This window comes from Oreochromis aureus, linkage group 3, assembly GCF_013358895.1.
Source record: "Oreochromis aureus strain Israel breed Guangdong linkage group 3, ZZ_aureus, whole genome shotgun sequence".
Taxonomy (NCBI): domain Eukaryota; kingdom Metazoa; phylum Chordata; class Actinopteri; order Cichliformes; family Cichlidae; genus Oreochromis; species Oreochromis aureus.
The window spans coordinates 78,481,898-78,553,986 of NC_052944.1; the positions used below are offsets into that span (position 1 = coordinate 78,481,898).

Genomic DNA, 72,089 nt, shown 5'->3' on the forward strand with positions numbered 1-72,089 from the left:
AGCGCACAGTGTGCTTTGAGGTAGGAGCCAAAAAGGGTGTAGTTTGTGTGTGTGATCACCCGTGTGTACACCTGTGAGCATGAATGCGCTTGTTTTTAAAAGGTTCCTTCATGTAATGATCTGCTAGAGGGTGTGGGGGGGCCACTGCCCCGACCTCCAGGGCATGAAGCAGGTATGGAGGAGATCAAGACTCCAGACATCCAGAGGCCCCCAGAACACAAGAGACCAAGGAAGACCAACAGAGGGGCAGCCGCGCCACTATCCCAGAAAGAGCTGAGGAGAGTCCCAGATGAGGGGTCACTCAGCAGCCGCGGAGCAGAAGTCAGGGGGGGTTGCAGTGACGTGCCCGTGAGCTCCGTCGGCAGTCAGCTGTGCCTGAGTGACCGAGCCCCAGGCCGAGAGGCCGAGGGCACCCCATCCCCGAAGTGGCCCGAGCGAGCCCCAGGCTCCAGGCCCCGATAAGCAGCTGCCAAGGAAACATCACACCTGGTGGGTCTTCAAATCAAGCTCTGAAGCAATGCAATTTAACTGCTCACTTTGAAGGTTTTAAAGAGTAAAATACAGAAGCTGAAAGCAACTGTAGACCAGAACAAAAACAAAAAATTCAGTACACGCCACATGGGCATAAACGCACATTTAACAGTAACCTGGGCGATGAGCATGGACTGCTCCGCTGCTGCCAGGTTCCTGTATGTGTTCCTCATAACACATACATATAGGTCCTTGGGGCTGGGCAGGGCACGCTACACGGCATCCAGTCCTCAGGGAGGAGGAGGAGTTGGCCGTCCGACTTGGCTCTGGAAATATGGGGCCTCCCTGCTACTGCAGAGTCAGGGGTGGTCTGCTTGTCTCCACCCCAGGGGTAAGGGTGACACCTCCTGGGTCTGGGTGCAGTTTCCCCCATAGGGGCAAGGGTACCTGGACCTGGGGTATAGAGTACGCTTGGGGAGTGTGATTGTGTGTACAGTGTCTATTTATGTCTGTCTCCATGTTGGGTGAGTGTTGAGTATTTGCATATGTGTGCATGGGGGTGGGAATGGATGTTGGTAGGAAGATACCTTTGTGTGTGTGTAAGGAGATAAAACAATTTAAAAACATGAATGTAACCAGGCAAAGGGTCCTTTTCTAAACATTTTGAAAGTCCACACTTACTCTTAAAGCTGCAACATAAATGCAAAAGGCAAGACCAGTAAATAAAGACCATTGTGAGTGTTTACATGCCTGTAACTACTGACTGATGTTTCATGTGTCATTTACTAATATCAAAGTTTCATTAAAGAAAAGAAGAAATCTTTGTTTAATAAACTTGTAATAAAAAGGAAGACGTGTTCATCCTCCAGCTGTTGCCTTCTATTAAAGCTGAAGGTAAAACTCTCCTGCTCAGGACACACCTGTGCTTCCTCCACTTTATCTCCTCTTCAGACGAGGAGACACAAACACATCAGAGAAGAAGAAAAGCCCTCCGACTCCTCGTGTTTCAGTGTGAACCAGGAATCAAAGATGGATGACCTCACTCCACTTCCTCTTATTCAGTAAAGTTGGAGCCAACACTTCCTGTTTACACGCAGCAGCCATGTTGAATTTTAGGAAGGTGTCTTTGGGTGGAGCGGCTGTGTTAAACTTGTGCTCCAGTTTGAATGATCTCTGCTGACGGTTGTACTACAGCTGAAGGCTCTCTACATTCAATCAGAATCAGAATACTTTATTGATCCTTAGGGGAAATGATTTTTCTTTACAGTGCTCCATTATAAACAAACATTAACAAAGACAGACAATACACTAACTAAGAATAGCACAATATATACAGGCATATATATACATAAAAGTCATTTATTAATAAATAGCTGAAAAAGAACATGTGCAAGAAGGGTGTAGCTGTTGCAGTAAACAGTGTGTTAAGTGGATGAGTTGTACAGGCAGATGACCACAGGCAGGAATGATTTCCTGTGTCGTTCAGTGGTGCTTTTCTGTAATCTCAGTCTCTCACTTAACGTGCTCCTGTGACTGACCAGCATGTCATGGATCCTAGAAGCAGCTGCAGATGTTCATATGTTACAGTGGTGTACATCAGTCTGCAGTCAGCTGTTCTACACTGTGCTCTTTGAATTTGTCTCTTTAGTTTTCAGTGTTTTACACACAGAAATGAGGCCCAGAGTTCCTGTAAATATATAAATGATTTGAAATCATTGTTACATCTGAGATCTGAGACTGAGGACGATGGAAACACGTTCACTTGTGCACATTAAAAACAGTGAAATGAAAGAACATTCAGGAGGTTTACATAAAAACCTTTATTGACACAGAAAACCTGAAGAGAAGCAGAGCATGAAGAAGTTGACATCATTCAGCTTCATATATCTGTATGTATCTACAAAGCCAGGATTAGACTCTGCTGCAGACACAACTTCCTGTTGAAGTCCAACAGGAAGTTGGACTTCAAACAGTGCATCAGTCTATGGCCACTTGTAGACATTTTTAGCCAAGACATCATAAAATAGTGGGTTTTGTGAGTATGTTATATCCAAGTGTCTATCTCATTATCATCTTCATCATTCTGTGATAGGGTGATGTAAGCATGAATTGAAGCAGTTACCATTTTTGATACCATGTTCTTCAAACGAGGTATGACACATGAAGTGAAAAGACACAATAACAGTATTATAACACCAACAAAAACAAGTCCTTTAATCAGCAGGGACTTCCAAGAGCCGCTTAAAAGCCACGTAAGCCAGTCTTCTGTATTTGTGGCATAGTCTCATTGTTGTGCATCCCGAAGTTGTCTGAGTGTTTTCAGAGCATCAGTCATGTTCGGTGAGTGCACATTATCTGGAATGTATGTGCAACATGTGTTGCTAAAGAGAATTCTCCATTCTCGGCGAGAATTATGTCCAGTGCTACCGTGTGTTGCATTACTGCAATGCACAGAGCATCAATCTCCTGATCCCATTCGTCGTTGAATTTGCATGAAGCATTCAGAACCTTTTGTCTTTCAGTCCAAAGTTTAAATTCCTCTGGGACATCGGAACCCCATATGGAATCATGCTGCTTGAGGTCTGGGGTGCTTCGTCTTTTCCTTGTTGTTGACGTTGAAGTTGACGTGGCGTCCATGGTTATCTTGAAAGTGTGGTCAGATATGAAAATGGGAGCGCACTGACCTGTCCAATTCCCAGGAAGGATATCCCAGGCCATCCCTTGCACCCAGAAGGTGCCATTTGAGATGTTGCTGCTCTTCACGGGCCCTCCAGGAGCGTGTGTCTGTACTGCTTTGCAGTTGGTGGTGTTTCCCATTGGCGTGGATCCGTTCTCTTGGCGGTAGCATAGGCTGTGGCTCAAATTCCCATTGTTTTCGAGAAATACTGGGAATGATTTAGCCGCACTTCTGTGCTTCACTTTCAGGTCAACCCAGAACCATTCGTCACATGTGCCGTTTCGTAGTCCTATCTGGAGAGGTTCCTCATGGTTGACCACGATTCCCTGGAATCGATGCCCAAGGCTGGCGTAGCTTGCGGCACACTTTGCCTGAATTATGTCCATTCCCTTCGCAGACAAGGTGGCGTATTGTGTCGTTGGGGGCATATAGGAGCAAACATAGCAGTCCTTTCTGGGTGTGCTGTCATGTATATATCGATACTGTTAAGGTTCAGATATCGAGGAGGAATCCAAAATAACCACCAGTGATCCGGCCGTGTGCAATTAGACGGCATTTTAATGAATTACACATGTGTGAGTTCAACAACCCAATCAGTATTGAACTGTCTTACAAAAGTCAAAACAAAGACTTTATAGAGGTGAGAATTGTACCGCCCCCTCTTCTGTTGCTAGGCAGATTTAATACAGCATACGTCAATGCAAAACCACAAACGTTCAGTTAACTTTAAACACAGTTCTAAAAAGAACATTGTCTTCGCGTCGAAGCCAGATGCTTCCTGTCTCCATCCTCGGACGCTCGCCTCCGCTGTCGCTTATCTCTGGGACATCTGGTGTACTTCCTGGAACAGACTAACACGTACGCCCCATTTTGCAGCCATAGCAAAACATGATTAAACTCTTCCCTATATAAATGCGTCTATCTAATATGTGTGTGTGTGGGTGTGTGTGCTGTCCTTTATTTCACCCTTCACTTCATCAGCTACACCTTGTAACCTTTCCACCAGACAGAAGGCCAGCACAACTGAAACTATGTGTGTGTATGTGTGTATGTCTGTACATACACGCTGCACCTTAATTGACCTCAGCTTAAGCAATCAGGCTAAGGCCATCCTGTGTGTACTGATCTTGACTTATATGTGAAATGTATAAAATGTATAAAACAAATGTTTCAATCTAACACAACTACTTAAAGCTTAATCAGCGATAAATGCATAAAAGACACCCTACTCTTAACTTGCACTTAGACTCTGGTTTCAGTTTCGCTTCTGCAGAAGCATGCCTTGCAGAAGTGTTTCCTGTCTCATTTTGGCACAGAGTATTTCCTGTCCCTGCAGCTCAGTTTCTCACCCACTGAAGACTTCAGTATAAGAATATAAAAACATTCAAAAGCCTTTAAAATTATAGATTCAACTCAACAATTTAAAGTGGTTCTTCTGGACTTGTAATAAAGACTAATATAATACCAATACATTTGAACATCTGAATGCATCTGGATGCAACATCACTATTAATAATGAAATGGTAATGATGATTATACTAATAGCAGCAAATAATAGCAGTAAAATATTTCTCCTCTTGACACTACCATGCGTTGTTCATCCATGGATGAATGTGGTCTTGTGTCATGTCATGAAGATGTAAGTTGTCATGTGTCCATCTTGTCTGCAGGTGGTGTTGTTCATCTTCTTTCTTTCGGGTGAGTGTTAAGAAACTCACCAGGAGTGCAACATTAGCCACTAGGAGGACGAGTGTCTTCATGATGACCAGACACACCTGTGACCTCTGATGAGTAGACTACTGGCGAGAAGAAGAAGGCGGGGTATACCCGATCAGCCCTCCCTCCACCAATAGATCACCATACAGGAGTTAGGGGTGTCGGCGTCTAAACGTTTAGGTTGTCACTCACGTTTTTGCAGTGTCTTTGATGGATCCAGGACGGTCTTTCTGCTATTCTGCAGGCAGTAGGTGTGGTGAGTAGCACTTGATAAGGACCTTCCTACCTTGGTGAACTCCAATTTTTCCTTTGGAGTACTTTGATCAGGATCCAATCACCTGGTTTCAACCTGCAAGATACTGGAGAGTTGTTTAGAACAATCTGCTAAATCCCAATGCTTCAGAGACCTTACTGATTACTTATCACGTCTATGATCACTAGAGCGAATTCTGAGCCTTGGCATTCATTTAGCTCAATAAAACCCATGTGGATCGTATGGAAAGGATGAGGTGGTGTGCATTATGCGCATTATGTGCATTATGTTTTTGGCAAATCATGCATGTTCCGACAAATTTCTGAAATCTTATCTACCACTCCTACCCCCCCCTCCTGTTGACAATAATGCTGCTGATATGTGTAGGGACTTTGGTAGTATTGGTTTGCCATTACAAGTCATCAAACCACTTTCTAGCTGTGCTCCACATTTTAACCACTTCTTTTGTTCTCTAGTTGGTGCGACTTTCTGTTCATTCATAAGCACATCAAGTGGTATTTGCATTGAGGAGTCAGACATTAATGTGTCTATAGTTTGTTGTGCTGCTGCTTTTGCGGCTTTGGTCTGCGAAGTTATTGCCTTCAGTGACCTCTGAACTGTTTTGGCAATATAAACACTTCCAACAGTGCCTTCAAAAGATTTCCATGTTGCAGTTGGGTTAGGCACGTATGACAGCTGTGAGTTCTGCACTCTGTGCAGAGTGTGAGGAAGTTAGTGCTTTTGCTTCTAAAATTGTGTCTACTGTGGTTACCGCATAACCTACACAGTTCCGCCCAAGGCTACTTTGTTGATATCTACAAAGATATCAACGACACCAGCCTGTGGGGTGCTGTGAAGGTCAGCGCGTGATACAGCATACAGCAATTCTGATGTGTGACAGTGTGAGCTCATAGCTCACAGCTCTAAAACTAGGCAACAGCAAATCATATGCCCAAATCATTATGTGTCACTGTGATCCACAAGTATGATCACAAATTTGTTTTCCAAACTTACTAAGCAAACAAACAAAAACAAAACAAATTGCCTATGGCATCAAGGCTTTGCGTTCATATTAATTGAGTGTAAGCTGCTTTCTTCATTGCAAGTGTTTATTGCAATAAGGTTTAATTCATGCATCTTATCACTGAGATCTAAATTCAACCTATCTCCTCACACACACACGGTTTCCTATCACCGACAGGCACACTTTTCCTGGCTGCACAGTTGGGTCACTGTAAAGTAAATTCTCTGCAGACTGCATATATTTACAGATTAGTGTTGTAGCTGGAAGATCTGGTAAACTGGATTTACTCAAAGATTATGTACTGATCATGAGATCATAGTTCATAAATTCATGTAAAAATTTAGGAACAGCCTGAAGATGAATAAACTGTAGTTCAGGGTCACTGACAGACAGCACAGACACACTGTTGGTCTGCGTCTGAACATGTTGATCATCAGAAAAATGAGAAATAACATCAAACTCTGGATGCTTGACATGTACAGACGTCTGCTGGATGTTCATGATAGATGCTCGTAAACCTGACTGTGTGAATCAGGATGTGCACTCTGTTGATCAGCAGGACGCTTGTTTCAACCTCGAGACTGTTTTCTGTAGATCAAAAAACCAAAAACAGAATCAACAAGAAGAACAGCAGTAACTGACAAGCCAACGATTGTTATGAGTTGAGTTTGAGTATTTATTACAATCTAACAATATGCTCTCCTGTTTCACTTTGCCTGCAATGATCACAATGGCCTTTTGCATTTATGTTAATTAATTTGCCCTTTATTCCATTCTGACCAAATCCGATCCTTCATATCACATCCTCTTCTTTCTTTATTCTATGACATTTTGACTTTTTTCCAACCTGTCCTGTCGGGCACTGTAATAATCAGAATTGTCATGTGAAGGCTTGTTTAAAAAGAACAAAAAAACAAAAACAAGAGATTTATTTTCCCAAGTGGATCATTACAGCTTTTGCAATCCTAGAGATCCAAGGCCCCCCACACCTGCCTCCTGGCACCGCCCTCTTGAGCTCACTGCATCACCCCTCCCCTGCAGCTGAGCCAGGGACCACAGTTACACCAAAGTTACTTACACCAAGTTTATTTCCCCACTACTTTCCCCAGTTAGTGGGGACAGGTTAATTAGAGACACTAAATTGCTCATTGGTGTGAATGCGGTAATAAATGTCAGCACAAATGGTTGTCTCTGTGTGTTAGCCCTGTGACAGACTGGCGACCTGTCCAGGGTGTACCCTGCCTCTTGCCCTAAGACAGCTGGGATAGGCTCCAGCGCCCCCGGCGACCCTGAAATGGATGTAAATTACGGTGGCCCCTAGAGACAAAGCATGTACAAACTCCAAAACACTTACGAATTCCAAATAGCACGCACAAACTCCAAAACACATGCAAAATCCAAAACACGTACAAAATACAAAACACATGCAAAATACAAAACACGTACAAAATACAAAACACGTACAAAATAGAAAACACGTGCAAAATACAAAACACGTGCAAAATACAAAACACGTACAAACTCCAAAACACGTACAAAATCCAAAACACATGCAAAATACAAAACACGTACAAAATACAAAACACGTACAAAATAGAAAACACGTGCAAAATACAAAACACATGCAAAATACAAAACACGTGCAAAATCCAAAACACATGCAAACTCCAAAACACATGCAAAATACAAAGCACAACGGAAGTGCTCCAGGACGCCAGGGGCAGTGTTGAGCTCGATTTGCAAAATAAACGGCAAGTTTGCCCCAAGGGCTGTATGGGACGGTCTAGTCTCCGTCGCCCTGCCCAGGTTGCCTAGCAACCATTATACTAACCGCTGGAAACGTGTCATACAACTTAGACAGAAATGAAGGATAACGTATTTTGTTCATTTGTTTGTTTGTTTCTACAAGAGCTTTGTGTGATTTAATAAGTATCTGAGGCTGAGACCACAGGACTGTAAAACCTGACTTTTGGGCTTCATTTCTGCACTGAACAGTCATTTTAAGATTAGCTAGTAAATAACAATTAATTAATGTTTTTCATGAGACTAAAGTCATATCACTTTGGTAATGTAAATATAATATGGCCAATATTATAGTTATTATATTAATCATTATTAGCTATTACAGCAGTGAACATGAACTCTGTGTCAAATACTGAGCCTCAGTACAGATTCTAGTTGCAGTTATTTATGTCTTTTCACCTTTTCTTTCCAAGCTCCTTAGTCTATCACCTTAAATCTTCACTCAAAGACAAGTATCTTTGACAGTGCATATATAGGTGTATCATACATAAGAGACAAATGTTGTTCCTTCAGTATGTTGGCATTACTAAATTTGGCTCATTGCTTACATATATTTATAAAAAGAAAATGTACAAGCTGTGATAACTGTTTCTGATAAAATGAAGAGTAGACTGATATATTAAATATTCCTTTATTGGGTGATAAAATCAGACCATGTCATAACTGCTTTAAGTCATACAGAATAGATATCAGAGCCTTAAACAGGCTGACTTCTGCTAAATGGGTCAAACTGGGCAGAAAGTATACAAACACATAACATCCTTATAGAATATGATGTAACACTATAGATCAACTTACCTCAGAATATATAAAGCATATAAACAATTACAGCAATATGATGCAACAAACACAGCAGTGCTACTAATCCAAAATACTCAAAGCTTCATAGAACTGAAACAAACATTTATTTTTAGCTCCATTCTGCTGCTGATGTCATCCAGGGAAGGACGGATGTTTTTGCTTTGTTGTGTCTTAATGTGAAGTGTGTTTATTTTATATTGCATGTTTTGGTTATATTGTGTGCAGTGTTTTATTTATATTGCATGTTTTTGGTTACACCGTCAACTTCTCCGGAAAGACTCCACCCCTCCCTGATTATGAACCATATACACCTGCGGGATTCCCGGAGGCCAATAAGAGGGCCTACCAGACGACAAACAAAAGGCCTGAGAGAGAAGCAGCAGTGATGGCGATCTAGAAGTGGCAGCTGACGGCCGCAAGCGGCGGCGGCGCCGGAGTCGGAGTTGGCGTCAGTGCGAGGCTGGTAGAGCTTGGCGTGAAAGGAGGGAAAGCCAGCGACGCGGGGCGAGCGGTCCGACTGCTGCAGCAACGGAAGCCCAGATTACGCGTCTGCGAAGAATTAGAGGCGGCGAGGCAGGCAGTGCCATTTACCGGTCACAAGGGAGCGGCGGGCAGAGTTGAGAGCTCTGCCCACCCGGGGTAAGTCTTTTTGACTTGTCCCCTTTTAATGAACGCTAGCTCCCTAAAAGGGTAGTGACTGCTGCTGCCTTTCCCTTTTTTTTTTTTTTTTTTTTTTTTTTTTTTTTTTTTTTTTTTTAGCGCATCGGGGCGCAGAACGCAGAGAGGAAGGCGAGGACGCCGCCGGGTTCCCTCCCTGTATTGCTTCACCGGATTTGTTATTAGTGACTCTTATACCGTGGCGGACGCCACTGGACTTTTAACGTTGTGTTTTATTGATTTTTATTGTTGTCCCCTGGTCAGGGCTGTTTTAATCCATTTTACATTTTTTTAACTGTTTAAATGTAATAAATTATATTTTATTCTTACAGTTTTTAAATTTGTTGTGCATTCCCTTGGCTGCCCCACTGCTCTGTCCGTTTTTAGGAGGGTTTCTCTCTTTTTTTTTTTTTTTTTTTTTTTTTTTTTTTTTTTTTTAGCATCTGTGCAAAGAAACACCTTCCCTCTCCGTTACACTGATACATACTTTAGGTTTCTGAATATTAAACTTGTTGCTGCCTTTCATAGTGTGTAACTTGAAGGCCCTGAGTACTTTCTCCCACACTGAAAACACTGGGATGATAACATTATTTGAACATTACCTAATAAGACTGATTCAGGACAGACAGTTATGTTAAACTTTCCTAGCAGTCCTTCACAAACAGGGAACAGTCTGTCTATTCTCTCCATCTGTCAGCTGCTGCTGGCTCTTCCTCCTCCTCTTCCTCACACACTGCTGAGTTTGTCCTGGTGGATCATCAGGGTGCAAAGCCTCACAGATGATGTGCAGCAGTGGGTCCCTCAGTCTGTCCTCACTCTGGACACTTGCAGTTGTCACACATGGAAATCAAATGTGTGATAAGCTGCAGGATTCAAACACAAGTGTAACTTATAAATACATGTTCATACTTTTATTCCACAATCAGAGAGAAAGAAACAGAGAGAGAGTGCAGGACAGACAGACAGGTGACAGTCTCAGGTGTACACACTGCTACAAAACAGCACAAGAGAAGGAGGATTTAGTGTTTGTGTTATTACGAGTGCTAAACAAGAAGAGTTCCAGATGGTCCAGTGGACACATGTGTGACCCCTGTGATTAAAGCATCTTTCTTTCAGCTTAACGAGTGAACCGTCAGCTCGTTCAAACACACGTTAAAGTCCGTTTGGCTCGACACCACCGAACAGAGGCAGCAATATAACATAGCTAACATTAACAGTGCAGTGAATCCTGCTTGTGCCGTCATATTCAGGACTGCAAACCGAGCAGCATCACTGACTTTCAGCTTGTTGTGTTTGTGGATATATGACTGACTTTAATTATCCATAAAATCATCACATTCTCTGTAAGATTAAGGTCGACTATTGAAAGGCTTTAAAACTAAGTTAACGCTGAAAGTACAAACATCACTAATGTCGCATAACTTTGCCGACATGTGGCCAACAGTAATGTTTTAATGTTCTTCGTTATTAAATAGCACATTTTTAATAGGTAAACACAGTACAGGGGAGTGTGACTGCAGTAGTGAACAGGAAACAATAGAACATGTTTTATTGCATTGTCAGAAGTATGATGTGGAGAGGAGACAGCTGGTCAAAAAGCTGGACGATATGAAAGTGAAGTTGGACTTGTTTGATTTATTTCGCGTGAGCTCTATGAGTAAAAGTTATCAAGCTGTATTTTGGTTTTTAAGACAAACCCATTTGTTCGGGAGAATTTGAATATTTTCTTTTCTTTTAATTAACTAATTTGTTTAATTATTTATTTATTTATTTATTTTGTCATTTTGGTCCACACTCCACACCAGTTGGTGGCGGTAATGCACCATTTTGCTGTTTGCCAACCGCCAATAAACCCTATACAGAAGAAGAAGAAGAGAGAGCTGCTTTTTCATGAAACGGGAGTAAAGTAGTGAACTTACAGGAACATATACCACTACCAACGTTTGGATCGATATCTGCATCGATCTGCACACCCTTGTCTCCTGGATCGTAGCCGAGATCAGCGTGAACCACGTGGGTCTCTGCTCCCTGATCTGTTTCTTAAGACTTTCAGCTTCATCACGGAGTTTCTCTCGGTTTGTGGGCTCATCTAAAGGTAAGCACCGAGCTAACTTTAATGTGGGTTCAGTTTATGTTGATTTTAGCTCTGTTGAGAACAATAGATTGCTTGGTATGCACTGGAGTTAGACAGACTGTAGAGTTTGTGATGGCTTTCAACATTATAATACGGCGGTTTTTAGGGGGTATGAATAAATACAGAAAAATAGTCTTTGAATATGAACAAAAGGATGGGGTGCAGGGCAGGAGAAGAGCCAACCCCCACCCCCAGGACACAAAGCCACAGGTACAAGCCTGGGGGAGGGCACTCAGCCTTTACAATAGGACTTAATAGGACCGTCTCCAGATGCATCCAGGGCTGGACTGGGACAAAAAAATCGGCCCGTGTTCCAGATTAACTGGCGTTGGTCGAACAGATGTGTGGCAGTTTTGCGTTTCAGGAGCTGCTACCGACAAACCAGCAAAAAAACCCCGCCAAATATGTCATCTGTGACACTTGTAAGGTTAATTCAAACATACTTCGTCAGTCGTGATGCTGTTGAACAACAAAATGTTTAAAAATGTCGCGAGTTTACCTCGTGATATTCTCATGCGCAACGCGATCGCGAAAACAGCAAACAATTAACACCACGCCGGTGTTGTTCACAGGACAGCAAGAGTAAACGATCGGGAGACTCTCGTCGTTATCGTTCCTCTCCTACGTTTTATTTATACGATTTCAGCGTTTTTGTTGCACAACTAAAGCGTGCAATTTACTTTGTTTACACTAACATGGACTCGAGTCAACCAGCGCCACCTGTGGCCTAGTGCCACAGCCTACAGCCAGATCAACTTGTGACACACATCTGCACCACGTTTGAATTCGTTTCATGCACAACACATTTGTACCTTTCAATTGTGTGTTTGTGCGTCTGTGTTCTCTGCAAACGAACATTTTAGAGCCCGAAAGTCGACTGCTTGGTCGAGTTAACCTCCTGAACTATCTACAACACATGGTGAAAACCTGAAATTAAGACAGAGAAGACCAGAGGTGAGACATGATCATTACTGATTACTGATGACAGATTTAGATATATTTTCATAAACCATTCATTTGCCACATGAATAAACAGCATGGCAGGGCAAAATATTTTTTCTAACATGGTAACCTTTAAAAAGTGAAAGGAGATAGAAAGACAGGTGAGAAAGAATAAAACTTAATTGACTTTTTGATGGCATTTTACACACAGTACTGGTACAGAATCTAGAAAATATGGGAAAAATACTGGCATCATAAACAGTACTTAGCTACTTCTGAAGAAATTATGATGGGACCCTAAAAAAATTACTATGTACAATTAGAGCTGGGCGATAAAACGATAACGATATGTATTGCGAAATAACTTCTCGATAGAAAAATGAAACTATTGCGATAGACCTCATCCCTCTCTCTTCCTCTCTTAAAAAAACAAAAACAAAAAACCAACCAATCCAAATTAAGTAGCGCAGAGCCGAACCACGTCACGTGACTTGTTACGTACAGCACAAGTGCCAAGCCGCACGTGCGTATTTGTTTGGGAAGCAGCCGACCGGGTAATGGAGAAAATGAGTGTGCCAACTACAGAAAAATAAACCGAGAGCTTGGGTGACCAGGTTACCGAAGGGAAAACAGATGACAGTTCGAATGCTGAAGAGATTGTTGAAAAGAAGGGCCAGAAAAGTTCCGTAGTGTGGAGGTATTTCGGCTGTTTGAAGTCTGATAAAAAACAGAGTAGCGCGCACTGTAAATTGTGCCGAAAGCATGTCCCCACAAAGTCTGGAAATACAACAAACCTTTTTTTTATCACCTGAAGCAGTGCCACCCACTAGAGCACACTCAATCTCTGACTGAAAGCGCTAATTCATCATCGAAAACAACCAGGGGAATCCCTGCGAAGCATCAACAGTCAATTGAGTCGGCTTTCTCCAGCGGCTTACCATATGACCAAAAAGCTAAGAGACATGGCGACATAACGAATGCCATAGCTTACTGTCTTGCTAAAGAAATGCTACCAATAAACACGGTCGAAAATGAAGGATTCAAGCAGTTAATTAAGGTAATGGATCCTCGTTACCAACTCCCTGGACGTAAACATTTCTCTCAGACAGCGCTTCCAAAGCCATATATACTGTCGTCACTGAGGAGTGTAGTAATGTTTATTTGCTCTGCTTCTTTTTGTCAGGGACAAAATACGTCTATATACTTTTTGTGTTCCAGCTGAGTAACAGTAGGAGAGTCTGGTGGAACAACAGAGGAACAATTTCAGCCATTTGGACTCAGCTCAGCCACTACAGAGGAAACAATGTCTTTAACACAAAAGGTGAGAAAAATATCACAGTTACAATGTTATTGAAACTGTGTGCACAGCTGGATGGTTTTTAAAAACACGTTAACAGCAGCTTTATCTTTTTCATCCTGGGCTCCTCCATATACACAGCTTCTACATTCACAACCAAAAACCATAGAAGTTAGAAGAAAATACAATTTTATCAGCACATATTGAAACAACAATATCACCAGTTGAACTCAAAATATTTTATGAAGTAAAACATTTTCTCCACTTATATATTATATATAAATATTATATATTTGTTCAATAATGTCATTTTCATTACAACTCTTATTGTAGCACATCATTGTAATGTGATACCACCACCAGAAGGTGGTGGTATCACATTACAATGTGTTTGTTGACATGTTTGATTCCACTGATGGAGGGAGTTTCAGTTTGTTCCACGACTGCATTTCACTCACTGCCTCTGTTTGTATCTCTGTCACTGCAGGACCAACATGGAGCGAGAAGTCAGCGCTCTCAGGAGGCCGACAAACCTCACAGAAGAAAGGGAGAGAAAACCTACAGCTGTGATGAGTGTGGGAAGGATTTTACCCGGACTGGACACTTAAAAACTCACCAACTCATCCACAGTGGAGTTAAACCTTACAGCTGTGATGAGTGTGGAAAGTCTTTTACCGAGGCTGGAAACTTAAAAACACACCAACTCATCCACGGTGAAGTTAAACCTTACAGCTGTGACTTGTGTGGAAAGTCTTTTACCCAGGCTGGAGACGTAAAAAAACACCAACTCATCCACAGTGAAGTTAAACCTTACAGCTGTGACTTGTGTGGAAAGTCTTTTACCCAGGCTGGAGACTTAAAAAGACACCAACTCATCCACAGTGGAGTTAAACCTTACAGCTGTGAGTTGTGTGGAAAGTCTTTTATCGAGGCTGGAAGCTTAAAAAAACACCAACTCATCCACAGTGGAGTTAAACCTTACAGCTGTGACTTGTGTGGAAAGTCTTTTACCTGGGCTGGAGACTTAAAAAGACACCAACTCATCCACAGTGGAGTTAAACCTTACAGCTGTGAGTTGTGTGGAAAGTCTTTTATCGAGGCTGGAAGCTTAAAAAAACACCAACTCATCCACAGTGGAGTTAAAGCGTACAGCTGTGACTTGTGTGGAAAGGCTTTTACCCAGGCTGGAGACTTAAAAAAACACCAACTCATCCACAGTGGAGTTAAAGCGTACAGCTGTGACTTGTGTGGAAAGGCTTTTACCCTTCGTCATAACTTAAAAAAACACCAACTCATCCACAGTGGAGTTAAACCTTACATCTGTGGCTTGTGTGGTAAGGCTTTTGCTCAAAGTAACGACGTACAGAAGCATCTAGTTACCCACTCTGGAATTAAGGCATACAGCTGCGACTTTTGTGGAAAAAGTTTCAGTGACAAACACTACCGAAATATTCACCTACGGATTCACACTGGAAATGAAGTTTCCTGCTGTGATCAGTGTGGGAAAATGTTTACCACAGATACACATTTAAAACGACACATGTTTAGCCACACTAAGGAGAGACCTTACAAATGTGACCTGTGTGAGAAGACCTTTAAATCTCCACATCACCTGAGAAACCACCGACAGATCCACACCAGAAAGTAACTCTACAAGTGCAGTTACTGTGAGGTATGTATTTATGTTTTATCTTGTAATTTTAACCTGAGTGTTTGGAACAAGTCTGATCAGTAAACTTATGGAGTTATACTGAATGAACTGTTTGGAAAAATGAAGACTCATTTTCGCTCAGTAAGCTCAGTGTTATAATGTAAACAGTAAAACGTAATTGCACGTTGGCAGAGATGCTCTTTATTTCAGGCAACATTCAGGATAAAAACATTAAAGGAATTCCCTGACTTACACTGTCTTTGTTTAGAAGTGGAGCAAAGCACATGGATCCAGTTCTCAACCCTGTCGTCACTGTGGTGGTGGGAAAGAGTTTCTCTGTGACCTTTGTGGAAAAACCTCCAATCATGAACAGGACCTAAAACCACATCAATGTAGACACACTGGAGACAAAATGAACTACTGCAAAGAATGTGGGAGAGCCTTACACACACCAAGTACATTAAAAATACATGAACTCTTCCACAGTGTGGTCAAAAAGCACATATGTGACCAGTGTGGGTCGTCCTTCACCACTGCATGTGAGCTTAAAGAAAAAGCATAAGCGAATCCACACAGGAGAGACACCATACAAGTGCAGACACTGTGACAAAAGCTTCTCACAATCAGGTCATCGTAACAAACATGAACGTACACACATGGAAGTGAACTTCAGCTGTAACCAGTGTGACAAGAGCTTCAGGAATCTCAGTTCATACTCCGAACACAAACAATTCCACACTGTAAATAAACTGTTTCACTGTTACCAATGTGCAAAAACATTGACTTCATTATCTGCTCTGTGCAAACATCAGCCTGATCATGCAGGACTGAAATCACTGGATCACAATGAATCTGAAGAGAGAGCAGAAGCCAGAGGGGGCTGCAGTGGCGTGCCCGCCAGCTCTGCCGGTAGCCAGCTGTGCCAGAGTGAACCGAGCCGCAGGCCCAGAGGCCGGAGGCCCGAGGGCCCCCTTTGCCCTGGAAGAGGCCTGACCGAGCAACAGGCACCAGGCCCCGCCAAGTAGTCACCGGGAGTGAGCTGGTACATACCTGAGCGCCCAGCCCCGAACACCAAGAACCACCAACGCACCGACCTCTGAAGGCACCAGTTACCAGCAGGGAGTGTGGTGAGGGGAGATAGGCCTTTGGAAGGCCTGGTAGTTCAGGTGCCTCCCCTGCACCCTGGTGACACACCCGCACCCCAAGCCCTACTTGTGTGGGTGGTTGTGTTGGTGTAGGAAGAGGGAGGCAGCCGGGGATGGGGAGGAAAAGAAGGGAGGAGCAAGATACCCCTCCCTGGGGCCAGCTCCCCCGCTGACCCCAGTCGGCACCCCTGTCCTTCGGCAACACCAAGGCAAGGGAGCCCAGGCCCATCCAGATCGGGGCCTACGGCAGCAGGACCGCCCAGCCCCACAGGACCTGGGGCAGCCCACCCGACGCCACCGCAGAGGAAACTGTACCCACCCTAACATTTAGTCATCTCCCAGACTGCACAAGACAGCAGACACCCAGCTTAAGTTTATTCTCCACCTCTCCTGTGACTCTCCCCCACCTGCAGAGTGTACTCCTGCAAGGATGGAACAAACTCCCTGTCAGTTGAAGAGCCCCCTAGTTAGGCCGATGCGCCAGAGGCCCCCTGCGCCAGGGCTGAGCCCCCGTGCACCCACCCGCCCACAACTTCAGCGATGCACCAACAAGGACCTAAGCCCTCAAGGCCCAGCCAGAGCCCTAGCACGGAGGCGAAGCACCCCCGAACCCCAAGCCCCCACGCCTGCCCCGGATCCACTCAGGGGCAGCCAGACTACAAGGCCAGTAACCTACGTCCGCCAGCACAGACCCTCCCCCAGCCCTGCTGCACACAGCCGCAAGGAGAACACCCTCTAAGAGCAAACAGAGCCACTAACCAGGTTATGACCACAACCCCTGGGTTAAGCCCTCCAGGGATTACGTCCCTAGGGATTCTCCAGACGCCCTAAGCCTGTCCCTACCGCCACATCAACCACAATGGCGAAGGCGGGACCAAACATCGACCCCCACCCCTGCTAGGTGATGGAGCCGATCAAAGGAGCCCAGAGGGATTGATCAAATGTGGTGGCAGAGGCTGTCTCGAGACTAATGTGATCTATTAGATGGTTTCTGTATTGGCTAGAGTTAAGATTATTTTTATTTTTCCAGTTCATGAGGACCGTTTTCTTGGCAATGCAAAGGCCAGTAAAAACCATGTGGACTGTATTAGTTTCTGTAGTGACATCATCCAATTTGCCCAACAAGCACACTAAAGGGGAGGCTGGAATGTTACATTTCAGACACTTTGATAAGTCTTCACATATCCCGCGCCAAAACTTCTGCACTGCTGGACAGAACCAAAGGGCGTGGATGTAATTGTCTGGTGTATTGCCTTGACAGTGTGAGCAGTTGTTGGAAGATGTAAAGCCCATCTGGAACATCCGATGACCTGTACAGTGGACTCTATGTAGTATTTTGTATTGTATTATTTGCAGACTGGGATTTCTAATCAATCTAAAGGTTTTTAAGCATATCTGAGACCAGAAGTTTTGGTCTAAGCCGACTGACAAATCTGCTTCCCACTTTGCAATAGGAAGGGATATTGATTCATCTATTTTAGAAAGTGGTCTGTATAATTTAGACAATAATTTAGGGGATTTAAGAGTAAGAAAATGTACCGCGCTTGGTGGTGTTTGCAATTCAACTTGACTGAGGTTAAACTTCTTTTTTACAATGGATTTAATTTGATATTCTAAAAATCTTTTCTTGTTGATCCCATATTGTATAACTAGTCTGTCAAATGGAATAAAGTCTGTTCCTTCTAAAATACGTTCTAAGTATTTAATTCCTTTACAACTCCATTCTGGAAAATTAATCATATTATTGGTTTGTAATATGTCAGGGTTATTCCAGATAGGTGTACGTCTGCATGTGATTAATGAAAACTCCGTTATTTTTAGAAACTCCCATGATGCTGTCAGAGAAGAGCGAGATGTTGATGCTTTTAAAGCATTTATGTTTTTTGATGTTTGAGCTGATAAATGGTAGGTCTGAAATCTCTAGATTATTGCATAGTGCCTGTTCAACATCTAGCCAGGGCTCATCTAAGAAGGTACGTTTTAACCATCCTGAGATGTACTGAAGCCTGTTGGCTAAGAAATATTGTTGAAAATTAGGCAGATCTAATCCTCCTTTATCCTTGGTTCTTTGAAGCACTTTTAAGCTGATACGTGGGGGTTTATCTTTCCAAAGGAATTTAGAAATATACGAATCCAGAGATCTGAACCAATCTTGTGATGGTTTGTTTGGGATCATTAAAAATAAGTAATTTATTTTTGGCAAGATCATCATTTTTATAGTGGCAACCCTTCCCATGAGTGATATGGGTAGAGATTTCCATCTAGTCAGATCGCCTTCTACTTTCTTTAGAAGTGGTATGTGGTTTAATTTAATTAAGTCTGAAAGCTTAGGAGAGACATTAATACCTAAATATTTAATATTTCCAGATTGTAGTGGGGCAGAAGAAGAATTATGAAAGGAGCAGTTAATTGGAAGAACTGTAGATTTTGACCAGTTAATTGAATAATCTGAAACTCTTGAAAAAACAGTTTATGGAAGTATTTACCTCAGAAAGGTTGGTTTGTGAGTTTTGGAGAAAAAGCAACACATCATTTGCATAGAGACTGATTTTATGTTCTACGTTCTTACATTTTATGCCCTTAATTGTTGTAGCCTGTCTAAATGCTGCTGCTAGTAGTTCGATAAAAATTGCAAACAGTGAAGGGGAGAGTGGGCATCCCTGCCTGGTGCCCCTCAGGAGACAGAAGCTGGAGGATGTCTGGTCATTTGTTTTGACACAAGCTGTTGGGGAATTATATAATATTCTTAGCCAGTTTATGAAAGAGTTTCCAAAACCAAATTAGTCTATTAAATTAAGTAATCTACGTGTGTTTGTTGATGAGTGCCTACCTTTTATGAAACCAGTTTGGTCAGGATGAATTAAGAGGGGGGTTATTTTCTCTAATCTTTTTGAGAGGGCTTTGCAGATTATTTTGAGGTCTACATTTATAAGGGATATTGGATGATAGCTTGAGGGAAATAAAGGGTCTTTGCCTGGTTTTAGCAGGAGACTAATGTTGGCAGAATTCATATTTGGTGCCATTGCTTGACTCTCTAGTAATTTTGGAAGAGTTACATTGTCAAGAAACTGATCAATTTCATTTTTAGACGGGTTTATTTGTGGCGAATATAGAGTTTCATAGAAATCCCTAAAAATGTTGTTTATTCTTCCAGGGTCATATATTGTGTTTCCAGATAAATCTTTAACAGCACATATAGTTGTTTTTTCTTTATTTATTTTTAACTGGTTTGCTAGAAATTGACCTGATTTGTTACTGTGTTCAAAATTCTGCAAGCGAAGTCTTTGTACTAGGAATTGAGTTTTCTTTTTTACTAATAATTTCATTTAATTCTAGTTTTGTTTTGCGTATTTTGTTCATTATTTCTTGATCTTGGTGGGACGCGTAGGCTTCTTCTAGTGATTTGATGTTTTTTTTCTAATTCCTGAATATTTTTGTTTTCTTTTTTCTTTTTATGTGATGAGAAAGAAAATATTTTACCTCTCATCACAGCTTTCCCTGCTTCCCATAGAACAGAAGCTGATGTTCTGGGAGTGTCATTAAAGTCTAAATATGACGTCCACTCTTTTTTAAAATATTTAATAAAGTCTTCATCTTTGAGCAGCGATGTATTAAATCTCCAGTTTTTACTTGGTGTAGTATTATTCTTGTGCATTAGTGTTAAAGATACAGAAGCATGATCGCTGACAGCTATAGGGTGAATCTCAGTGTCTGAAATATCACTCATCAACATTTGGACCATATATACTTACAATACATAGCTTTTTGTTAAACATTGATAATTTGATAATAAGGAATCTAACCTCTGGATCTATAACTGTATCGAGTACTGTAAAATTAACATTTTTATGTATTAAAATCCCCTTTGTCTAGAATTATAACAGGCTGCAAACACATTAGGATACTCAGGTGTTTTAAGTTCGTTTAAACCTGTGACAGGCCCGTGAGTTTCTTGTAATAAAACAACATCTGCCTGTAGTTTTTTAAGCTGGTTAAATATCTTTAACATTTTTTCTCTGGTGCCAGCTCCATTTACATTCCATGTGACAAACCTTAGTGTGCCCATAATTGTGTGTGTATGTCTAATGATGTACGCTGGGTGTTTCATTTAGACGAGTGAAGAGAATGTGGAAACATCACTTGTTTGTAAATATAAAGAGAGAAAAAAATGTGTGGTGAGAGGCTCCATAAGTCTGACTATGTGTGTGTATATTCACTAATATGAACAAGCGTGGCTTGCGTGTGTGTCCTGTAAGTCTGTGTGCGCTGTGAGGCTGTTGTAAATGTGCTGCTGTTGAGCACATGTGTTTGCGTGATCGTGGTGTGTGAATATGCAGAAATAGAGGGTGTTGTTTGTAGGTGATTGGGGAAGTAGGTGATCACAGCAGTGAAAGAAAAGAGAAAGAAAAAAACCACGAGAACGGTGAGCAACAACAAAAAACAAGAAAAGAAACGGAAACATTCCAATTAAAGCAATGATGGAGGGTGACGGTGTTATATCTGCTATGACATCATACTGATATTACAAGGTTAAAAATGTGTTAAAGGAGAGAGTGTGAATGAATAAGAAAAGAGTGTAGCGGGTTCTTATCTGGAGTGCAGTCAATATGTCTGCAATGTCTTTGCCGGCAGGTGATGTTGTGCCGGGGGAGTCTGCCTTGCGACATCTCTTCGATGACGGTGTCTCAATTTTGGCCAGGGAAGATGCACTCTGAGCCTTCTTCATTACTAAATCTTTGAAGCACCGGTCGATGTAATCTTGGAGAGTGTCTAAACTCTCCCCATTGTCCTCCAGGGTGTTAGAGATGATAGGACAGATGTTGTTAGTTTATATGACAATTGGTTAGTTTATTTGGCAATACTGAAGCTTAAAGAAACTTTGTTAAATTCTACGCTACCATTCGCTTTTTTTCCGCCAAATCTCCGGCGTCTGACGTCACCTACAACATGGGTCGCTTACCTATCCCCGTCACTTCCGTCACTTACCTCTTCGCCTGTTCACTGCACTGTTAATGTTAGCTATGTTATATTGCTGCCTCTGTTCGGTGGTGTCGAGCCAAACGTGTCATGGTCTGCGGTGGGTGGCTGGAATTTCCATAAGGCTCCTGAACCTACCTGGGATCTGCCCCTGGGCAGGGCCACCTCCTCCAGCTCCTGCACACCTGGAGCCTATTGCAGGCAATCAAGCCAGAGGGATCTAAGGCTACGTTCACACTGCAGGCGAAAGCGCATCAAATCCGATTTTTTTGACCCTATGCGACCCATATCCGATCACGGTATGACAGTGTGAACGGCTCAAATCCGATATTTTCAAAACCGATCTGGGTCACTTTCGTATGTGGTACTGGATCCGATACATATCCGATGTTTTAGAAAGCGACTGCTGTTTGAATGGTCAGGTCGCATTAAATCCGTCTTTTACATCACTGACACAAGACAGAGGCGAATTATCAGCGCTGGAAAAGCGTGCAAGAAGACATCGTGAACGCTTCCTGGCCATCCCGTGTGTCTAAACAGAGCGTGTTCTGTGTGACGTCTTCTTTTGCGCATGTGGGCCGCTTTGAGCGTTCACACTAGAGCGCGTTTGCTGTTGCATTTTCTCATCACACCCTCTCAGCACTCTCTGTCCTCTACTGCAAGTAAGAATTGCCATACTTACAACTTACCACTTCAGAGCTACGTCCATAACTCCGCTGTCTTCTCTCTTCAGTGTGACTGTTCCCTGCTCAGCTCAACTCTGCATTTCAGACCCTGTTCCCCTAGCCATGAGAAGCTTCTTCAGTTCTAAAGAACTGAAGAAGCTTCCCGGATGAGAGGTGAAACGTCTTCAAGCAACTTAAAGAAGTCCAGACGCTTTTCTTTGCAAACTCCTTTGACTACGATGACCTGGATGACTGAGAACCTTCACAGACAACAGCGGTTATCTGTTTTCTCTTATTTTGTTCTAAAACAGGAGACATTAAAGTGACTTTAGCAAAATGTATTTAAATAGTTAAAGGTTATTGGCAATAACCTACAAATACACCTGACCTCTGTTCTAATTTGAGCCCTGCTAGCTGAAAATCACCATATTTTCATCAATCAACAAAATGCAGTGAATGAACAAAAGATGCATCTAAATCAAATCAATACTTGGTTTGAACAACAAGGGAGGAGGAAAAGAGTTCCAATGGATCACAACAGTGAATTCTAAGAAAACAAGACGCATTTAATTTCATCCAATCCAAACCATCTTTATTTATAAAGACTTTAAAATACCCGTTCAATTTAAATACAACCATGTCAATGTTATGAAAAAGGCACGCAACTTATCATCTCATAGTTCTAAAACATCTAAAATCACCGTGTTATTAATTTGTTTGCTAGATTAGCCGCTAGCATACGCAATGGGTTGGAGGCTTGTTGCTAGCTAGTTAGCGTTGCTACACACCTGTTACTCTAGTAGTCTGTATTATTGAACTATTCAGCACTCCTTATGTTTTGTTATCCATTTTTAGACAGCGATGAGATCATCTGCACACTCTACAGAGGCCCAGAGTTACTGTTAATATCAAAAATATAATGCTGTCCTTTGAGATTTTAACATAAGACTGTGAGTGTAATGGATCTAAAACTGTTTAAATCTTCAGAGCCCTCTACATCCTGGTAACATGGAAACTTTAAAAACAGCAGCAGAACATTTCAGTAGTGTAGTCTAATTTGTTCTTTTCATTTAATAATAGAGTCCATATTATATCAGCAGCTACATTCACCCTGGAGAGAAACTAGTGAGGGAGACCATCAGGACCAAGCTGGGTTTCCTGGGTCCAGAGGTTTGGAGAAACTTCTTCCCTTTCTTTCATCACAGCTGTCCTGTGCCAGAAGTTCTGTTGACCCACTGAGAGGCATCATTTAAGAAACACCAGGAAGACTGAAGCTCATGACATTGATCAAGCAGGACTCATGATCTTCACCAGCAGCTCCGTCACAGTAAAATCTTCAGCACTCCTCTGTAGGCCCGATCCAGGAGATGGATAAACCCAGCATTTCATGAACACTGTGATGGAGACCTTTGGTTTGTGTAATGTTATAAATACTCGGATACTCCACAGAGGCTCCAGACTTTTACATAAACATAATATATTCAGTCCTGTAAGTTATATATTTAAAAATATGTGATCCTCTCTGGTTACTCTGGGATGAATAACTCTGAATCACTTTATGGTAAATAACACATTATCTGCAAAAAAACTGTGAAAGAATTCCAGATGACAAGTTTGTAGTTCGACATATAAGTGACGACCTTTGACCTTCATGCAGCTGAGTACATCAAGTGTTTAAAATAGAAGCTGTGCAGGTCTGAGAACAGCAGCTTTGTGAAACACCAAACTGAGATCTGTTAATGCTGATATATAGTGACAAAGTTACATGGGTGATGAATTCTTCTAACTTTTTGTCTTAACTTTATCAGTAAAACAGCTGCAGCTTTTACTGACAGCACATGTGGTACTTTAACCTTTGCACTGTTTTCATCAGTTAATTTTGCAGTTAACATGTGAACATGTTGGATGATCTGTCTGCTGTCACTGGGTGGTGCTGAGGTCTGAATCTGAGGGCAAGCCCTGTAATCACAAAGAGAACAGAATCATCACAAACTGAAATATAAAGTTTATCTCTCAAATCCTTCTCTGTCCTCACCAGAGATGGGCAGTAACGCGTTACTAAAATCCGATTACTTTTTTGAAGTAACGAGTAAAATAAGGGATTATTATTGCAACAAAGGTAATCAGATTACTGTTACTTTCCCATAAGCATCTGCGTTACTAAAACCTTTTTTTGTTTGTTTTTTTTGCGAGAACATCTCATGACAATGACGGAAGCGAGTGCGACATTTGTGACAACAGCTGTGTGCAGATCAACAATGGATAATATATCGAGTGCGGGAGAGAGTATGAGCGTGCAGCGTTTAAAGCGTGGAAGTACTGACTTTACTTTGAGTTTGATTCCGTAAAAAGTGACAAAAACATTAGCGTCCGTTGTGCGTGGGAAGAAAACCCCTAAACTTCCAAGCAAGCACTGAGTGCACTACCACGTAATGGCAAATTTACAAAGAAACTCGCGGATTCTTCCACTGATTGGTGCAGCACAACTGCACCAGGGCAAACCTCCGCCTACCCCACTCCTGCTTGACAGCAGAGGCGGAGGCACAAATTTGATACACCCGGGGCTTAGCCCTAAAGGGTAGTATGCATGTGAGGGGTGTTAGACATGACATGAAAGATTAATAGGCTCTGTTTTGAGTTTGGTTCAAAAAAGAACGACTTCATATAGGGAAAAATATATATCACATATGCAGGACACCTTAAACTAGTTTTTTAATTAAGCAGGAAGGGAGAGCAAAGTCGGGGATGCATCAAGACACGAGGACTAAACCCCAATTCAACCAGACCCAGAACTGATCCAGAATTAAAACAGGACTACAACAGTTCAAAATCAGGACTTCTTAGGACTTAACCAAAACAGAAAATCAAAACTAGATGATAGTAGCACTAAAAATCATCATAGACCTGCACTACACTTATTTTTTAATTCTACCAAAGTAACTATTTAGATTCAGAAAAGTTTATATGATTATTTAGCCTTGGGGTCCGTTCTTCGTACCTCGCTAAGTAAGTTAGCCGGATTTGATTGTTGACGATTTCGCGTGATCTTGGATCATTCGGTTCTCCGAAGCTCATCCAGGACTTGCTGTCATAGCAACAGATCCGTAAGCGTAAACCTGCTCGGGAGCAGGCTTACTTTATGTAAACAAGATTAGATCGCGGCCACTCAGGTATGTCCGCTGCATTTATACGAAAGCAACAGCGATATTTCACCACTGTTTCTCCATAAATAAATATTATCAATGTAACTAAAGATAATGCAATATTTGATTCTTTTATTGATTTCATACAGATACATACAGGTCATTTCCTAAAAAAAGGGAAATGTACTATTAATCATTCTATTTCATGTAGTAGATTATTTCAGATGTAATTCATATTTTAGAGTAGTAATAGTAAAACACTTCGTGTAATCAAGATGAGAGACCACGGCTATAAAAGCGATAAATAATTTTAAAAAAGATATATATATATATATATATATATCTCCCAACTTACTGTGCATGCTTCAGTCACCCCTTGCATGGGAACAGGTAAAAGTGATGGAGTGTTATGTGAAACTACACACAAAAAACCCACAATGTCAATAAATGTCTCAGTACAAAAAGCATTTTAATTAAAAGGCAACAACCAAATATTTTACATTGTACAAATAGAATTATGAGCTCATTTACCAGTTATGAAGGCACTGCTGCTACTGCACCCCGGCTGCTGGTCTAAGGAAGAGCTGCCCCCAGGGATGCCCTCAACAATGGGTCTGGTGGCATTCAACTCTAGGGCCAGCTCTTCTGCCGGGGTGTGACGAGGGGGTGCAGGACCACCACCTGTCTTTATTTGCTCTGCCCTTTTCTTGGTTGCTGTTATAAACAAACAAACAGATTATTTCAGGGTCTCTTTTCAAGAGACTAAAAGCAATATAAGTGATAAATATTACCATTCTGTAGAATATTATTATATTTCACTTTTACTTGTTCCCATGTTCTAGTGGGTCCTGTTGTGGCTCTAATGTGAAAGAGGATATAATGTAATATAATATAATAAATTACTTACGAGTTTAATTTGTCAGCAACTTTCTGCCAGCCCTCTCTCCTTGCTTTTGCAGCCTTTGCAGTGTTCCCCTGCGTTTTAATTAAACTCTGAAACTCCTGATATCCCTCAATCAAGAGTTCTTGCTCTGCTGCCGTGAAATACTGAGCGCGCTCCTTCGACATCTTCGCCGACCAATCAAAGGGTTGCCGATCAATGTTTCTACTATCGATGCGTAGCCCCTTTTAAGCCACCCAGTGATCTCAGATTACTTCATCCAGCTATACTAATCGTCAACAACAGGTGTGTTCGGAGAACCGGATTAGCGAGCTCAAAGTTGGCACGATGATTTGATCTTGGATGTGTCATTTGATCTTGGATGTAGTAAGCGAGGTACGAAGAACGGACCCTTGTTGTGCAAACAAGCCTGCAAAACTTAATAAATATAGAATTTGAAAAATAACAAACCTAAAAAGAAACACTAGGTACGAGATACATGAGTACCTATGATACTGTGATACTTTTGGTAAACAACCATTTGACTAACATGTGTGTTTCACCTGCTCTTGTTCCCTCTCTGTTCCTCTCTCCCCCTCTTTGTGCTGACAGTCAAGCCAAACACCAACATCATCAAATATACAGTGGAAACCAGATATTTACACACTCTTCAGATAAAAACACAAACACTTATTTAATTGTAACATCAAATCAGACTAAATGTTTATTTTTTTAGATTGATAAATATAAAAACATATTTGTTAACTTTAAGAGTAAAGAGAGAAACTATCTGTATTTCTTAATTGTAAATGGCACCAAATTGTATTAAAATTGAGCCACACTTATGGAGCTCCACAATTCTTTTCCTGGTGTTTTGGTTGACATCTCTTGATTTTCCCATTTCACAGAAACAGGCTGTGTGTTTTGCCTTATATGCATCCACAGGTGTGCCACCAATTTACTCACATGGACTCTACTAACCAATCAGAAGCTTCTTCAGCTCAGAATGGAATCGTCTGGAGTTTTCTTATTAATTAACAATAAACTTAGTGTATATGTACTCCTAAATTTGATGAAAGTGATAACAAATAGACAGCTCTGTCTCTCTTTATTCTGACATTTAACTAATTCAAAAGATATTTCAACATTTATTTCTCCAAAACAAAACAACTTTACTCTAAACTCATTATGTACAGTAAAAAATGTTCTTGTGTTTTCCATAAAGTGTATGTAAACATCTGGTTTAAACTGAATATACTGCTGTGTATTGAAATTCCTCTTGTTTTGCATAGAAATATACTGAACAAAATACAAAGCATAATATATAAAATAACATCTACATTAGTTTTTTTTTTTTTTGAAAGAAGCTCCTTATGTCCATTCTTGTGTATCTGTACATTACTGAAACCGATTTATTTAGCCGTGGAGGGAAACAACTGAGAATATGAAATAAACACACATGTAAGCTAAGACTCTCTAAAGAAACAGCGTTGTTGTTGTTGTTCGGCTTTTTATTTTGCCATTTGTTGATTCACTTGAAGAGCAAGTAACGTAATATGGGTCAAGTGATCAGTTTGATATCAATCTTTCGTGATACACCGTCATATTTACATCATTTGTACAGTACGAATGATTTACTTTGGTACCTGGTCAAACTTAAGCTCTCCTCTGTCTGCCTGGCTCCGCCCCCTCGCTCAGTCACTTAGTGTCTGAGCTCGGATCATACCAATATTAGGGGGGATTTACCCACAGTCGTAAATTCCCACAGTGTGCACTATGTGCTTCGAATATTGTGTGTAGTTTTTGTTTTATACACTTGTCAGTCAGGCATCTAACTATGAAAAAACTACACTCCAAATGACTTAAGCCCAGTAACCCCCCGCTCCACCACTGTGTGACATACTGAGCTCTGAGGGTTCAACAACAGGATGATTGTTCAACATGTCAAGATGTCACAGAAACTATCAAATTATAAAAGTCAGAGTTTAAGTAAAGATACTGAGACAGAAATAAAAATGTTAGAGTCACATAAATCTAATAAGGTCATGATGTAATTAATATTGATTTTGAATGAACTGATGGTCTCTGTGCAGAGTTTCCAAATGATGTTCCGTCCTGTTTTTAAAATGAACAGCCCTGTGTTGAAACACCTGCAGCTGAAGTCAGAAAAAGGATGCTGGACGACTGCAGAGCTGTTAGCTTCTGGGTCTTTCCATCTCAAATCCTCATGTGTCTCCTGCTCGATTTCCCTCATTTGCTTTAAGATGTTATGCTACAAAAGTTTAACATGTATAAAGATTAATGTGATTTTTTTTTTTTAAGTCAAACACTTTTCAAGATCTGTCTTTTTAAAAAATGGTCAGCATGTCTTTTTTATTTTTATTAAAGAATGTTATTTGAGCATGAATATCTCCCAAAATACATGAAATTAGGTTAAAGGATGAAAAAAATATCTTGCAGTCTTGTAAAGTCTCTATATCAGTTTATCAGTAGTACATTTCACAATACACAAAATAAAAAACAGATTATTTTTTAACTTACAATGTTTTGCTACAAAAATAAAAATGCTTTTGTTTGTTTTTCTTATTTGAATTTCATGCTGGATTGAGCAAATATGACAGGTTCTACCGCAAAAACAAAAATATTTTCAGACAATCCAAACAGAACAAATCCTGGAGTTTTCAGATGTACTCTAATTACACATGAAAAAAATCATATTTTTTGTATTTTTCATTTCTCACGACCTGATCAGTCCTGTGGGAACCTGATAATACAGGTGAAGTTTACAATAAATTAGGAGAAATTTAAAACTCTAGTACAGAAAAACAATTAAGAATAATAAAAGTTGCATTAGTAGCTCATTTCATGTGAGAAGTCTTACAGGTCCAAGTCTGTCGTCTGATACAGGAACCTAACAGTAGCCACATGAAGCAGCAGTAAGAAAAGCATGTAATGCAGAGCTTGGAAGGAGACTCGCCCAGTTTTAAATGCTTCTGAATGTCGATGCTGCTTCCTGTGCAGGCAGACCTGCCCCCTCTCTCCTCTATTAACCATGCTGGGTTATAATGTTGTGGCCTGGAAGATGGGCCACAAGGGTCTGTTGATTTTTTAAGGCTTGAATAACCTGTAGGAACCCATAAGTAGATTAAGGGTTCATAAAGGTTATTATTTATACATAAGTTTTTACTATTACAGTTTCACTGACTTAACAAGGGAATGTCCACAATTTAGACTTTTTGAATGCAGGATGTTTTATTAAAGCAATTCTACAATTTATAGCTATGATATTAGCAAATCTAATATTCAGAGGGCCAAAAACTTTAAGATCACAATACAACCAGGCAAAAATGATCAGCCAAAAATTATACATGGAATTTGTAAGTTAGCTGTGGTTAATCCTCTGTTTTTTCTTGGTGTAATTTTCTTCTGTCAAGTACCAGGGCCGGATCTTCTGATCCTCAGATGCCATATAATTATTACATCACAACCCTTACATTTTCTTATCCATATGCTGTACTTCATTGTACATTTATCTCCCTCATGCATGAGTAACACAAAGAACTTTGCCTACTTGTGTCTTGCTTTTGCTGTGTAGTAAATCGTCCTGAACATTCCAGCAACATTAAAATGTTGTTTTATGAAACATACACACACATATATGAAGAGAGGGAGAGTATGCATTGTATGCAAACGGCTACCAAACAGCCATCATAATTCATCATACAATGAGAACAGGACAAATCACCAATTGACAATGACTAATTAATATTAAAATCTAAATCTAATTAAAATCTCTAACATCTTTTTGGAGCAACTGTAACCCACATAATTTCCTTACGGATTAATAAAGTATTCTGATTCTGATTGTTTCAGGATGACCTGCCATTATCCAATGACACATCTGCTTATCTGTATCTTTTGCTCGTTTCTCCTCTTCTTTTCTCTTTCTTCTGAACTGAGCACCTGATGGCTTTGAACTTTTCTTGTCCATCTTCCATTGGATTTAATTTTGCACTCCAGTATGAACACCCATCCCCCAACCTGAGGATCACCACAACATAAACTAATAGACCTACACCTTAGTTCACAGATTCACTTTGACTAGTATTTATTTCTGGGATTTCACACAGAAATAAACCCGGCACCGAAATAAATTCGGCTTTGTAGCTCACCAAAGCACCGTGTACCACATTAAATTGGTTCGAGGTCAGTAAGCACAAGCAGAATTCATACATGAGATGAATGAGAAGATTAAAAGATTTTAAGTGTGAATTATAGTCCGAAAAAAACGCTAAGTTATTATGCTGTGTTTATCAATCAAAGTAAATCATGTAAATCATTTCTCTTATGTCAAATCACGCCTGGCCAAAGGCTTTCACACCTTCATCTGTCTTACATTCTTCCCCAGCTAGTCTCACATACTGAGACTAATCTGACAAAGGTTGAAGGAGAATCAGAGTCTACTCTGTTTGAACAAACTGTATCACATTACCCATAAAATGATCTCAATCTCTTTCACATAGGCAAAGAAAAAAGTATGACCTTAGATTTTGTCTGTTTAGATCATCTGACTCGCTGTTGTGCTCTGGGGTCCGTTCTTCGTACCTCGCTTACTACATCCAAGATCAAATCATCGCGCTAACTTTGAGCTCGCTAATCCGGTTCTCCGAACACACCTGTTGTTGACGATTAGTATAGCTGGATGAAGTAATCTGAGATCACTGGGTGGCTTAAAAGGGGCTACGCATCGATAGTAGAAACATTGATCGGCAACCCTTTGATTGGTCGGCGAAGATGTCGAAGGAGCGCGCTCAGTATTTTTCAGCAGCAGACCAAGAACTCTTGATTGAGGGATTTCAGGAGTTTCAGAGTTTAATTAAAACGCAAGGGAACACTGCAAAGGCTGCAAAAGCAAGGAGAGAGGGCTGGCAGAAAGTTGCTGACAAATTGAACTCGTAAGTAATTTATTATATTATATTACATTATATCCTCTTTCACATTAGAGCCACAACAGGACCCACTAGAACATGGGAACAAGTAAAAGTGAAATATAAGAATATTCTACAGAATGGTAATATTTATCACTTATATTGCTTTTAGTCTCTTGAAAAGAGACCCTGGAATAATCTGTTTGTTTATAACAGCAACCAAGAAAAGGGCAGAGCAAATAAAGACAGGTGGTGGTCCTGCACCCCCTCATCACACCCCGGCTTTTTGTACTGTGACATTTATTGACATTGTGGGTTTTTTGTGTGTAGTTTTACATAACACTCCATCACTTTTACCTGTTCCCATGCAAGGGGTGACTGAAGCATGCACAGTAAGTTGGGAGATGTATATATATATATATGTAGAGAGAGAGAGAGAGAGAGAGAGAGAGTGTTAAGTAAATAATACCCTCACGGGAGAATCGATATCTCTCTATGAGCACACCGTCGCGCTGAGCTAAAGGATCCCGTCTATCCCGCAATATACGCTAAATTCTGAAAACTCTCCTTATCAATCTTGCACCTTCCTTGCTCGCGTACAAACGGACAGGACATGGCTGTGACAGACTTCCCAAATCCACCTTCGCTTTTATAGCCGTGGTCTCTCATCTTGATTACACGAAGTGTTTTACTATTACTACTCTAAAATATGAATTACATCTGAAATAATCAAATACATGAACTAGAATGATTAATAGTACATTTCCCTTTTTTTAGGAAATGACCTGTATATATCTGTATGAAATCAATAAAAGAATCAAATACTGCATTATCTTTAGTTACATTGATAATATTTATTTATGGAGAAACAGTGGTGAAATATCGCTGTTGCTTTCCTATAAATGAACATACCTGAGTGGCCGCGATCTAATCCTGTTTACATAAAGTAAACCTGCTCCCGAGCAGGTTTACGCTTACGGATCTGTTGCTATGACAGCAAGTCCCGGATGAGCTTCGGAGAACCGAATGATCCAAGATCACGCGAAATCGTCAACAATCAAATCCAGCTAACTTACTTAGCGAGGTACGAAGAACGGACCCCTGGTCTGATGATAATGTTCAGATTTGACTGGGAAGCTGCTGTGAGTCCTCACTTGTTTTTCTGCAGCAACAGAAATAACAACAACAAGAAACAACCACAGCAGCAACTATCAAACCAATTATCAGTCCAATAGATCCACCCTGTCCTCCTGATCGACCTGCAGGTGAGAAACAGGTGTGAGATGACGAGTGAAGAATTCATTTATCTTCCAGTGCAGAACATTAAGAAAAAAACAACAACAACAAAAAGCTAAAATACATTTAAAATGTGAATAAAGTGTTGCAATTTACACAGATTTGCACACTCACTGAAATAATAGTCAGTAAAATAATACACAGCTTTAGAATATTGTATACTAACTCCTGGAACTACAACACATGGCACACATTAAATTTCTGTGTCTCTGTCACATCATGTTTACAGATCTGAGGTCCACACAAACTTGTGTCTCCTACACACATGTGTGTCTGTGTGTGAAGGACTGAACATCAAAGAAAAGAAGAAAAATGGGACCTCTCTCATCCATCAGTCATCATGTGGACATTTTTCTGACACACTTTGAAGCTGATGGGCGTTTTGTGTCTGCACTAAGTACGTTTTCAGCAGCTATGGCACCGGCAGGATTCACTTTCACAGACTCACAACCACCAGCTTCACCCCTCCCCTCCCCCTCCAGCTGTAGGCTTTAACATTGAGTTTCCCCACACATGTTTACAGACGAGTTAGAGAGCAAGAGAAGAAGAGACTGATTCATAAATGTCTTTGTTTCTGCTCTAACCTTACCCAAACAATGCTGCTCTACAACTCTAGACTACCAGCCACAAAGACAACAGCTGGAGAAACATCTGTCTACCTCTGACATCCACCAGCTCATCCATACAACAAACACACATCAACAACCAGGAAGCAGCTTCACAAGGTAAGCGACTCATGTTGTAACTGATATCAGACGCCGGAGATTTTGGCGGAAAATTAAAGCGAATGGTAGTTTAGATTTGAACAAATTAAGCTTCAGTATTACCAAATACACTTATCAATTGTCTTATAACTAACAATATTTGTCTAAATAATCTCCAACACCCTGGAGAAAAACGGGGAGAGTTTGGAGGCTCTCCAAGATTACATTGATCAGTGCTTCCAGGATCTCGTGATGAAGAAGGCCCAGTGTGCAGCTTCCCCGGCCAAATCTGAGACGCCGTCGTAGAAAAGACTTCGCCCGGCAGATTCCCCCGGCACAACATCGCCAGCCGGCAAAGATATTGCCGACATACTGGAGTCAATCGACAAGCGATTGTCCAGTTTCGACGCAAGGCTGTCCTTGGTGGAGATTCTTCACCGGGAATTTAAATGCTTGCGAGAATCCCTGGAGTTTAGCCAGCAGCAGGTGGAAACGCTCGCTGCTGAAAATGCCACGCTAAGGGAGTCGGTGAAATGTCTCACAGACAATGTTACTGAGCTAAATAGAGAAAATAAAAAAAAATAAAAGAAACAGTTATTGATCTACAAGCCCGTAGCATGCGTGATAATCTGGTATTTTCTGGTATTCCAGAAGCCGCTGGAGAGGACGCGGAGACCACGGTAAAAAGCTTCATCAAAACCCACCTGAAGCTGCCGGAGGACACGGTGAAGAACATCGTCTTCAATAGGGTGCATCGCCTCGGCCTCATGCGGGCTGAGGCCGGGAGACCACATCCTATTGTGGCCAAATTCGGCCACTTCAAACAAAAGGAACATGTGAAAACTTGCATTAACATCTGTTTAACTTACTAATATCAAATCACATCTTAAGTGTGATATCATAGCAGAATTAACACCGTCACTCTCCGTCAATGGTTTAATTGGAATGTTTCCGGGGGGGTTTTTTTTCGTTTTTTTATTCTCTCTTTTTCCCCCTCTTGTTTTTATGCTGCTCACCCTTGTCCTTGGTTTCTTTCTGCCTTTTTTCTTTCTTTCACTGCTTCGATCACCTGCTTCCACACTCATCCACAAACAACATCCTTTATTTCGACACATACGCACAGCACGATCACGCACAGTCATGCGCTCAACGGCAGCACGTTTACACAGGTGTACACACGGGTGCTCACACACACAAACTACACCCCTTTTGGCTCCTACCTCAAAGCACACTGTGCGCTGTCGATCTTACGTGCTGCACAATAGTGTTTAATATTTAGTATTTACTGTCATATGCCCATATATCATTGTGATGTTGTTTATTCTATTACTCTCGTTTTCTTTCTTTCTCAACAGGTGATCCAGGTGATCGATATATGTATTTTTTGTCTGCTTATTCTGTTGGTTTTTGTTTTTTTGCCCCTTTTCCCCGTCCCTCTTCTCAGCTGTTTTTCTTTCTCCCCTTTCTTTCCCCCAGTCTGTCCCGTATTCAGCAAGTGAAAATAAAATAAAGAATAAAAGGTAAAAAAAAAAAAAAAAAAAGGAAGCAGCTTCACCTCTGATCACACACACACTCAACTCTACTCACTCACCTGGAGGAACAATCAGTTTGATGATTCTAATGGACTTTAATGAGCGTGTTTCTTCCATGAGGACATGACACACGTATGTTGCAGCATCATTAATCGTCACATTCTTCAGAATCAAAGACACGTCTCCATCCTTCATTTGTCTGTCTCGCAGATCCACCCGGTTCTTAAAAGATGGATGCTGGTTGTCTGGAACAAAGTGACCATCCCGGTACAAAAAGACATTTTTTGTCTTTAGGTCAGCTCTGCTCCACATTACATGTTTGTTGTTGTTTGGAGCTCGACATGGCAGAGTGATGTTCTGTCCAGACCTAACTGGAATACTTGTTATTACTGAAAGAAGAAACAACACAGAGGAGAGAATTAAATGGGATAATGAAATTTCAGATCTACCTGGAAAGTTGTTCATTTTTCATGAGAAAGCTGTTCCGGCTCAGTTCCAGGTTGAGAAACGTGTTCACACTCAGCCGCTGTTGTTGAACCAGACATTTTGTTTAAGCAAACTTTCTGTGAGTCTGCATTTGTGCTTCAGTTGCTTAAGAGACTTTATATCGTCGCTGCAAAAAATAGATACATTCATTGATATTTGGAAATACATGAAATATAAAAAATAAACTGCAAATTAATATGTTTGCTGTAAAGTAACATAAAAAAGTGAAGCTGTGAACATACGCACAGGTTCAGGTTCTTGTTGTTGTTTGTTTCGTTTTGTTTTGTTTTTTACCAAAAACAACATAAAAATGTATAACACCCTGGTGCATTATTACATAGTTATAACTGGAAACAGCTGTAATTACACTCCATCCGAGTCATGATCTCATGATTAATGAGAAAATAAAAATTAAGCAGTGAAGCTAAAATTCTTAGTTTCTCCTCTGAAAGAAGAAAATGAAAGTAACTTAATTTAACTCAGACTGTACTGAAACATCACGATCATTATGATCTATCAGTTCTTTGGACATAAGTCAGCTGGAAAAAATACACCTGTCCATGACTTTGTGTCACTAAGCTGATACTTCGACTCTTTCAAAAATACTGTAATTTTTTTTTTGTATGTTTCACTACAGTGAGTATTTTTTTTAAAGTATTTCCTGAGTCCGACACATTTAGTAGATGAGGCGCTATATTTTCCTCCTCCTTTAAAATAACAGTCATTAAGTTTCTCAGGAGTCCTCATGGATCCTCTGACCTCGTGATATTTTTCATTAAGGTCATAAAAAAGAGGTTAGAAAAAGGAGTTTTGTGGCGTTTTGGACTATTCAACCCAGTATCATGCCAAAATGTGAAATGGACACGCGTGCACAAGTTTAATGTTGCGTCAACAAGTTGTTTCACCAGCAGAGGGAGATGATACACTGAGCCGAGAAGTCGGTGGTGGACAGAAAACATACAAAGTACATTTTTAAGGTTCTTATTCCTCACAAACAATTAAGCCAGCTTATATGTGTGTTAATGTTAATGTGTTTATAATCTCTGTTTAAATGCTTTCCTGTGGTTTCTTTAATGTTGGCTTGAAATAAAATGTCTCCCTTCGCTGTTATTGCAACTACTGAGTGTATCTATTTTCCACATTTTGGAGAGGCAAAGTGTGAAATGGACACTGTGGGCCGACATGTTTATTACAGGTTTTGTCGTTTATCAGGTTGTAGTGTTGATGAAGATGCTTCAGTTTTGTGCTGAGAGCAAACACAGAGTCACAGCAGCTCAGCAGATATCAAAGAAATAAAAGAAGTAAAGGAACCGCCTGCAATTTTAGTTCAGAGGACAATCAAAGACAACCGACCCACTCGCAATGAGACAAATCATCTAGCAAATAAATAAGCAAGGAAGACCCAACATTGAGGAACAAATCCTTATTTCCTCCCAAAATAGCAGCAAATTGTTCATGAGGAATAACTCTAAACAATTCCCTGAACCACAAAGTAACAGTAGCAGGTTTATCCTTGGCCCAGTTAGTAAGAATACATTTCTGAGCCAGCAATAACAGTGTATCACATGGTTAGGTTGTAAATACGTTAGTGTTGTGTCTTTGGAAGGCAAACTAAAAATAAAATATGTCCAGGGGTTTTTTGGATCCAGTCCTTGAAAAGGTCGCCAATCACCCATAACCTGTTGTTGTGTCACAGATCAACCAGACTGCAAGACATACCCAGAACAGACTCTCTGTTTCTCAATGAAGGAGTCAAAAATGAAGTGCATTCTTCTCTATCCAACCTCTTATGTATCTCCCTCAAACACTCATTGTATTATAAATAATTCAGTTATTCTTAATCTGTTTATCATTTCTGTTTTGTTACAAAGAACTAAACTCCAAAGTGAAGAAGGTGAAACAGACCAGGAGTCTTGGTTGTTCTGCTTGGAATAAGAATGTAACCATGTAACCTAACCAAACACTTTTACAAGAAACTTTCTGCACCATTACAAGTGCAGCTTTACAAATGTTTAATCACCATGTGGTAACATCTCTGGAGTAGGTGTCACTCATAGGGATCATTTCCTGTGGAAGAAAAGTCTTTTGATCATGAATCACCCGTTTGTGATTGGTCACGCGTTGCCAGCACAACCCCTTTCATACACACTCAACTCTACTCACTCACCTGGAGAAACACTCAGATTGATGATAACGAGCAATTTCCATGTGCGTCTTTCTTCCATAAACACACGACACATGAGCGTGTTTTTTCCATGTAGACACGACACTCGTATGTTCCAGCATCATTAATCGTCACATCCTTCAGAATCAAAGACACGTCTCCATCCTTCATCTGTCTGTCCTGCAGAGCCACCCGGTTCTTAAAAGATGGATGCTGGTTGCCTGGAACAAACTGCCCATCCTGGTACAAAAAGACATTTGCTGTCTTCAGGTCAGCTCTGCTCCATTTTACACGTTGATTGTTTTTTGGAGCTCGACATGGCAGAATGACGTTCTGTCCAGACTTAACTGGAATCCTTTTTATTACTGAAAGAGGAAACAACACAGAGCAGAGGGGTGTTTGTTGTTTATTTACTTTGATAGGTGAGCTTTCAGGGCCTTATGGTGGCATGATTGTTATCACTGTTGCCATCCACTGATGGAAAGGAGGTTCTTGGTTCAAATCCACCATCTGCATGGAGCCTTTCTCAGGGTACTCTGGCGTCCTACAAAAATATACACTTAGTGGGGTTAGGTTAACTGGTGATTCTAAGGTGGTGTGAGTAGTTGTTTGTCTCTCTGTGTTAGGCCTGTAACATACTGGCAACCAGCCCCTCACCCAGTGTTATCTCTGATAGGCTCCAGCTCCCCTTAACTTTGGCTTAGATAAGCAGAAAGAGATGGACAGAATACCTTTTGGTCATTTTCTGTTAATTAATGTTAACCTCCTAACATCCACCAGGTCACCAGTGACCGACTCAGGGTGAATTTTAACCTTATGCTAAACAGTGTCACATTTTCTTGTCTTTTATTTCCAGCATGAGGGATGATGGGAAGATTTGCCGCACTAAAATCACTGAATGAAGCAACAACTGTGTGCAGATTTACAGAACACTCAGTGTTAACCTTCAAGTTACCGGGATAATTCAAAATGCTGCTTTGATACAACAACAAACAAACATCAACAACCAGGAAGCAGCTTCAACAACCAGGAAGCAGCTTCACCTCTGATCACACACACACTCAACTCTACTCACTCACCTGGAGAAACACTCAGATTGATGTATTTCCATAAATTCCTTTCTGGTATTTTAACACGGCACTTGTATGTTCCACTATCAGCAGTTGTCACATTCTTCAGAATCAAAGACGCGTCTCCATCCTTCATCTGTCTGTCCCGCAGAGCCACCCGGTTCTTAAAAGATGGATGCTGGTTTTGTGGAACAAATTGTCCATCCTGGTACAAAAAGACAATTTCATCTCCCAGGTCAGCTCTGCTCCACTCTACAGCTGTGATCTTATTTGTAAGTCGACATGGCAGAATGACGTTGTCTCCAGTATCAGCTGTGATGTTCTTCTGGCCTGAAAGAGGAAACAACACAGAGCAGAGAGGTTAAAGGTCAAAGTACAATTATGATCACAATTATTTACTATAAGTATGGTGTTTATTTTCTTTTGACATTTGAGTTTTTTGTCATTTTGAACTAATTAATTCTAACATCTTAACATCCTCCAGAGGTCTGTACTGTGAGGCAGCATTTGAGTTTATTCAGGTGAATTCAGGGTTAATAGGGTTTTCTTAACTAGGAAGGTGGTTCACTCCTTATGGCATCACCATGGTAACTTGGTATGGTAACATAGTAATAGAACAGAATAGAATGCAACGTCTTTATTGTCACTATACAGTTGTACAATGAGATACAGAGCATCTCCTACTCAGTGCAAACATGCTGGGGCGGGGGGGGGCAGTTCTGCAGCGCTATATACATATGGACAGTATTAAGAGAGGAAAAGATATATATATATAAAATGTACAAATATACAAGCCGGTTTTTAAAAGAAGTAATATGTAATAAATAGTGTGTATATACAGTTGGGTTATTGCACATAGAATTGGTATTACACAGTGGTGGTCCATAGAGGAAGTGGGAAGAAAAGGGGGTGGCGGCTGTGTTATCAGTGCATGTGTGAGTTCAGGGTGGTTATGGCTTTGGGGAAGAAACTGTTTTTGAGTCTGTGGGTTTTTGTGCTGATGCACCTGTAGCGCTTCCCTGAGGGAAGCAGGCTGAACATGTTGAAACCAGAGTGGGAGCTGTCCTTGATGATGTTTGCTGCTCTGCTGAGGCAGCAGGAGGAATAAATGTCCAACAGGGAGGGGAGAGGGCAGCCGATGATCTTTTGTGCTGTCTTGACCACACTCTGAAGCCTCACTCTATCTGCCTTGGTGCAGCTGCCGTACCATACCGTGATGCAGTAGGTTAGCAGGCTCTCAATAGACGAGCGGTAGAAGATCAGCAGCAGATTGGAGATAATCAGGTATGAAACATATGAGTGAAAATAGCATCACAATTCCTGGAAGATCCCTCAGAACTCTGTACGTGAACAGTAGGAGGGCCTGGTTTTCTGCACTGTGGCTGGAAAGTGCAGAAAACCCCCCCTATGCTAAATCAAGCCCTGAGATGGCATGGCCAAGTCTGCTGGGACGGAAGCATTTCACTGCATGTTGTTCTGCTCAAGATTGTGTATGTGATGTGTCACGGCTGGGGCAGCTGTCGTGTGGGGGAATGAATGAGGACCCATGATGCAGTGGAGATGTGAGTGGAGATTTATTTACAATAAAAATATTAAGGGCAGAACTGAACATAAATCTAAACTGGGAAAAACTAACAAACAAACCTGAAAACATAAGGACAGCAGGAGATGTACAGAGATAGCAGATGATGAATGCTGGGCAAAGAGACGCAGAGAAACACAGACGACGCGACGAGGAGCACAGACAGAAACACACTATAAATACACACACTAGGTAATCAGGAAATAGCGCACAGGAGGGGACACCGCTGGAATTAATGGGCATAACGAGGCACAGACTTACAAAGTAAAACAGGAAACACACAGAGTGTTTTACCACACAAAACTCGGGGACCTGAACAGAGCACAGAGGGAAGACACAGGTAGGGATAATAAACAAAACAACCAAACCCAAAGAACTAACACAAAACAGCAGAAACTGGAAAATAATAACAATAAACTCAAAACACTGGGTCAACGACCCAGGACCATGACATGATGAATTTTATTTGTTTTTAACAGCAACTAATGTATTTGTTTCCCTAACAAGTATCAGTGATAAATAGTAAATAATATAGAATTTTAGATGCAACTTTATTCTGTGATTTTCTATTTTTATCCTCAGTTAGCAGCGAACACATTTACAACAGGTGGATTATCTATAAGTATTAATATCTGATCCTAAAGAGGACACACTCACTGTGCTGACCTCATATTAAATTTTTACAAAGACTGAGTTTGAATCCAGTTTTTGTATTTAATCTTGATCAGCACTTAATCTGTGTTGCATTTCACTGTTATATTTTTAATGTTGTTCATAGATTATCAATCACAATTTTATCATCACCTGACTGATTATCCTGATTGCCAATGTCAGTGTAAAATGAATTCAGAAACACACTGGGTGTTGACATGGCTTCCTACTACACAGCTCAGGTCACCAGTGACCCACTGAGGGGGAATTTTAGCCTCATGCTAAACATGCAAAGTGTCAGAAACTACAAGATGTTAGCTTCCACAGAACAACAACATGTGCTGATAATAAGTGAACATAATGTGTGAGAGAAAGCAGCCTCTCATTATAAGACACTGTGAGTCTCTGCATGCTGCCTTTATGGAGCTACAGCTGTTTGTATACACTGAACAAAAAGCTTTGTAGCTGTATACTGACTCCTGACACTACAACACATCACACTGACACACACATTACACTTCTTTGTCTCTGTCACAGCTGGATTACAGATGTTAAGTGTCCACCCAGCCTCGTGTCTCCTTCACACAGACAGACAAACTGAATCCAGATGAAATTCTTGTTATCTCAGAGAGAAACTCGGTTTAGTTAAATCTCACCTGCAGAGACAAACATGAAGACGCTGAAAAACAGCAAAGTGGAGCAGAGTGATGAAGTTCCAGCAGACATTTCTGTGTTTCTGTATTAAACTCAGAATCTGAGCTTCAGACAAAACTATATGAGATGATCTTTGAGGTTCAGATGAAGCTGAAAGTCCCTGAGTGAGAGAACAGGTCTGAAACTCCCCACTTATGAATCAGAGAGAGACGGTTGGTGGGCTGGACCGGAGCCCTCCAATAGCTGTGAACCAAAGACGCATAAATTAAAAAACAAAACAAAACTGGACAGTCTTTAAATAATGACGCAAAAACATTTGCATCAGTTTTTTTTTTTTTTTTTTTTTTTACTAAGACATTAAAGATATAGGACTCAGTTATATTAAAGAGGAATTATCTGGATTTATTGCAGAAAGATATTTAATAATAGTCATTTGGTTTTGGATCATACTCATATTAATGAATGTACAATGGATAAAAGCTTTATCTTTAATAGACTATTCTTCACTTTAAGAGTCATTAGCGCTTTATACAAAGGGTGCGATGCTCAGTTAAGAGTGCGCATGGAGAGGCAAAGTTTTCCGTTAAGCACATTTTCGTTCCTCCGTGTCACAAAAATTATGGATAAAAAAAAGTTTAAAAAATATATATCATAATTTGAGGCTCTCTACGCCGCAGTCGTCATAGTTTTACTGGTGTAGATAAATGATCTTTTTTACAAAAAATAATATTTTGACTAAAATAATTTTTGTTTGACAGCATTTAAAAAATACTGACAGTTTTAATTGTATCTGAATTTCCTTTTTGTATTTTTTATGGCACTTTACCCTTTTCCTTTAATTTCGTGTACATCGCTTTGAACCGCTTGTCTGTGAAAAGCTCTTTATAAATAAACTTTACTCACTGACTTACTGATGGCGCTCAGGTTTCATATCTCATGATGTAAGCAGAGCACTTCTCCTTAGTTTCATGGCTGAAAATGAATCTGAGTTAATCTGTTTATTACCCTTCAAAGACTCTGAGCTGTCACAGATTACTGGGGCACATGTTTAAAAGAACTTACATATTTCGGAGAAAATGTTTTGGGGAAAAACTGTTCAAGGCTGTTGTTTTTTCAGCAAATGCCCACACAGATGTCTGTAAAATGAGATACACTTTGTTTAATTTTTATATGGGAAAATTAACAGAAGATTATCATAAACAATTATTCTAAAGCTAAAGACAAGTTACTAAATGAAAACGACATGATTAGGAACATCTTCCCGAAACACGCTTTCAATCTGATGGGTGGGGCTAAATTATGACGGTAATAAGATGGTAACGAAATTAAAGATCTACCTGGAAAAGCGTTCAATTTTCACGAGAAAGCTCTTCTGGCTCAGTTCCAGGGTGAGAGATGTGTTCACACTCACTCTGTGTTTTTGAGGAGTTTAAGCGAGCTTTCTGTGAGTCTGCATTTCTGCCGAAGTTGCCTGAGAGAATTTATATCATAAACCATGTGTGGAAAAAATAGATACATTGCTTGATATTTGGAAATACGTCAACTATAAAAAATAGACTGTAAATAATATGTATACTGTAAAGTAACATAAACAAAGTGAAGATGTGATCATACACACCGGTTCAATTATTGCCGAACAACAAAAATACTGAAGAGAACCTATAATGTAATGTTTATAAAACTGTTAAAGTCTACTCTGATGCTTTAAGTTCAGCTCCAAATTCAATGACAGCTGTGAAAAAAAATACCGAAAGAAATGCATATTCTGTCATTTTCTTTTATTGTGGAATAAGAATGTAACACATTTGCTTAGTGTTACCTCGTCTCAGGTTTCCAGTCCTGTGCAGCTTCCTTGATTGACATACCTGTAAAGAGGTAATGAGGAGGACAGGAGATATTGTTTGTTATGTTTTGTAATGGCTCCAGAATCTTACACAATAACTGTGATTCATGTCATAAATACTTCAGGCAGAATACGGTACATCACGTATATACATGTGTAGATAAAGATAAAATGCTCTGACTTTCTAGAAACAGTTGATGCAACTCTTATCTGATCTGGGATCATTACACAAACAATCTATAATGAACAGGTGTGCAGTGTGAGCCAAACACCTGCAGCTATAAAACAGGCGTAACCAGGACTAAGTCTTTAAAATCCAAAACTTTTCTGTTGGATTCTAATTTAAAAAAAGAGCCACTCTGAGTGTCTCCCTGTAATTAAACACAACACAATATGGAGAATAAGGTCAGCAGTTTCACTCTTCTGACAGGAAAGATGGTGGAGGAGACTTAGAGAGACATGATCACCCTCAGGCTATGATCAGGGTCGTCCTGCTGTCACATCTTAACTGCCGATGACAGGTGTGCATTTCTCTGCTTTTCCCAAGAGATTTATTCAAATTTCAAAGCACTTCTAAGAAAATCAATGAATAAAAAGCCAAAAGGTCAGAGGAATGCAGCACGTTTTAATCTCTGTAAGTTTATTCAGGAATTTTTAAAAATATTTAATAAATGATGACATTTTGACAAGAAACATTAAATTGATTATTTAAGTGTCCTTGTAGTGCTCTCCAACATTCCTTTTTCTATAAACTTCAATGCTTCAGTGTTCCTAAACTCTTTTTCTTGAGCTCAGTGACAATTTAATCGAGGCCAAAGGTGGCTTGTGGAATTCATAAGGACACAGGAAAAGAGAAGAGCGGTGCACTGAGAATCCCACCACCTTAACAGTGTGACGCCATGTTGGAACTAGAGTACAGAAGACAAACGGCAAAACACCCATCTTCATCTACCACTGTGTGCTCTCACCCTTCTGCATAAATGAGAACTGTGAAAAGATATGTGCCACTATTCTGAGTGCACGTAAAAAAATTTGAGCGCAAAAGTCAGATTTCTTAAAGAGGGACCAGCTTTGAGACTAAATGAGGTAAACAAGCAAACTCTTTCCTCACATTCACAGCTAAGAAAACATGAAGATGTCTGTAGGTTTTTCTAAGGTAGAAACCTAATAATTGTTTACGCATTGTGAAAAGTAAATTCTGAAATGACAGGAAGAAAAAAGTTACATGTAACTGTAAAGTCAACTATGTCCTCCCTGCCTGCCATGGTATCAACTTTAATAACAAACAGGAAAACATTAAAGGATTTAAATGTCAGGAAAATGAGAAATAAGAGGCAAGGTCAGTTTTTACTTCAGTAAGAAAAGATTTTATTTTGAAAGTTTCCTCTTGATTCTGAGACAACATATATATGCTCTGATGCTGGTTTGCTGTTTTACACAAAGACCAAACTGTGTGCCGGCCATGGTTTTCTCACAAGAGATCAAAGCACTTCAAGTTAAAAGCAAGAAGTTCATTTATACAAATAAAAGCAGTACACTAATTTAACCTCTTTATGGTTGTCGTTTTTACAAAAAGAAAAAAGAAATGAAATCAAAATTTTCCACTGACACCACTTTAAATTAATTCAATTTCACCCTCAATTCACATGTAAATCCTACAATATAAAATACATGAATACAATGTTCTGTCAAGAATTGGCTCGATCATAGGAACATTCTTACGGTAAATGTCACACTTAGGATTTCCAAGGAAGTCTCTGGCTCATGTAGAAAGCTCAAGTCAGGATCTGAAATGTAATTATATGTAAGGCAATCTGTGGGTATGTCTGTATTGTATTCGAACAGCCATTACACCCACTCAAGACGGCCGTGACATTTCGACTGGATGTGCAACAGCGTGAGTCAGGAATGCTTTAAAGAGTCCTGTCAGATCAAATCAAATCCATAGTAAAAAAAAAAAAAGAAATTTAATCCTGGTGAAGCTGAATTACAAACACCACCAAGTGTGGTACAATTTTTTAACCTAAAACCCCCCAAATTATTGTCTAAAATATACAGAACACTTTCTAAAATAAATGAATCAATATCCCTTCCTATTGCAAAATGGGAAGTGGATTTATCGATCAGCTTAGACCAAAACCTTTGGTCTCAGATATGCTTAAAAACCTTTCAATGGATCAGAAATCCCAGTCTGCAATTAATACAATATAAAATATTACATAGAGTGCACGATACTGGTCATAAGATGTATAAAATGGGCTATACGTCTTCCAACAACTGCTCACACTGTCAAGCAAATACACTGGTCAATTACATCCACACTCTTTGGTTCTGTCCACCAAATCAGAAGTTTTGGCACGAGATATGTGAAGACTTATCAAAGTGCCTGAAATGTAACATTTAATCCCTTTTAGTGTGCTTGCTGGGCAACTTGGATGAGGTCACTACAGAAAAGAACACAGCCCACATTGTTTTTACGGCCGTATGCATTGCCAAGAAAACGGTCCTCATTAACTGGAAAAATTAAAATAACCTTTATTCTAACCAATTTAAAGTGCATTTAAAAACCATCTAATAGATCTCATTAGTCTTGATACAGCCTCTTCCATCACATTTGATCAATCCCTCTGGGCTCCTTTGACGGGGGGATGACTCAGTCTTCCCTGGCACTACATCAAACTGGTTATATTTTAGTGATTTCTTTAATCTACACTTCTGAGTGAAACTGAAATCAGTCTCCAAAAATGTGTTTAACGGTGGAAGACTCATGATTTAACAACAGGGGCAATATTTTTTTACAGACAGCCACATAGTTGACAGTAATCACATTGCATTAATATAATGCATTGCAGTATCAATTACTTGGTTTTGGGGTTTCTTTCGCTCAAAAATGAGTGTGATGGTAAAGTGTAAACTGCATCCAGGACAGAAACAGCTGCATTATGCTGCTAATACAACTTTGGCTCTTTGCAGTCACAGGCACAGACAGCATGCTAACGCTAAGCTAGCCAAGAACCCAGAGATATGTTAAAACTGAGCGAATGCAGCCAGGTCGGAAATTTAACAGGTGACTACAGCAGCGATGAGCAATCAGTTTGAAATCTCTGTGCTGGTTTTCATCTTTTCTTTGTGCCATTGGCTTTGTGTTCATACCTAAACACTGAAAGAGAGATCGTATCTGTTGGTGTTGATTTGTGTTGGTGTGTGGCGCATTAGCCTAAAGCTTGTGTTGTTAGTAGACAGTGTGTTTCAGGTTCTTTTACAGACTAATGAAAAAGTAATGTAATGTACTGTAACAAATTACTTTCTTCAGCATTTAATTAACTAAGGTACCACATTACTTGTAAGATAAGTAACAAGTAATGTGTAACACATTGCATTGTTTGTGTAATAATGCTAGCACTGGTTATTACAGGTGCAGATGCAGAAATGGTTCAATCACAGCAAGTTTGTAACAAAAAATAAATGAATAAATAAATCATACACTCTGTACATGACAAAAACACTGAAAATGTCAAAATTCATGAATGCAAATCTTTATTAACAGAGACGATGATAAAGAACTTTACGTTATTTGAATTACCTGCCAGAAACTGTCTGATAAATGAGAAACATGCTTCACGGTTCACATCAGAGAGATGTCTGAGCTTGAGTCTGTCACTACACAAATCTTTACTTTAATTACTGTAATTAAACTGTAACAGCTGATCTCTATATGAGGATGTTTGTGTGGTTCAAAAAATAAAAAACACACTCATAAATTCATGTTTATTTGTAACACAGTTTGACTTTGTGTCAGTAAATCTGAGTAACAGCCTGAAGATGAATAAACTGTAGCCCAGAGTCACTGACAGACAGCACAGACACACACTGTTGGTCTGATGTCTGAAGATGATGATCGGTGTGTCTTTCTCCATGGTTGGCATCAACGCAGGATTATGGAGCAGCAGCAGGAGACTCGGAGTCGAGCCGTCAGGAGCTCTGAGCCATTTCAGTCTGCTGCTGGCCTGCAAGAGGCTACTCTGGATTCGGGGTTTCTTGTGTTTTATCTTTTTTGCACATCAGATAACCACAACCAGCAACCGCAATGGCAACTACCAAACCAACGACCCCGCCAATAATTTTCCCCAGTTTACCTGCAGGAGAGAAACAGGTGTGACAGAAAAAGTTAAAAGTGGGAATAACGTGTGGCAGTTTGAATGCTGGTGGATTTTTCTGTGCTTGTTCTTTAAAAAACAGGAAACATGTGATCTGACTGGAACTGCAGAGATGTTTTATAATCATCTCTGACATTTTTGACATTTGTTTGACATTTGACAATTTGTTTCTGCTCTAACCTTACCCAAACAATGCTGCTGGGTAAGGTTAGAGCTCAGGGAGGGGCGGCCATCTGCTGCCTGTTAAAATGGAGTTTTTTCCTTCCCACTGTCGCCAAAGTACTTGCTCATAGGGGGTCATATGATTGTTGGGTTTTTCTCTTTATCTATTGTTGTACGATCGCATTGAGGCGACTGTTGTTGTGATTTGGGGCTATATAAATTAAATTGAATTGAAGTCAATTGAATTAAAACTCTAGACTACCAGCCACAAAGACAACAGCTGGAGAAACATCTGTCTACCTCTGACATCCACCAGCTCATCCATACAACAAACACACATCAACAACCAGGAAGCAGCTTCACGTCTGATCACACACACACTCAACTCTACTCACTCACCTGGAGGAACAACACCCAGTCTGATGGTTCTAATGGATTTCCACGAGCGTGTTTTTTCAATGAAGACATGACACTGGTATTTTCCATTACAAGCATCTATCACATTCTTCAGAATCAAAGACATGTCTCCCTCCTTCATCTGTCTGTCCTTCAGATCCACCCGGTTCTTAAAAAATGGATGCTGGTTGGTGGTATCAAAATGCTTCTTGTGGTACAAAAAGACATTTTTATCTCTGATGTCTTGTCTGCTCCACTTTACACCTGTAACAGGTTTGTTATCTGGAGCTTGACATGGCAGAGTGACGTCCTGTCCAGGCACAGCTAAGACGGTCTTTTGATCTGAAAGAAGAAATCATGAAGAGCAGAGAGGTTAAAGGTCAAAGTACAATTATGATCAGAATGATTGACTTTAAATATTTTGTTTATTTCCTTTGGCATTTGAGTTTTTAGTCATGTTGGATTTAATGAACTTCTGAACATCCACCAGGTCACCAGTGACCCACTGAGGGGGAATTTTAGCCTCATGCTAAACATGAGGAGAGCTTTTATTGAGCTAAAACACATTAAAATTTGAGATCCACTCAGTGTCACGACAGACAGAATATACTCTGTTTGAGAATGCATGTCCAAAGGATTTTGTAACTTATCCTTGCCAGTACTAATATTATAAATAAATATGTAGAAGCAGCAGCAATCTTGCATGAAATGAAAAAAAAATCTGACAGCACCCCTGGACACACACATACTCCTTTTCTCTGTCTGTCTGTCTGGATCTCAGCCCCAGATGTCTGCACAGACAAACTGAATCAATCTGAAGATAACTCTTACAGAAATATTATTAACATGTAAACAGGCTGATACTCTTCATTCATCTTCAGTTTCTAACAGTAAATCTCACCTGCAGAGACAAACATGAGGATGCTGAAAAAAAGCAAGGTGGAGCAGAGCGACCCAGGTCCAGCAGACATGTCTGTGTTTCTGTATTAAAATCAGAGCTTTAAATCAAATCGGAGCTTCAGACGAGACTATATGAGATTAACTTTGAGGTTCAGATGAAGCTGAAAGACCCTGAGTGAGAGAGCAGGTCTGTAACTTCACACTTAACAGTCAGAGAGAGAGAGAGACGGTTGGTGGGCTGGACCAGAGTCCTCCAATGGCTGCGAACTAATAACCCCGAATGCTAAATTCCTTACAAGTTACCTGGAAAGTTGTCAGGTTTTCATAAGAAAGCTCATCTGGCTCAGTTCCAGGGTGGGAGAAGTCTTCACACTCAGCCTGTGAGTCTTAAGGGCTGTGCTGTTTTCACACAGAAACTGATGATATACATTTAAGTGCACTTTCTGTAAGTTTGTTTTTTTATGAAGCAGAATTAACCCAATTTACATCATAAACCAGGAGCAGACATGCAATGGTTCAGAGGATGAAGAAACTCTCTGTTCTGCTGTGGAGGACATCAGCCTGAGTCCACGGCCTTCAGCTTCTGCCTGCGTGCGGGTCAGAGTGTGGATGGAGTCAAACAATCCAATAACAATATATTCTGTCAAAAGTATAAAAAAACGAGATCAGAGTTACTACTTCAGCCTGTTTTTGTTTTCATGGTTAAGGACATGGACGTTTTATGTTGGGGAACACTTGAACTTGAATGAATTTAGTTTGCAGCGTGCCGATCTCTCTCCCTCTGACCAATGAGTCATAGGAGCCTTGATAGTAAAAGATTAATTCAGGTGGGAATCCTCGCGGTTCACCTGCCTGCAGAAGCAGCAGGTGGGCCATCTGTCAGCACTCCATGATCATGTGATCTCTGTGCTGTGAATCACACTTCACGGAGTCAGGTTTTATACAGAGTCCGTTATTCCAAAACCAACAGACTGAGACATTTAGAAGAAACTAAGAGCCAGATCAGCAGAACTACAGCACACGGAAATGTCTGCTGTAACTGTCACACTGCTGCACTTTGATGCTTGTCTGTGTCTCTGTTTGTTTCTGCAGGTGAGGCTTAACTTGGATTTAAACTGTTTGTCTTTGTGATAAAGGCGAATAAAATTCAGCTGGTTTATATGTTTAAAGCCAAACAACTCTTTTCATATTGGTCCAGTGTGCGTGTAAAGGAGACATCAGGCTGCATGAGTCTGTGTGGACTTTAATCCAGCTGTGACAGAGACAAAGAAATGTAATGTGTGTGTGTGTGTGTGTTAGGATTCTTTATTTTGAGTCAATACAATCACAACGGGCAAGACCGGGGAGACGAAGAAGAAACAGAAGAAAGAAAGAGGCGTTGGGGAGAAAGTTGAAAAATGGAAGGACAGAAGAAAAGAAGGGGGGGGAGACACAGCAGAGAAACAACAGCAACAACGGCGTTGTACTCCGAGGAGGAAGAGTCTGTGTCACGTTATGGTCATGTTCTTCTGTCATGTTTGCTGTATGCAGCTGGTAGAAAGGACCCCAAATACAGACTTCTGGAGGAAAAAATGAACAGAAAAACTCAGCTTTATTGCTGGTAGCTTCACTCTAAAAAGTAATTCACATTCACAGTAATTGCACAACAACTTTCAATATTTAGTATTTACTGATGTTCACACTTAGCTAGATTAACGTGATGGTGTTGTGTTTAGTATGTTGCTTTGTTTTTGTTTGTTGTTGTTTTTTTGCTTGTCTTCTCTTCTTTTTCTCTCAACAGGTGATCCAGGAGATTTTTTTTTTCTTTCTCTTTGTCTTTGTAAGTGCCCTTTCTCACTGTCCCTTTTCCCTTCTGTTTTTCTTTTCCTTCCTCTCTTTCTTTCTCCCTTTCCTATCCCCCAGTCATGTCTGTCCCATCTGTAACAACTGAAAATAAAATAAATAATAACAACAAAGTTTGATCAAATGGACCAATACGGCAATGCCATGATGATCCATTTGGCAAAATAAATCCATTTGGTATCCTTGTTGGTCTTCAGACAACAATTCTGACGGCTAAAGAACCAAATGGGACAGGCAAAAAATAAATAAATAAATAAATAAATAAAAAGTAATTCAGAGGCTTAGTAAATATCACTATAAATATAAGTTAGATGAGCCTGATAAAATCTATGAATATCATTTTAGTAATTATTTGATAAGTTTGATAAGTTCAAATAAGAGTCTAAAATGTTAACGTATGTGTTTGTGTTAAATTAAGGTATTTATTTACATTTATCTCAGACAAAAAATTCAGTATGTGGTTCACAGAATACCTTCTTTGCATGTACTTAATATTTTTGTTTAAAATTGAATCGAAATATTTGAGAAATAGGTATCTATACTCATCAGTATCTTCTACTAAAATCATTAATTATTCAAATCAATATTATTTATTGTCAACAACTATAACTAAAAAAGTGTAAGTAAAACACGATAACGTAGAGTAATTGAGTACCATGAGCCTTTTTCATTGTTTTGTTCATTTTACTTTTTAAATACTCTGAGCTTTTGTGTTTGCCATTTATCCCTCAAGTATGTAAGGCTTTGAGCTAAAAGGGGAAAGGGGTTGCATCCGTGTAGATTTTGACATAACTATAATACTGATTAATATATTCCTGTACCGTATGCGAATTTAAGTTAACACCCCTCTCCTTGGTCTTTTTCTTTAACAATGTGAAATCCACTACTGCGTCAGGGAGCATCCATGGTGGTATTGCAGGCAACGGTACTGTTTGACTTATGTTTATCTTGTCCAGATTAAGTTCAGCTGCTTTCTGTCCCACTGTCCACTCAAAGCTGTACTTTCTTCACCAAAAAGTCTAACCGTCGTCCTCTTGCCCACATTGCCCCATCGTCTGCAAAAAGTGAAAACCCCATCCCACCCTCTATGTTCCTAAACACATCATTAATCAGCAGTGAAAACAATAGCGGGCTAACTATGCTTCCTTGTGGCGTTCCATTTTCTATCGGCAAACTCTCCGAATAACTCCTCCCAATCCACACTATTATTCGTCGGCCGTCCAAAAAATCCTTAACCCATCTGAACATTCGACCATTTATACTGTCTTGATGCATTCTCAATCATCCAGGAAAGTAAATCTCCAAAAGTTGAATCTGTTCATCTGGACGTAGCGTTTTGTGGGAGAAACGTTTCGTCACTCATCCAAGTGACTTCTTCAGTCTCAGCTGACTGCAGGTTTCCCCAAACCTTATAAACAGTACATCTGCATAATGACTGAAACCTATGGAAGAAATATAGTATCATCAGAATCCAACTATTTTTAGACATTGAATTTATAACACTGAATTTTTATCCTCCAAATTTCCCTGCAAAAATATTCACCTGCAAAATTCACCTGCAAAAAATTCAACTGCAAAATTCACCTGCAAAATTCACCTGCAAAAATTCACCATCAAATATTCACCTGCAAAAATTCACCTGCAAAATTCACCTGCAAAAATTCACCATCAAATATTCACCTGCAAAAATTCACCTGCAAAAATTCACCGTCAAATATTCACCAGCAAAAATTCACCTGCAAAATTCACCTGCAAAATTCAACTGCAAAAGTGATGAACTTAAATGACCCAAGCCAGAGCAATCAGCACTAGATCGAGTCGAGCGGCTCTCAGCCAATTAAATTACGCTGTTTGATCACATGACATCGTTAGCCAGCAGTGTGTCTCCTAGAAGATAGCTGTTTAGAGGTGAGGATTAAGTTTTCTCCTAAATAGAGATCATTACAGAACGCCTAGTCCTACTTAAAATCCCATTCATTTTTCTTTTTTTTATCATCTACTCGAACTGAGGAAAACGTTTGACTAACTCAAAGAAAATTTCCACGCCTCCCCTGCCTGTCTGCAGAGGCAGTTTTGAATTCAGGAGCGGCAAGATGGCAGCGGCAAACCCTGGCGGTTCTCCGGTAAGTATATTATGTTTTATCTTCAAGTTTGTCTTTTGAAACGTTAATTTTATTTAAATCCGTTGGTCACGTATAAAGTACACAGACGGGGTCTTTGCTCAATTCGTCTGATGCGTGTCTCACTAAGCGCTACATGCTAGCATCCTGCTAACCGAGCTAACCTTTACATGCTGTGCTCTACAAAATAGGATACTCGGTACAAAACCATACTCCGCAGATATTGATAGATAGACGAACACTGCAAATATAATGTGGGAAACGAGAACGGCATTTGGTGAAGGGGTAAAATACACCATGAATAAAGCCATAGAGTGAATGGCTGCCATGGTTGCAGAACGGCCTGATTTAATGACAAGAATGGGGAAGAGTGAGGTGAAGTGAACCAAAGCCACAAAACACGGTCAGACAAGGCGGGAATAGGGCAGTGATATGTCCGTCAGTATGAAGTTGGTGTGTGCTTTGGTGAACAAAACCTCGAGACCGGTAGCAGGAAGATGGGAGACTCGTGTTTCACTGGAATAGTGGTGAATTAAAACATCCTTTGTTGGGGAAATTTAGGTGTAAATGCATCCATACAGGCGAGACAGAGGCAGACCAGGCAGTGAAGAAAACAAGGCAAACATTAGAAATATTAAAACGGAAATATGGGATTAATATAACATACAATTAGGGAAAATTGAAGGAACACAATGTAAATTATACTGTAAAGTCATTAAAACAGCATAACCTGATTAAAAGAAACATGTAATTGGGTAGGATGATGATGATGATGATGATAATAATAATAATAATAATAATAATAATAATAATAATAATAATATTAAAAAACATGTACAAGATGGGCATGTATACTTGTACCCAGAATTTAACAACTATAAAGTTGTGGCATGCCAGTACCTTACCCCATCCATTATATCCACACTTTCAGAAAAGGATATGGTCAATATCTTTACAAATCTAAACTTAAACAGATAGCATAAGTTAAACGGGATATTCCATCTGCGCTCTCCTAGAGAGAATACATCAAATTAAACAAATAAGTAGTCTATGGCATTTAAAAGTGGTTACCTACAATTCTGAAATGATAATACTAATTCTTATTGATGATGATATTGTATTTGAAATCCTGGTGTAACACTGAACCCGACATCATAAAATGATTACCCTTGTAATGTCAGGGAGCTACAACCAAGGAGGGAAAATATTACTATCTCACCCCTTGTATCCAATTACATAACAGCACTGCTTGGTAAAGGTGTTGAATTAGCTGGGTCGCTCAGTTTGGGGAAAATTGTGGGTAGCCTGCAAAGGCCTCAACTTCTCCATTCCCACAATGTGCAACAAATGGGCACAGCTGATCTTCAAGATTGGAACATCGGCCAATTACTTCCAACTTTAACGTATTTTTGCAAAAATATTCTTAAACTTGTCTCTTTACACAGATCATAATGATACAAGATGGCACTTGTGTAATTTCCTATAAATTCAATAAATCTAAATAATTGTTACTATCCTGTTAAATCCTGAAAAATGTTTTAACAGCTGTGTTAAATTAAACTTCATACTGACACATGCTGGAAAGTGCATTCATGAGACAATTTTTTTTTATGCCTTCTAGAGCAGTAGCAATCAAAGATTTTAAGGATTCTTTTACATTTTTTAAAAACACTCTGATTAAGGCATATGTTGTTCTTTATTATCAGATCTAAGTTTGTTTAAAGCTTCGAATGTTTTGAGGTACTTTTCTTTGTTTTCAGGGTTCGTGGCAACCACGGATGGGAAAATGTGGAGGTTGCACGGCTGATGTTTACTGTTCGTGGCACAGGAAGAGGCAGTTTCATTTCAGGAATGAGTGTGCACAATCAAAGGTTTGTTCTCATAAAATACTGTCAACCTCAAATGTTTCTGACATAAGATGGAAGGTGTTGCAGCTTTATTTCCATTATTTAAAAATACATAAACATTTAAAGGGTATAGTTTTATGAAAAAAGTTTTATAGTAAAATGTCTTTAGAGAACAGTGCCCTATCCAGCAGGATATATTGTCTCATATGTGTCAGGTGGTTTTTTTTTTTTTTGTTGTTGTTGTTGTTTCTTTCAATTTCCATTATTTACCCCTCAAGGAAGAAAATATTGGACAGGTCCTACAAACCCCAAAGAGCCTTCAGGACTCTGCCCTATTTTTAGTTATTCACACACCTTTTCCAGTCTGTTACTTCCTTCCCTGAATGTTCATTCTGTGTTAATGGTCTGGTTGTCATCTCATGTATTGCCACTGATCATTACAACCCTTTTGGCACCTTTTAAGTGATATGCCTTCCTACATGCCCTGATAATGTATTATTACTGTTGTCATGCACACATTTCATGTAGGGTTAGAAACAAGCAGGGAATTTCTCATACACACCAAAGAAAGGCCATACCTAATTTAAATATTTTTTTATATATTATTTCAGAATAGAGCGACTGTGGAGAGACCTGTGGGTGGCCGTTACATGCATTTACTACGATGTTCTTCACAACCTTGAGGAAGAAGGCCTTCTTGACATTTCAAATGCTGCACACCTCTTTTGCTGCCATTACATCTTTCTTCCTCGACTGGAGGATGATTTTAATACATTTTGCAGTGGATGGGACAACCATCCACTGCGAACAGAAAACAACATGAGTCCCAACCAGCTGTGGGAGTTGGGTCACAGATATCACCCTGTTCCTGTTCCAGAAAACACACAGGTAAAGGTGCACATTTTTAGTACTCATTGATTCTCTTACAGAGAATGTGATGATTTTATGGATAATTAAAGTCAGTCATAAATCCACAAACACAACAAGCTGAAAGTCAGTGATGCTGCTCGGTTTGCAGTCCTGAATATGACGGCACAAGCAGGATTCACTGCACTGTTAATGTTAGCTATGTTATATTGCTGCCTCTGTTCGGTGGTGTCGAGCCAAACGGACTTTAACGTGTGTTTGAACGAGCTGACGGTTCACTCGTTAAGCTGAAAGAAAGATGCTTTAATCACAGGAGTCACACATGTGTCCACTGGACCATCTGGAACTCTTCTTGTTTAGCACTCGTAATAACACAAACACTAAATCCTCCTTCTCTTGTGCTGTTTTGTAGCAGTGTGTACACCTGAGACTGTCACCTGTCTGTCTGTCCTGCACTCTCTCTGTTTCTTTCTCTCTGATTGTGGAATAAAAGTATGAACATGTATTTATAAGTTACACTTGTGTTTGAATCCTGCAGCTTATCACACATTTGATTTCCATGTGTGACGACTGCAAGTGTCCAGAGTGAGGACAGACTGAGGGACCCACTGCTGCACATCATCTGTGAGGCTTTGCACCCTGATGATCCACCAGGACAAACTCAGCAGTGTGTGAGGAAGAGGAGGAGGAAGAGCCAGCAGCAGCTGACAGATGGAGAGAATAGACAGACTGTTCCCTGTTTGTGAAGGACTGCTAGGAAAGTTTAACATAACTAATTGTCTGTCCTGAATCAGTCTTATTAGGTAATGTTCAAATAATGTTATCATTCCAGTGTTTTCAGTGTGGGAGAAAGTACTCAGGGCCTTCAAGTTACACACTATGAAAGGCAGCAACAAGTTTAATATTCAGAAACCTAAAGTATGTATCAGCAGCGGAATGGAGCTAAAAATAAATGTTTGTTTCAGTTCTATGAAGCTTTGAGTATTTTGGATTAGTAGCACTGCTGTGTTTGTTGCATCATATTGTTGTAATTGTTTATATGCTTTATATATTCTGAGGTAAGTTGATCTATAGTGTTACATCATATTCTATAAGGATGTTATGTGTTTGTAGACTTTCTTCCCAGTTTGACCCATTTAGCAGAAGTCGGCCTGTTTAAGGCTCTGATATCTATTCTGTATGACTTAAAGCAGTTATGACATGGTCTGATTTTCTCACCCAATAAAGGAATATTTAATATATCAGTCTACTCTTTGTTTATTAGAAACAGTTTTCACAGCTCGTACATTTTCTTTTTACACATATATGTAAGCATTGAGCCAAATTTAGTAATGCCAACATATTAAACGAACAACATTTGTCTCTTATATATAATACACCTATATATGCACTGTCAAAGATATTTGTCTTTGAGTGAAGATTTAAGGTGATAGGACTTATAAATAACTGGAACTTGAATCTTTACTGAAGCTCAGTGTTAGACACAGAGTTCATTCACATGAATTTCACTCACATGTGCTGTACCAGTGTACCTGCACATGTGATGTGACAATAGAAGTTATTTGATTTGAGAGTTCAAACTCACTGCTGTAATAACTTATAATGATTAATATAATAACTATAATATTGGCCATATCATATTTACACTGACTTTAGTCTCATGAACAACATTGGCTAATTGTTATTTACTAGCTAATCTTAAATGACTGTTCAGTACAGAAATGAAGGCCAACAATCATGTTTTACAGTCCTGTGGTCTCAGCCTCAGATACTTATTAAATCACACAAAGCTGGTGTAGAAACAAACACACGAACTAAATATGTTCTCCTTCATTTCTGTCAAACAAAGCTGTATGAAACGTTTCCAGCGGTTGGTGTTATGGTTGCTAGGCAACCTGGGAAGCGCGACGGAGGCTAGACCGTCCCATTTCACGAGCCTCGCACTTCCGGCCTTAGCGGTCTTTGAGTACGCGGCCCTTGAAGATCGTTGAGGCTGCGTACACCCTAAAAAATTATTCAGGGGCTTAGTAAATATCATTATAATTCTAAGTTAGATGACCTTGATTAAATCTTTGAAAATCACAAAAGTGTTATCTTGAGTTGAAAATACTGAAAAGAATGCTTAAATTTTCAACACCAGTTTCTGAGTTGAACTGAGCTCTTTTGTTCAAGTTTATTTAAAAGAAAAAATTCTGTATTTGAAACACAGGGTGCATTATTTAAATCTACTCAATATATCTCATAGAAAGTACTCAAAATAACTGAGACACTGGTATTCATACTTATCATTGTCTTGAACTTTAATTATTAATGGTTCAAAATCAATATAATTTTGTCCCCCAATACTAACTTAAAACTTTGAGTAAGACTAATGACCTTTGGCATGGAGCATGGCCTCATGGGAGATTTTCTGCACGTTGAACGAGACAGACACACATCCACTGCAGACTTGGTAACGTTTTCAGGTAAGTGACCAATTCTTACATTAGCTGTCTTTATCCACACCGTTCTTTTATGACATGTTCTGAAGAAAGCGTTTGTCATGGTGGCTCACTTTTCGCAGCGTGTTTGTGCACGTTAATTTAAGTTTTCAACCCGTCTTCCAGTCAAGGCGGCGGAAACCGCGCCCTTTATCCTTTTACGTTCTGAGTCGCTATCTGCGTTCCGGGTAATTTGACCGGAATGTCCCGGTACCAGCGACCTGACCGTTTAATCGGGGGCATTTTAGGAACCACGTGAAAGCAGGTGTGCTCAGACATTTCTAGAAAATGGCCCTGTTGAGTCGCGGTGCGGGAGCTGCGGTAGTCACGCGGCCTGACTCACTCTGTCAGGTTGTTCAGGAGGAGATGAACAGACGTCATCAATGGCTTTGGTAACTAAGAAGACCTGCCCGCGGAACAGTTCATAGCAGCAACCATGCTGCTTAGCTTTCTTGTTCTATGTGGGGTCTTTCAGAGCATATAAGACGCTGCTTTCAGCTTTGTCCCGAACAGGGCCAGTTTTTTGAGAGAACGCTGAGAGGACCGCCCGGGTCAGCAGATTACCTCATCCAGGGCCGGTCCAAAGTACTATGGGGCCTTGAGTAAATTTAGACTCGGGGCCCTACTTCTTTCAGATCCCAGAAAATAATGAAAAAAAAAGCTTTGGTCCTTTGGGTCAAGCCAAAAGTACCATCATTTCCAGTATAGTTACTCCCAATTTACATAAATAAATGTTTATTTCAATCCAAGCTAAAATTTCTTATAAGAGATTGATGCTATGGCAGATTACTCAGTGACATGTTTTGTAATGATAAAGTTTTGATTTGTATTTTTTCAGCACCATCTTCACCACCGGAGAAAAAAATCTGCATCAACTACAAAGTAAAGCAGGTAATTTTACTCAGAGGACTTGATGTGTTAAATTTTGGAATGATATGATATTGTTTTATACAAGCTGAGTAGTGGATGGTGATACCACCTAAATATTTATACTGGTTTTGTGGTGGGTTATTTTAGTCATACAAATGCCAAATCTAAATTTTGAGAATTTTTCAGTTCGGTAAATATATTGATGAGTTCATGGTCTGTCATCTAGTGTCACCAAACTATCTTTTTATTTATACAGCATGGTGATGTGATTCAGATTATTTCAATGTGGTTAAGTATTGTACTTTGTTCCATGTTGACTTATTTGTAAGTTGTATCCTCCACCTGAATTGGTAGTGAGTATTGGTTATTCAATCAGTTAATCATACAAAACTGTAAATATGGTTATACACCATTCTGTCATCTTCATACTGTGAGACATATTTTCTCACAATTTTTTAGGTCACAGGTGATGAGATGGCAGTGTAAACTCTGCAAACATGAGGAGTCATCAAAAGTGTCACTACTCAAACATTATCGAGTGAAACATGGTACATTTGGTCATGGCTATTCCATACCCTGTCTTCATTTGAATTGTCCTTGCTCTTTTAAGACATGGGGTGCCTTACGCTCACACTTGTCTAGGTCTCACAGTTCGCATGAAACGGAGGGCTTCACAGACCGGAGTTTTCCGCCTGTTCCCCCTCTAGAGCCGAGCCTCTCTTCAGTTTTCGGCACCAAAATGACCAAGGTCGTTGGACAGCGACCGGCCCACCCGCCAAACTTGACCAGCTGATAGCAAGGTTCACTGATCGCGCACATCAATGCACTGTTCAGTCAGCTGCAGTGACTAACAACACTGCCTTGCTAGCATTTGTCATCTCCAGGAAGGTGGAGGAAGCAGAGCTGCCAGAGGAGCTGAAAGGCTTTCTCTGTAAAGCCGCTGACGCGATTCTGAATATGTGCGCCACTTCAGCGGTGTGTTCCTCTCGCATCGCTGCCTGGCAGACGATGGTTCAGAGGGCAACCTGGCTCCGCCTCTTCCCTCCAACATTATACAATCTCACAGGGAAATAGTGCAAGCAATTCATAACATAAAATTTAGAAGCTTAACATAAAGTATTATCTTCCACTAAGGCTTTAGTCTGCATACTGAACAACTCCACTTATATGGATTTATGTCTGGATGAGTAAATTAATCTTTTGCATGTTAGAAAATAAGGTCCAGGTTGCAAAAATGGTAGTTTCACTTAAAGATTTTTTTTTTGATTGAATCAGAATTTTGGCCTTCAGATTTTTGGCCTTGGTTTTTGTCCTCTCCCATCCAGGTCAGTGCAGAGTTTCATAGGATCACGACCCTGAACCTTGAACCAAAGTTCATGTCATCATTGGACTTGTATTCATCCAAACTCCTGTCCTTGTTTCAAGCCAAGAAAGGTGCTGCTGGACAACGCCACAGGGCACAGTTAAACCTTCTGCTTCAGGTAAGGAAGATTGCATTTTCTAACCACAAAAACGTTCCAACACAGCATTGAAGAGGCCCTTCCACTAAAAACGGCTTTTCTGAGGTTTCTGTTCAATATTTTAGCTCCACAGGTGTTCTTACCTTGATGGTGGGTGTGAAAACAGGTCAACAACAGAAAAAAAAAAATAGTTATGTTTAAGCTAGAAATGGTAAGTCATGTTTTAAATGTACAAATTTTGCCTCAGTTGAGACTTCCTGTTTTACAGAGTGGAAATTCCATCGAGAAAAAACGAGAAGTCATCATCAGATGTCTCATTGACCATCTGGGAGAGGATCCAAGTGCCTTAATCAAAACCTTTGAGGTTGGTGCAATAAATCTGTTTTAGGAATATTAGTAGTTTATTTTAGCTTGTGAGATCATAGAAAAGTTTTAAGATACTGTTCTAAAGAAGAAAAAAACACTTCAAAGCATACAAAAGAATAGCATTTGCTCAAAGATTTTGGAGCACAGTGTCCACATATTATGAGTACCGGTGATCTCATACAAATGAAACTTTTGTTTCAATGTTTGGAAATATGTGAGCTTAAAACAGTTGTTTCTCTTTTTAAAGGACGGTGCTGATGCTGTCTTTGTTGAAGAGGCTTTGGCTGAGGAGGTGATGAAGATTTACCTGCTGTAGAATCAAGACAGGTCAGGCGAACCTACTGATGTGTGGGTATTGTTATTGAAGGCGTTACTGTTCTGGGCAAACTTGGGAATCTGAGCAAAGCCTGTTGCTATCTTTTGGGACTGTGCTATGCTCTGGATCTGAAACACCCCAAGAATCTCAAATGCACATTTGAAGCATTTCAAAAAGTGTTCATGGAGCTGGATCCAGGAAACCTTTCTGTCAAGGTTCAAAGACTGAAAAATGACCTCTGTTCATTGTAGACAAAATTTCACAGGGCTGTTCTTAAAGTGTTAGACTTGTTAAGTGACATGTAATGCTCATCAAAAGGTTCAGTTCTTGGCATTACATTGTGTTGACATTCCTGTTCATAAATAATGTTTGTACCATAAACTGTGTTTTTGTATTAACTTTCCAGATTCACATTAAGGTGTAAATGGGAGAGTATCTTCTGTATGTTTTTTTTTTTTTTTTTTCTTAGCGCAATCCTTTTTGAAACCTTTTTATTTAAATTATGGATGTTTTTTGGTCACTCTTTAGTTATAATCTGCCCAATTTTTTGGAATCAAAATAAGATGTTCAAAAACTATGTCACAGTGCAAATGTTTTTTTCTTTTCAGGATTTATATTTTTTTGGGATCTTAATTTTATTTTTGTCATTTGACCTTTTCTGAAAAGGTAAAGCACTGCGTTCACTTGAGCCACTTTTATTCTTTGTATGGCAGGTACATTTTTCTTGTTGTTAGCATCAATATGCCAGTTTTACAGAGTTTTATCAAGCATGCCAATTTGCATGCAATTTTATTATATAAGGCTGTTGTGACTGAAATTTTATCCAAGTTTTATCCACTGAATGTAGAACAGATTTCAGCTCACTGTGTTCAGAGAAGGAATCTGCTAAATGTGTGATTCACAAAAAAGCTGGTTAAAATAAATCATTGTGAACAATGTTGAACTGACGTGGTTCTTTTTTTCCTGTGTGTGTGTGTGTGTGTGTATGTATGTATGTATATGTATGTATATATATGTATGTATATGTATATGTGTATATATATGTATATGTGTATATATAAACACTTAATTGTAATTAACGTTTTTGCTTAAGTTAACTTTAAAATATTAAGTAAATTGAACCATTATTTAAAAACAAATAATTGTAATGGTGTAGGTTATATGTGCCAAGCATTTCAGCATTTCCTAATTAATATTTTATGTAGTTTGAACTTTTGGTTACTGTTGTTTTAACTTACATTTTCAATTGTATTTACTCAATTTTGTATGTTACTGTAACATCTTTAATTGTTCATAACAACTTATTCCATTTTAGTTGGATTTACTCAATTAATAAGGTGTATTTAAGAGATGTGATTGTTTTTGTATTTACTCATTATTTTTGAGTGTAAAAGTGTTGCACCAAAATATTTAAGTAATTATCAGTTTTAGTTCTTAGAGTGTACTTTAAGGCTGCAGACCCTGAATTGGGATACAGCCTTAATCCCTCACCTCTAAACAGCTATCTTCTAGGAGACACACTGCTGGCTAACGATGTCATGTGATCAAACAGCGTAATTTAATTGGCTGAGAGCCGCTCGACTCGATCTAGTGCTGATTGCTCTGGCTTGGGTCATTTAAGTTCATCACTTTTGCAGTTGAATTTTTGCAGGTGAATTTTTGCAGGTGAATTTTTTGCTGGTGAATATTTGACGGTGAATTTTTTGCAGGTGAATTTTTTGCAGGTGAATATTTGATGGTGAATTTTTTGCAGGTGAATTTTTGCAGGTGAATTTTTTGCAGGTGAATATTTGATGGTGAATTTTTTGCAGGTGAATTTTTGCAGTTGAATTTTTTGCAGGTGAATTTTTGCAGGTGAATATTTTTGCAGGTGAAATTTGGAGGATAAAAATTCAGTGTTATAAATTCAATGTCTAAAAATAGTTGGATTCTGATGATACTATATTTCTTCCATAGTATTGCATCTTATTTGTTTCATTCATCAATTGAGAAATCTGTCTAAAAGTGTGAGAATGAGGGCATTATTGTAGGGATCCAAGCTGGAGCTGTGACGGCAGCACAAAGTGTTATCTAACCCTGAGTTACCCCACTGACCCACACTGACAACAGCCCTTTGCCCAATAATGTGTCTTCTGACTGTTGTGAAGTAAACTTGCCTCAGCAGATAGACCAATTTGGGATTTCCTCAGTCTCCATTTTCAGACCTCAGGATACAGAAATACTCAGAAGTGCAATAAAAGGCATCATATGAAAGGGGGAAGACTATTTCAGACAGGCAGCCCTGTCACCTCTAGATATGAACTGGGAGCGTGGAACTAATAAAAGCATCTGACTGGTGTGTGTCGGGCTGTGATCTGAAAAGCTACAGCCGGCTGTATGCGTACAGCAACTGTGTATGAAAAGTGGTCAATAAAGAGATGCTGAAAAGCATGTTCATGGAAACATCATCGGATCTGCCGTGATAGGTTTACAATGCGACTTCTGCTCCTGAACCTCTGCGCACAGCGTCTGCAAATCAGGGCTGTACGAAGTCACTTTCATCTTTACGCAGGACTGTAAGCTGTCATCTGTGAGGTGTGAGCGGTGTTTGTTTTTAACATAGTTCATGGTGGAGAATAGCTGCTGACCCCTTGCACCCCGCCTACTACCCGTTTGACCCATGCTCTCTGGTCGGTGCATAAGTTGAGTCATGTTCCACACCTCCAGAGTCAGAAACACCTTCTTTCCATTCGGACTCTCAACAAGTACCGTCCCTGCTGGTGACTTCTTGTGACAATTGGATGAACCTAGAATCTCAGCTCACAATGACTTGATGTCGTCTTCATTTTCATCTGGCCAATCACATGCAAAGACTAGGATCACAACATTGTGTGAAAGAAAGGAGGGCAGAGACTGTGAAGACAGCGACTGTGGTGGTACAGGCCAGGTACACAGAGCGACACAGAGACAAGGATCTGGAATTAAATGCAGATGTGTTGGGGAAAAGTGATAAAAACATCGGAAAAGAAACAGGCTGCATTTAACCCATACGGTAAAAAAATATATTTTAAAATACATTTTGAAATATATTTCAAAATATACAAAAAAATGGCCAAAAAATATAGGTGCTAAAATATATTTCAAAATATATAAATATATTTTAAAATGTATTTTGCACCTATATTTTTGGCCATTTTTTGTATATTTTGAAATATATTTCAAAATGTATTTTAAAATATATTTAAAAAATATATTTATAATATATTTTGAAATGTGTTTTAATACATATATTTTTTGGCTGTTTTTATATTTTGAAATATATTTATAAAATATATTTCAAAATACAATTAAACTTATTTAAAATCATTCAAAAATATATAAATTTAACCCTTCATATATTTCTAAGAAAACACATTCACATGTAACAGCTGAAAGAAATCTTTATTTGATGTTTAAAACATACATATAGCATATCAATCAAGCAAGGAATATTCATTTTATAAAATTATTCTCATTACATACTTAAACATTCTAAAAGAAACACACATACACATATACATATATGTGTGTGTGTGTATATCTCTCTCTCTCTCTCTCTCTCTATATATATATATATATATATATATATATATATATATATATATATATGTACATATGTGTGTGTGTGTGTGTATATGTGTGTGTGATTGTATGAACATAAGTCAACATACTTTAAATGTAATTTCTTTTCCTTTTCCAGCAGTCTCAGTTCCCCCAGCTTTCACTGCAATCCTCAAAGCCCTTCTGGACACATTGGGAAACCTCTTCCTTACTGCCACTGTAACAAACAAAAGTCACAGTTCTATTACTTTTATCAGAGTTAAAATAAAAATATGATTTATGTTAGCTGGCTTCATTTAGCAAACAGATATTTCTGTTTATATAGATACAGATATTAATGCAGATATATTTTACGCATAATTTTACCCCTTTTTTTCCTAGATGGAAAGTCTATCCAGTTCACATTACAGTAATGCTAACACCCCTTTTGGTCATCTCTCCTTACCCTCCAGCATTCATAAATCTGTTGACCTTCTTTGTCTGAGACCAACCACTACAATGCATCATCACCTATTTGTATTGGTAACTTACTTTACAACCTATTTTAATGGTTGCAAAGTAAGTTACTTGTGCTGTATGCAATTTTAGATACACAGAAAGTCTTCACTTACTATATATGGCTGTCATAGTGTCCTTATGAAGGACAGTTCTTCACTCTGCGCCGATGTCCGTTTTGATTTGTCCTCCTATAAAAAGCATGAACATTTGAGTGTTTGACTAGTTTTAGATTTCCAAAAATCTGACATTTGTACAACTAAACATTTGAACTACAATGATATGCGATATACTTTTATGGGTACTTTTTGGTAAAGAAACTGGTGACAGAGTTGTAGGCTTTTTAGAATACTATTAGCTAACCATTTGAACTGACTTTCAAAGCTGTTTACCTTTTAAATTGCTGTGGATCAAAACCTCCAGTGGGAAGGCGGCCATTAGAAGAACACGCACCATTGAACCTGAAAATAACAAAAACAAACAAAAAACAGAACAATATATAAGAGTCAGGCAGAGTAATAAATCTCTTCTGAAGCAATATAGTTCATTTTGGGTGAAAAACAAAACATTCCCCTAAAATATATATACTGACATCAGCAATCATCATCATGATTGTAATTATTTCCTTTTTAGTACATCTACTGCTGTGTGCATGTGTCAAGCACTACGACTGTATCTATGCATATAAATTCACCATATATATTCTGCAAAAATGTTTTGTTATAGTAAAAAAAGGCAAACAAACAAAGGCATTCAATCAGAGGTGAGAAATTAAAACCATCTGTTTTGAAGGCCTGTTACGATAACAACTTTTTGTTGGTCGGTATATTGCCCCATAAACAATTGCGACAAGTTATGTCATTGTCATTTTAAGACCATTTTATGTCTTTGAATGTATAATCATAATATAACACCATAATAATGCAAGATCTACACATTCTCAATTGACAAACCAACATCTAATTCTAAAAATATTTAGATCATGGAAATTAGGTATCAAAATATTAGATACCATAAAAACTTGAATAAATAGTAAATTGTCTAGCAAATAGAAAACAATGTTATTTAATGTTATTGTGTTGTTATTATTATATTTTATTTTTGTAAATATAATGGCAGATAAATTGCATCATTAACAATTATTGAGGTCATGTACATGTATTGTGTGTTAAGTCGATATATCGGTTATTGTGACAGGCCTACTGTTTTGGTATCATAACAAGCTTGTCAAACATGCATGACCACTAAGCAATGTCTAAGCAGTAGTATTAGTCTGAATGACAACAAACATAACTAGTGTTTTGGAAAATCTGTTAGAAAACAGTTATTTCAATAATTATGATTAGCATGTGACACAGACACTGCATAAAAACTACAACAACAAATACTTACTTTAGGAGGATGGGGGAGGGCAGCATGAGGTTGAGACTTTGACATCTGTAAGAAACAAATTCATGTATTACAAACAAATCACTTAAAAATACATTAATGTGGCAGATGCAGTGTATAAGTACAATCAGGGCTGTCACAACAATGGGGTGGAGCCAAGTGGCTGCAACCCTAGGTACAATGTGCAGGTATATATAATTACATATAATATATGTGAATAAAGCAAGAATCAGTTTAGGTTAGTCACTGTGCTGACTGGTGCTTGCTAGGTTTATATGATTGCAAACTGCACAAAAACAACAAAAGCAACAACATTAATGACAATGACAAACAAAATTACTTACATTTATGTAAATCTCACATCATGAAGATCTGCATTCGATTTCATGGGCTGAAATAAATAGGCAGAAACATTACTGCTAAAAAAAACAAAAACTCTAAAAAGCCTAAAAATGACTTAAAAAGCAAGGAAATGTGGAACATTGTAATTAGCGAACATTAATAAAGCATAACTGTGCTTTGTTTCTAACCTTGGTAAGTAAGTGCTCTGTAGCCAGAAGGAGAGGTGGGATTTCTGTGAAAGCCAAATTAAATGTGAATAGGTTTTGATAGTTATTGTATATAACAAGTGTAAACAGTTTTATTTGTATTTTTTTTCCCTATCTGAGAAGGCAGAATAATAAGAAAAGGCAAAAGTACGTCACAATATAATTAATTAAGTTACATATTTTGATTACCAAATTATGGAAGTGGAGCTGCCACCCAGGCAAAAGAAAAATAGAGCTATATCACGTTATAACGTGAAAAGTTTATTGTTCTAACATTATGCTTTTCATGTTTGTATAATATAATATCACGTTATTACAATATACATAATTATCACGTTCGCACAATATTGTACGGACGTGATAATTATGTACATTGTTCGTACAATGTTGTTCAAACATGAAAAGTATATTGTATAAACATGATAGTATATTGTTAGAACGATAAACCTTTCACGTTATAACGTGATATACTTATATTTCTCTTTTGCCTGGGCGGCAGCTCTACGCTTCCGTGCCAAATAAGCGAGAATAAAGTAATATTATATGAGAAAAGGCACCTGCTAGCTTGATGATGGAGGCTTCATAGACCGGCCACCCGTCTTTTGGCTTCTTGTCACCACTCCACCAAATAAAGGTCCGTTTCCTCCATGCCGGCTAATTATTCATACTCATTAAAATCTCGTATATGTTCAGTTGGCAGAATTGAGAATTTTACATCTTCCAACCACCTAATTAACGCGAACATAATCGGCTTGTTTCTTCCGTCTCCCGTATCCGGCCGTTCCTCTCACTGTCGGAATTCGGCGCCTCAGAGGCGTCGTTATTTTTCAAAAAAAAAAAAAGGAACAAAGAAAGAAACAGCAACAACTAATAAACAGTGTTTGTGCACGTTCATTGCACATTTGTGGGAATGTTTAAATATTTAATTTTTATTAATTACTTTTCATTATATCTTTATTTTTTAAACCACCATGGCAATGCGCATGCGCATACTCTCCTGCATAAAGGGCTTTGGAGTTGACGTAATGTCGCAATGCATTGTGGGAGCGCAGCACCATCTTGGCAGGCCACGAATCAAAACAAGATTGCTACGAACCATTCTGAAACTTAGCTCAAAAGAAAAATGACGGTATAGAGACAGATTGTGTCCAGATGCAAAGAGACGGTACTTGATTGTTGAAATGTGGACCCGTATGAAATACGGCCGTGGAGTAGAAACCCTGAAGACCAAACCGCTATTGACTTAGCATGATCTATTCTGGTACCTTGTCTGTGGAGTCAGCGCATACACAGCGCACCAATTTCGCAATTATAAATCTCTGGAGGCGCACATCCAATTCACCAAGGACTGGGTACAAGATTTGGCTATTTTTAAGCCTCCACGTTGTGAGTACACCGTCATTCAAGCAAAGGTAAGTCAGCTTGAGTACTGCGAGTAAAATGCGTTTGATTCCCCCCGAACATTCAGATTAGTGCAAGCATAAATTCATTCATGAGGGGAAATTACAGTGAGAACATGTAGAGGCTCTGTTAGAGGGATAACATAGTGAGTTCAGTGCACTGATGTGATATTGTCCTGAAGGATTTAGTTATTCTTTATGGTTAAAGAAATTGCCCTAATTAATTCATATTTATTATAACTAATCCTAATTACACATCTTGCTTCCTTGTTTGTGTCCTGTGTCACTAAAAATACATTCTGCTTTAGTTTTATACATTGATTAATGACCTGCAGAATCTCCTTATCATATTAGGTGTCCATAATTGTCACTTAAAGTCAAACTTTATGCTTTCTCCCTCTTGAAAGTGATTACATCCTTGCATTACATACTTTAGGTTCATTTTTGCTGCTAGGTTTCTAAAAGAAACAGGCAGATTTAGAATATAACATGCAGCGTTCTATAGATGGATACATAAAAACACTTTATTTGTTACATTTATTATAAATGGATTTGAAAGTAGATAAAACACATTTGTGTCGGCCTTGGCTTATTAAAGCTCTTGTCTTTAAATGAACTTTGTCTGTGTGTGTTTCAGGTACTGCACTCTTAAAGACTGAATTGCAGCTTTGCAGCCACAGGTCATTGTGAGCATCACAGGGAAGGTTGAAGCCGCCCACTGCACCTGTATGGCCGGAGTCGTGGAGACCTGCAGCCATGTCGCTGCTCTTCTGTTTAATGTAGAAGCAACAGTGCGGCTCTGTGGTACAAGGACTTTTACAAGATGAACCTGCATACTGGGTTTTGCTGGGTAATATGACCAAGATACAGCCAGAGGTTGGCCATAAGATAGACTTCTCCTCTTCAGCTGCCCAAAAAAAGGTTCTTGATCAAAACATAAACAGACCATTCGTTGTGACAGGTAATTGAAGCCGTCCTCAGAAAAGAAAAGTTCCACCTGCTACTGTGGAGGACTTGGATCAACTGATGGGACAATATTTTTCCAAGCATAGTTCTGTTCTGAATAACCCATAATGTTTTAATTTAGGGGGCCATGTAAATAATTTGCATTTACTGAATATGTACTTACTAAGTACCACTGTTCAAAAGTTGAATAAAGAAACAAAGAAATGTTTGCCTATTTTTAATTAAAAGCACTTTGTAGAACATCAGATCAGTAACAATGTAGAATCAATGTCATGTATAGTTTACAAATGACAAAATCCATCCATCCATCCATCCATCTTCATCCGCTTTATCCGAGGCCGGGTCGCGGGGGCAGCAGCCTAAGCAGAGAAGCCCAGACCTCCCTCTCCCCAGCCACCTCCTCCAGCTTATCCGGGGAATACACAGGCGTTCCCAGGCCAGCCGAGAGATATAATCTCTCCAGCGTGTCCTGGGTCTGCCCTGGGCCTCCTCCCGGTGGGACATGCCGGAACACCTCACCCAGGAGGCGCCCAGGAGGCATCCTTGTCAGATGCCCGAACCACCTCAACTGGCTCCTTTCGATGTGGAGGAGCAGCGGCTCTACTCTGAGCCCCTCCCGGATGGCCGAACTTCTCACCCTATCTCTAAGGGAGAGGCCAGCCACCCTTCGGAGGAAGCTCATTTCTGCCGCTTGTATCCGCGATCTCGTTCTTTCGGTCACTACCCACAGCTCGTGGCCATAGGTGAGGGTAGGGACGTGGATCGACTCGTAAATTGAGAGCTTCGCTTTTACACTCAGCTCCCTCTTCACCACGACGGACCGGTGCAGCGTCCGCATCACTGCAAGCCGCAGCACCAATCCGTCTGTCGATCTCCGGCTCCCTTCTCCCATCACTCGCGAACAAGACCCCGAGATACTTGAACTCCTCCACTTGGGGCAGGAACTCATCCCGACCGGAGTGGGCACTCCACCCTTTCCGGCTGAGAACCATGGCCTCAGATTTGGAGGTGCTGATCCTCATTCCCGCTGCTTCACACTCGGCTGCGAACCGCTCCAGTGCGAGCTGGAGGCCTTCACCTGATGAAGCCAACAGAACCACATCATCCATAAAAAGCAGAGATGAGATTCTGAGGCCACCAAGTGAAAGCCCTCCGCCACTTGGCTGCGCCTAGAAATCCTGTCCATAAAATTATGAACAGAACCGGTGACAAAGGGCAGCCCTGGCGGAGCCCATCACCCACCGGGAACAAGTCCGACTTATTGCCGGCAATGCGAACCAAACTCTTGCAACGGTTGTACAGGGATCGAATGGGCCCGTAGCAATGGGCCAGACACCCCATACTCCCATAACACCTCCCACAGGACACCCGAGGGACACGGTCGAATGCCTTCTCCAAGTCCACAAAACACATGTAGACTGGTTGGGCAAACTCCCATGCACCCTCAAGTATCCTTGAGAGGATAAAGAGCTGGTCCAGTGTTCTGCGACCAGGACGAAAACCGCATTGTTCCTCCTGTATCCGAGGTTCGACTAACGGACGAACTCTCCTTTCCAGCACCCTGGCGTAGACTTTCCCAGGGAGGCTGAGGAGTGTGATCCCCTGTAGTTGGAACACACCCTCCGGTCTCCCCTCTTAAAGATGGGGGGACCACCACCCCGGTCTGCCAGTCCAGGGTACTGCCCTGATCTCCACGCAACATTGCAGAGGCGTGTCAACCAGGACAGCCCTACAACATCCAGAGCCTTCAGGAACTCGGGCGGACCTCATCAAAACCAGGGCTCTGCCACCAAGGAGTTGTTTAACTACCTCAGTGACCTCGCCCCGAAGGTGGCGGGTCACTCCCCTCATCCCAGACTCTGCTTCCTCCTCGGAAGGCGTGTCAGTGGGATTAAGGAGGTCCTCAGTATTCCTTCCACCGCCTGACAATTTTCTCAGTCGGCGTCAGCAGCGCTCCGCCAGCACTATACACAGTGCAGGTAGAGCACCGCTTTCCCCTCCTGAGGCGCCTGACGGTTTGCCAGAATCTCTTCGAGGCAGTCCGAAAGTCTTTTTCCATGGCCTCTCCGAACTCCTCCCACACCCGAGTTTTTGCTTCAGCCACTGCCCGAGCCGCATTCCGCTTGGCCTGTCGATACCTGTCGGCTGCCTCCGGAGTCCCACAGGCTAACCAAGCCCGATAGGACTCCTTCTTCAGCTTGGTGGCTCCCTTCACCTCTGGTGTCCACCATTTGGTTCGGGGATTACCACCACGGCAGGCACCAACTACCTTGCGGCCGCAGCTCAATGCAGCAGCTTCGGCGATGGAGACGCTGAACATGGTCCATTCGGACTCAATGTCCCCAGTCTCCCTCGGAATGCTGTTGAATGCTGAATGCACAAAATGTTTACATAAAATGTTTACATAAAATCATGACAGCATTTAAATAATATCACCTACTACTAGCATTCTGTAATTTACTGTCTGTTTTGAAAACATATCACTACATAAACAGCACAAGACTTAAGAGTATTTAACAAGAGCATTTTTCCCTGGTTTTACTACCACACTGGGGCACATGTTCACCAAAACGCAGCAAACCTTTGCCATCTTATCCAGGAGGGTCACCTTTTTACCCACACATGGAAGAAGTAATCTGATTGGCATGGTGGTATGTAGAATGTAGTTTGAAGCAGGGATTTCGTAGTGCCCCGTGTGTAGTGTTGGAACCCAGTCAGGATTTGTTTCTTTCATTTCATAGGCTGGTTTGCTGCAATAATGCCAAATAATTAGCAACTCTATA

At 39.9% G+C, this 72,089-nt stretch overlaps 2 protein-coding genes and 2 long non-coding RNA genes across 4 annotated transcripts in view; 1 reads left to right on the forward strand and 3 right to left on the reverse strand.

The window, feature by feature from the left end:
- Positions 1 to 11,437: 11,437 nt before the first annotated feature.
- Positions 11,438 to 14,322, forward strand: LOC120438296. Its single transcript, XR_005611784.1, has 3 exons — positions 11,438 to 11,497; positions 13,697 to 13,799; positions 14,263 to 14,322. It is a non-coding gene; the product is annotated as an uncharacterized LOC120438296 (long non-coding RNA).
- Positions 14,323 to 46,666: 32,344 nt separating this feature from the next.
- Positions 46,667 to 48,921, reverse strand: LOC120438251 (butyrophilin subfamily 1 member A1-like). Its single transcript, XM_039608698.1, has 3 exons — positions 48,763 to 48,921; positions 47,865 to 48,203; positions 46,667 to 47,282 (listed from the first exon to the last, which is right to left on the reverse strand). The coding sequence occupies exons 1-3, from the start codon at positions 48,830 to 48,832 to the stop codon at positions 47,164 to 47,166; spliced, it is 528 nt and encodes a 175-aa protein (XP_039464632.1). The 5' UTR covers positions 48,833 to 48,921; the 3' UTR covers positions 46,667 to 47,163.
- A 15,657-nt stretch (positions 48,922 to 64,578) lies between these two features.
- LOC120438273 lies at positions 64,579 to 67,697 on the reverse strand. The gene is made up of 7 exons (XR_005611757.1): positions 67,498 to 67,697; positions 66,923 to 66,966; positions 66,737 to 66,783; positions 66,396 to 66,440; positions 65,396 to 65,464; positions 65,120 to 65,194; positions 64,579 to 64,725 (listed from the first exon to the last, which is right to left on the reverse strand). It is a non-coding gene; the product is annotated as an uncharacterized LOC120438273 (long non-coding RNA).
- Positions 67,698 to 71,681: 3,984 nt separating this feature from the next.
- LOC120438241 overlaps positions 71,682 to 72,089 on the reverse strand; it is a 4,105-nt gene continuing 3,697 nt past the window's right edge. The window contains exon 6 of the mRNA XM_039608683.1: positions 71,682 to 72,056. Coding sequence (XP_039464617.1) covers positions 71,810 to 72,056 — 247 coding nt within the window. The 3' untranslated portion in view covers positions 71,682 to 71,809. The remainder of the gene's footprint in view (positions 72,057 to 72,089) is intronic.

Bases quoted from the DNA above. Each gene is read 5' to 3' on its own strand.
- LOC120438251 (XM_039608698.1), bottom strand. From the start codon at position 48,832: ATGTCTGCTGGACCTGGGTCGCTCTGCTCCACCTTGCTTTTTTTCAGC. The intron at 48,204-48,762 runs GTGAGATTTACT...TTCTTCTTTCAG, and splicing joins CCTCATGTTTGTCTCTGCAG to ATCAAAAGACCGTCTTAGCT. The intron at 47,283-47,864 runs GTGAGTGAGTAG...TCTCTCCTGCAG, and splicing joins ACTGGGTGTTGTTCCTCCAG to GTAAACTGGGGAAAATTATT.